The sequence below is a fragment of the Lycium barbarum genome, chromosome 8, assembly GCF_019175385.1.
Source record: "Lycium barbarum isolate Lr01 chromosome 8, ASM1917538v2, whole genome shotgun sequence".
NCBI lineage: Eukaryota > Viridiplantae > Streptophyta > Magnoliopsida > Solanales > Solanaceae > Lycium > Lycium barbarum.
In genome coordinates, this window is record NC_083344.1 from 22,977,809 (window position 1) to 23,049,897 (window position 72,089).

General features: G+C 39.8%; 1 protein-coding gene, 1 long non-coding RNA gene and 1 other non-coding gene across 3 annotated transcripts; 2 read left to right on the top strand and 1 right to left on the bottom strand.

Moving 5' to 3' along the window:
* The first annotated feature begins 8,019 nt into the window (after window positions 1-8,019).
* Window positions 8,020-10,372, top strand: LOC132605033 (uncharacterized). The gene is made up of 3 exons (XR_009568977.1): window positions 8,020-8,133; window positions 9,041-9,091; window positions 10,115-10,372. It is a non-coding gene; the product is annotated as an uncharacterized LOC132605033 (long non-coding RNA).
* Window positions 10,373-38,727: 28,355 nt separating this feature from the next.
* LOC132607758 (uncharacterized) lies at window positions 38,728-56,132 on the bottom strand. The gene is made up of 10 exons (XM_060321840.1): window positions 56,011-56,132; window positions 47,042-47,100; window positions 45,527-45,735; window positions 45,264-45,403; window positions 44,614-44,945; window positions 44,086-44,502; window positions 42,854-43,332; window positions 41,480-42,760; window positions 40,027-40,082; window positions 38,728-38,818 (listed from the first exon to the last, which is right to left on the bottom strand). Exons 1-10 carry the CDS (start codon window positions 56,130-56,132, stop codon window positions 38,728-38,730), a joined length of 3,186 nt encoding a protein of 1,061 aa, XP_060177823.1.
* On the top strand, window positions 45,135-45,240 carry LOC132608432 (small nucleolar RNA R71). The gene has a single exon (XR_009570355.1). It is a non-coding gene; the product is annotated as a small nucleolar RNA R71 (small nucleolar RNA).
* Window positions 56,133-72,089: the final 15,957 nt, after the last annotated feature.

The window sequence follows — 72,089 nt, forward strand, 5'->3', positions numbered from 1 at the left end:
CCTTTTATTTAATATCCCATGATTTTAATTAAACATGGGCTTGGGCTCTTGGCTCTACATGGCCGGCCACCCCTCAAAGAAATTGGGCCTCATCATCTGTTTTCCATTTTTTGAGCCCAATTCATTAAAATTCTTATTTTGTAATTCCCGAAACGAATTTCCGAAATTCTAATTTTTTGCCCTTGGCCTCCTTCCATATTTTCCACATCAATATTTTCTATAGACAACACACACATATATTAATTCAAATCAACATACAACCTTATTCCTTACAAATCCAAGTTATTTCGAATTTTCCCGAATGCGCGAAAATACGGGATATAACAAGGATGTTGCTTAGTTATGAGCTTGTGGTCCGAAGACATTCCGAAAACGAGTGGTAAATGATGTGGATACGCGATCGAGGTTCTTTTCGGGGCGGAGGATTTATGGCTCGGGTCCGAGTAGTGGATCCGGAACGAGAGTAAATGGACACCATGGGTCTCCTGCAAGTCATGACTACTGATCTATGACATCAGTAGCATATTTGTACAATGTGTATTTGGCCAGTGCATTGCACATCATCATCTTTTGCATTGCACATCATTACATTTTATTCTGCATTATTATATGGCTCGTTTAGTTGTGCTTTTGTTGTGTTTGCTGAAACGGCTGTTGTGGTATTGATATGATCATTGACTGAGTTAAATTATAGATTAGTGACTCTACCTAGGGATGGAACTTGGACTTGTTCTTACCAGGTTGACATTATTGAGACTAGACAGACTTGTGCTTTAGAAACTTCATCTTAGGTTGTGACTCTGTTGTGGGATATTCTGTGACTTGGATTTTAGTATTAAGTGCCTATCTATTTAGCTTGTTGATTTTATACATAAATGCGTGAACTAATCTTAGTCGGCCTATGATGCTTACCGGTACATAGTGTTTGTACTGATACTACCTTGGTACACCTTTTTTGAGTGCAGATTGTGTTCCCGGGATTTCATCTAGATTATATCTCTAGCTTGAAGCTAGTTAGCTTGATCAGATCCAAGGGTGAGCTTCTATCCATGCCATGCCACCTGAAGATCTCTCTTTCCATATGTCTATTTTTATTCCAAACATTATTTGTTATTATAGTTGATATATACTTCATTCTTTAGACATCGTTGGTTAGAGTCCTTGTATGATGACTTTCAGATTTTGGGGGTGTAATAGTTAAGACTTCTGCATATTATCTATTAAATTTTGACTTGTTTTATTTATTCATTCATTCACTTATCTATTGACTGCTAATAAATGATTAAAGAAGTTGAAATTGGCTAATGATTAATGGGTTAACAGGTTAGGGTTCGCCTACTAGTGATAATAAGGTAGGTTCCCGGACGATCGTTAATTAGGGTCATAATAGTTGGTATCAGATCCTAGGTTCGTGAAACTCGTTGTACAAGGACGTGTCTAGTAGAGTCTTGCTGATTGGTACAAAGAGCTCCGTACCTATCTGCGAGAGGCTATGGGACATTTAGGAAACTTTCACTTCTTTCATTCTTTCGTGCTATTTAATTCAAATTGGTATCTAGACGATTCCAATTGGTACCTGCAATTCCTTGTCTTATTCTTTCGCGAATGGTTGAAACCTCTTTCCTAAACTCTTATGCGAGCGGTTTGTGTTATGGCATGGCCTAATATGCTACTAAATGCGTCTTCCTAATTTAGAGGCATGATCCAAGTTCAGTTTCCAATTGTGATTTGAAGTTTAGTTGTATGGGTTGTAATTTAGACCCGTTTAGTGTGTCTACATAATCTTGTAAAGAAGCAGAACATTAGATCTATTAGGAAGGGAATAATTGGTATTTTATTGTCCCGGTCCTTGTAGAAACCCTAACCACCTTAGCCGGTGACACCTTTTCGAGAGTAGAATGAGCTAATAGAAACTCAAATGTAGAAGTCCAAGTACTAAAAAGTTAGCTTTTTTGTGATTATTGTTTAGTTGTTTTGAGTCCATTTTGGGGTGACGTAGGAAATTAGAACTCCGTTGGGAATTTCGAGGCCACGGGTGAGTTCGTATAGTGTCCTTAGGTCTATGTGCATGTTTGTTTATGTTTGAGAGGCCTCGGATGAAATGCTGGATGATAGAGTGAAAAACTAGGAAAACTTGCATACTCACTACCTCAGTAGTACCGTTGTGGCGGGGGGTTGCACCACTGCGGAGGTACCGCTGTAGCAGCGGGCCTCTCGCCGCGCGGTCATTCTGGAATCGGGGTGTCCGCTATGGCGGGCGCTGGACCGCTGTAGCGGAAACACTGCAACAGGTCCATGCTCCCCACAGCGGAGGGGCGGATCGTTATGGTCGGCTGTAGCGGGCTCTTGTCCACTATAGCGGGACCGCTGCAGCGGTGTAACAACTGCTGTAGCGGTCGATGGAAGCTGATTTCAGGTTTTTAAATACTTAGTCCTAATTATTTATTCTCTTAGCTCTAAGTCGAGTACTAGAGAGAATTTAGGGTAACTTGAAGAGTTTTTGAATTTGTTTCTTTTGGGGATGAGTTCCCTTGCCTTATCTTATAATTATCTATCATCTTGGGCTTGAATTACTGGTGCAAATGTATGAGGACTAGTTGGAGAAGATGAGTTTCTACCTTAGCATTGAGAATTGAATAATAGGCTTTAAATATTAGTTTAATTGGTAAGTCTTTCCATTAGTAAGATGGGATTTCATGAAGTAGTAAATTATAAGCTTGAATCTCTAATCTACACTAAGTTTTATTAAGGATAAAAATGAGGGATCGTTCGAAAAAAGAGCTAATAATTTGAGAGTTGTGTTGAGGTTGTACAATGTGACATCGACTCAAGGGTTAATTATGAATTTGTAAGTTCTAGTATGTCCCACGCTACAGGAGACATTGGTTGGATAACATAAATGAAGACTCTAGTGGTTATTGTGTCACTTATGGCTAGTGAGAGATGATATTATTTATTGTACTATATTTTTGTATTTACCTATGTGGTATTAAGTAATTGATAGAAACAAAGAGGTTCGGGTAAGTCCGTGATAAACTGTTACCTGGCTTGAATGGTTGATAGGTAAAAGGTTGACATAGTAGTATTAAACAAAGCGTGTCGAGATATGAAATCCTAGTTTACTGATCTAAGAAAGATTTGTTGTTTCCGTTGGTGATCATAAGGTTCTAGAGAAGTTGTAATCGTTAGAAGTATAAATTGGGATTAGTAGGACCATACTCCGATATCTTAGATGACGCCTATGTGTTGTAGCAATTCCTGTGGTAGGTTCAAGTACAGAAATATGGAAATTGGGTCATTGAGTAAAAGTTAGAAAGAGTTTTGGATGATAAGATGAATGGATAGTGGTTAGGGGGCACTTAGTGCCGAGGAGGCATCTGTTACACCCCGTATCTTCGAAGAGCACTTATCAAATTTGAAACATAAGTACGTTGAGTTAGGGTTAAGTAAAACCACTTTGGAATGTTAGGAGCAAGCATTATTAAGTATATTTAATGAGTGAAGGATGTATATAAGGTATACCGGAAGGTTTTATAATAAAATGAGTGGAAGAAATGGAGTAGTATGACTTTAGAGAAAGGATGGGTAAAGTTTCGTGTGAAGATTTTGGTCCAACTTGAGGGAAGAATATCTCTTAGCATATGAACTGTTTTAAGGTGTTTCAAAAGACTAAAATGACGTTCGTCGAGTCTAGTTTCCAACGCAACAAACTGCTCATCGATAGGACATCGGAGTAGAGAATTATGGACGTTACAAGTTCGGTTGACAAAGCAAAAACGCGTGCTACAATAACCGACTTGCTACAGTGACCCGACCCGAATTTGACCCCTATATAAAGGGTAATGACCCCCTTTTTCATCAGATTTTGCCCATAAAATTCCAGAAAATTTGAAGAGGGATTGAGGGAATCAAAAAGTGAGCAATTTTCAAGTAGCGGAGTAGTAGTTTAGGTTCGGATAACGCATGGGTGTGATTCTAGAATTGTTTTGCGGTGGATTTTAGCGTGGATTCAAGGTGGAATCTTGAAGATATTATCGTTTGGACAGGAAAAAGGTATGGATCTTTCTCTTTTGGTATTATTTAAGGCTTATTTACGAAGATAAAGTCGTTAAATAATTGCATAGTAAGTTGGTTAGTCATGGAAGTTGGAAAACAGCGTGTGGGATGTTTTATGGCACATATTGGTGTTGGAAATGATGTTATTGATGTTGATATTGCTGTTGTTGTTGTTGGTTGCTGAATTGAGATTTCGGGCTAGGCACATAAACAGGGGAGATGCTGCCCGATTTTTGGCAGGACATAAAATAGTTTGATTTGAAAACTTAGCACAAGTATACAACAATGAGTCTAACGATAGTTGAATCCTCTTAAATATAGATCAACGAGCTTGGAAAGACAAGCGTGCCGTAATTAGAGTAAGGCGACCGGAAAGGTATGTAAGGCTAAACCCTTTCTTTCTAAAGGCATGATTCCTATGTTAGGATTCCATATATGTTTCCGTAACCTTCTTGCTTCCAAAATTTAGAAGTTCATTATTCTGGAGAGCTTCTTATGATGCCAAAGATGAGATGTTTTCTATGATGAACATAAGGATGATGATTTTAATTCTAGAAATCCCAAAGCTTATGATTTAATGCAATTATGAGATTATTGAGCTTATTTCATGATTTCCTCGATTTTATTCATTGTTGTTAATCTCACCTTATGTTACTTGTTCCTTCAAGGTGAGACATAGCGATGATGGTTGTTCCATAATATAAATCAGAGGTTACCGACATTACGTCACTTCGCTAAAGTGGTAGCTTCTGTTTGAACCCTCATGCATGCCATGAGTATAATATGTGTGTAAAGGTATTTTGTGACGTTACCAAGTTCTATTATTTCATTTCGTTATTGCACTGCACTCATTCTTATAATGTGATGTTTATATATATAAGGTACAGTTGACAGCGGGTGACGTTGTAGCCTATGATGTGATGTTTACATATATAAGGCACAGTTGACAAGGGGGTGATGCTGTGGCCTATGATGTGATGTTTACATATATAAGGCACAGTTGACAGGGGGTGATGTTGTGGCCTATGATGTGATATTTACTTATATAAGGCACAGTTGAAAGGGGGTGACGCTGTGACCTTTATTGTGATTTATATATATAAGGCACAGTTGACATGGGGTGACGCTGTGGCCTATAATGTAATGCTTATTTATAAAAGGCACAGTTGACAGGGGGTGACATTGTGGCCTATGTGGTGATGTTTTAGAGGTGACGATGTGGATTATGTTGTGGCATTTCTATATATATGTGTGTTTTCTTGATATAGCCATACTGATTCATTTATCTTGCACATTTATTGACATGTCTCAAATGTCTTCCATGATTTTATGTACATATTGATCTCATGCCTTACATACTCAGTACATCGTTCGTACTGACGTCCCTTCTTGTGGACGTTGCGTTCATGCCTGCAGGTGTAGATAGACAAGACGAGGATCTTTTATCGTAGGCTGCCTTCAGGTACAAGCTTTGATTGGTGAGCTCCACTTCTTCTTGGAGAACTGCCGAGTATGGATGTATATATGTTTGTATGAGTTTTGTTCAGGGCATGTCGGGGGGCCCTGTCCCGACTTGTATACTTTAGTCATGTTCATAGAGGGTTTGCAGACACTTCCTGTGTATAGCTTAGTTATGTTCTGTCGGTCGTTATATTGGCGTCGTGGGTCCATTGGACGTATATTTATACATGACATTACGTTCATATCTAGCCTTAGCCTTATTTTGTCATTCAAGACATAGAGAACTCAAGTTAAAAGTCGGTTCGCTCGGTTTTCATAAGGTGTCGGGTGCCAATCACGCCTTACCAAGGGTGGGGTGTGACAACATCCGTGTGGGTATGTCCATGGGTTATCTTCAACCTTAATACTCCCATTCTTCGTTTCTAAGACGAACGATGGGTAAATTGGTATCTTATGTAACGACCCGTTCAGTCGTTATACGGCTTTGACCCATTTAACCTTGCTGACCCTTTCCTTGAGTCCCGTTAGTATGACCTATGACATAGTGAAGCCATTGGTTTGGGTCCCAAAGCGTTCGGGGATGTTTTGAGTCTCGAGTGAAGTCTTACTTTTATAGTGTTGGGGTTGACCTGGTCAAGACCGTGTTAAAATAATGTCTTTTGGGAATTTCAAGGTCACGATTACGTCCATAGAGTGGTTTACAATCAAAACGCATATATGGTTTGTGTTAGGGAGATTCCGGCTGAGTTTCGGGGGCTAAAATGAAGTATTGAACAAATCAGAAAAAGGGGCACCCGCTATACCGAAGAGGGCAGCGGGTGCACTGGGCAGAATCCGTTTTTAATTTGTGTTTTTTTTTTCAAGTTTTCGCCTCATAAACCCAAAAACACTTCCTTAGAATGTGAGAGGCTATTTTCCTAGGGCTAGGGTGAAGTTCCTCCTTGAAGGTAAGTGCAAACCCTTATGTGATTCATTATTTTTCCTTCCTCAAATCCCATGACAATCTTAAGCTCCATTAATGGTGGGTGCTAGATTAGAACCCAAGAATTGATGAAACCTTCAATAGTTGAAGGATCGGGGAGAGAGAAACGGGAAATCATTCACAAGTACTTTGGGATAAGATTCTAACCTAGTATTCATTATTTATTTGTCGATTATCATCATCTCATAGTCACCCTACACACTAATTGTGAAGAACTAATAGGTTAAGAACCCTAGGGCTAAAAATAGAAAAGATGGATTTGGATATCTTGTGATGAATAGAATTTCATGAAATTAAGTGTCATGACCCAGCTGGGGGCCGCAACGGGTACCCGGGGCTAACCACCGAAATCCGCTCGTGCTATCATTTTCGTAACCCATTTAACAATCCTTCATCGATTCCTTGTTAACTTTAGAAAGGATCTGATTTTCATTACAAAACATAATGCTCTAACACAAGAACATATTTCAATATACTCATACTCATACATACTATCCACGTCATGGACCCACATAACCCACATCGAGTATCTACGAGCCTCTATTGGATGACATATACCAATATACACAAAAGGATCAACCGAATAGCACCTCCGGAATAGTGGAGTGCTCTTGTAAATCTGTAGATGGCTCCTACAGATCTGCAACGTCTCCCTATTTACCTGTGGGCATGACCACAGCATCCAAAAAGAAAAGGATGTCAGTACAAACATTGTACTGAGTATGTAAGGCATACATCAAGAAATAAAGGAGAGAATAAGAAGATAAAGTGAATACAAGAAGGTAACCAGTAACTGCTTGCCTCTTAAGGCGGATTCATGAATGCATACTCATAAAACATCGTATCATATATTGCTGCGGAACGTGCATGTCACGACCCAACCCCGTAGGCCATGACTGGTGCCCGACTTGGACACCCGTATACATACTCTTTAGCTATATGTTCATTTCACAACAAACTCAATATGGATATTATAACGACCAAACCATGGTCTCAGAACTGTCACATAAATATACATATAAATGCAAGCTGACAAGGTTGCTACCATGATAGAATAAGCATACTGATAACACACACACAACTGATCACGTCTGAATACGACCCACACATATGTCCACAGACCTCTAAGAGTTTCAACAATAAAATATGACGGGACAGGGCCCCGTTGTTATATCCCGTGTTTTCACACCTTTGGAAAATTGGAAAGAATTTGGGATTTCAAAAATTAGTTTCGGGAATTACAAAACGTGGACTATAAGTCATTGGGCCAAGAATAATGGAAGGGAATTTAAGGCCCAATGCATATGAAGTGGCCGGCCATGGTGTGGCCCAAGCCTACAAATTTTTATTAAATTTCCATGTGTTTAATTAACATAGGGGGTTATATTATATATAGTTATCTCTATCCATTAGAAGACTTAAGATAAGAAGTCAAGAACAAGAGCAAAACAAAGGGGGGTTTCGGGTTTGGCTAGGAAAATTGGCCATCAAAAATATTGCTCCAAAAATTTTTCTCTTGTGATTTCCTTACTAAGTTGAATACCCTTTTCAACTTGGTGTAGTTGGGTTGGAGAGAGGAGCATTAAATTCATCAAAGTGACCATTCACTCAAGTGAAGAAGACTAGGGAAAAAGGTAAGAATTCATCTCTTTTTATTGTGTTATGAAGTCATGTTTATGTTGTAGTATGTAGAAATGAGTTGATTGTATGGAGAAATGGAAGTTTGCAAAGTGGGTGTGTGGTATGTATATGTAGCCGTGAGTATGTGTGGATTGTATACCTATAATGTGTTGAATTTATGTTATATTCTAGTTGTGGTTGTGGTGAAATGTATGTTGGGAATGAAAGTTGAATGAATTTGATAGAAGTTGGTAGTGGGGTGTTTGGCCGTGTGGTATGGAGTGTGTGGGATGGAAATGGATTAAGTTTGTTTAGTGTGTTAGTTGTGTTATTGTGATTCTTGCAATATAAATGAAAGTAAAATGATACGAGGTTGCTTTGAAATGGAATGTAGAAACTTATGTCGCTTTAGTATGATTTTACGATATTATGAAAATGAGTTATTAGGTTGCTAAATTATGATGATCATTGATAGATTTGGAAGTTGGAAACATGTTATGGATATGTATGCCAAAGATTACAAGTTTTGAATGAGTTATGACTTCGGCGGAAAGTTTGTATATTATGTATAACGTGTGTATAATTTAAGGAAACGATATGAAATGCTTCTAAACTATGTTGTGGTGATCTAGATTGATAATGAATGTGAAATCATTGAGATTAGTTTGAAAGTTAAGGTTAAAGTGAAGGTTATGACATTGTATTGAAAAGATGGCTAAATAAGTTATATTGCGTTTATAGTGGTTGTTGTTGTTGTTGATGTTTGTTGTTGGGTTGTTGTTGATGGTTTTGAGCCGAGTTGAATTCTCGGGGATGCTATATGTATAGGGGAGGTGCTGCCGAAATTTCGGTAGACATATATGAGTTAAGTTGAATTCGTAGAATCTATAACTCACAATTGGTAAACTTGACCATTTGCAGATTTTTGACGAAACGGGAAGTGAGTTTGGAAAGGCGTAAGGAGCTTGAAAGGTATGTAAAGCTACCCCGATCCTTCTTTTGGCATGCCTAAGTGTATTAGGATCGAATTCGGGCCTCGAAAGACTTTCTGCCCCTCGGAATCCGCAAGTGAAAATATCACTTTTCCTTTCAGTAAGATTGAACTCTTTTGGTATGTTTTCTTGGAAATTATGCAAACCTTCTCTAAACTCCTTGGAAAGCTACAGAATGTCCGTAGAACCTTTATAGGTGATCCCATAAGCTTAAAGGGCGTAATTTGGACCCATCGCCTTGCTTGTCCCGAGGTGGGCCCACTATTCCCGGATTTGCCCTTAATGTACTTAAGTCTTCTTTTCGAATAGTTCTTAAAAGAAACGTTTTGACTACCATTCTAGTTACCTAACAAACGTTGTTTTAAATATTCCATTAAGTCTGATAAATTGTTTTGATACTCGAAACTCATTTACTATGATTCCTTCCGACTTCATTGGATCGGTTTGTCTTTGATATGCCTCATCGAGTCTATGGAAACATTCATGATATTTTACTTGCATTAGTCTCTCACTACTCCATTCGTGGATGCCCCAATGTTTCCCACACTGAGCCCGGGCCAGGATATGTTGTCAAGCGTGATCCTCTGCATTGTTCGCCGTGCCTCGATGTGAGGGGGCAGGTATACGCGTACATGGGTTTGTGGAGTATGTTGTGCCATGTACGCTTGTTCTGATATGATTTACTATGGCCATCTGATATGATATATTATGTTACGAGGTTATGCCCCTATTCTGATTCTTCTGTGTTGTGGCACCAGCGTCGGGAAGGTGGCCACGTTCTGTCTGCCGAGTCCCTTGGCAGGGGCCGGATTTGATATGACATATGTTCTGTACACACTCTGCATGTTTTGGAAATATGTATCTGATACTTTGGATTTTCCGTTTACTTTCTGTATGTTCTGCACCAGTTATGATTTTGTTTCTGTAACTCAGGCTTTACATATTCAGTACATATTTCGTACTGACCCCCATTCCTCGGGGGCTGCGTTTTCATGCCGCGCAGGTACCGACGACAGGTTTGCTGATCCGTCTGCTTAGGATCTCATTCTGCTATTTTTGGAGCCCTCTTTTCTTCAGAGCCATCTTTTGGTATAGTCTGTCACTTCTATATATGTATATTCTCGTTCATGGGTACGGCGGGGCCCTGTCCCGTCATATGATTCTGTCGGTCTGTTAGAGGTCTGTGGACATGTTTGTGGGTTGGGATCTTTCTGTACAGCTGTGTGTATATGTTGTGTTTGGGCGATCCCATTCGCCGCGGCGGCCGGTCCGCATATACTTAAATGTTACTCTGTTGGCCCTGTGTGGCCTTTGTTGGTATTTTCTGTGTGCAGGGTATATGGGATAGTCCGTAAAACAAAGGAAACTCTGCCGAAATTTTTTTGGAGATTATCTAAATTGGAACTAAAGCCTTGTCGGCTTCTGCTATATACTAGAATGTGATTGAGTGCCCAGATCGGGCACTAGTCACGGCCTACGGGGTTGGGTCGTGACACCCGTCGTACCCTTAGTTAACATATGCATATATTTAGATCAAGAAGGATCTATACCAACTCTGGGCTCTGGAACAACGGAACTCTCCATGAACAGCATAAGGAAAATCTTAAGCTGTTGGATCACCAAAGCGAGTATCTGCACCTGCGGGCATGAAACGCAGCCTCCCGAAGAAAGGGAGTCAGTACGGAATATGTACCGTGTAAAGCGTGAAATACAGTAAAAGAATCATAACTGAAGTATGGAGTACAGTAAATATGTACAATATCCAGAATACCAAAACACTTGCCTTTGTAACAAAATCATACTTGTTAATATCATATATCATATGCATATATATATATATATATATATATATATATATATATATATATATATATATATATATATATATCATATCCGGCCCTTTAATGAGCGACTCGGTGAATGAGATCATCATATGCCCTCCTGGCCGCCATGACATGTCATCATATCATCATATCATCATATACATATATATACCGTACCCGGCCCTCTAGCGAGGGACTTGGTGAACAATGCAATGGAAATGTGCACGATAACATACCCGGCCCGGAACTCGGTGAAAGATTTATTGAGATATGCACGAGCAGAGTAGTGAGAAACTATATGCAATTTAAAACATTTTTAAGGACTCAATAAAATAGTCAACACGAACCATCGTTTGCAATTTCAAATAATAGTCATATCAAATACCTTTCGGTTGTCCCTGTGGATTATATCAAAATGGAATTTGAATCATATGTACATATCAATATATATATATATATATATATATATATATATATATATATATATATATATATATATATATATATATATATATATATATATCAAAACATAAGTTATGGGGATCAAGATCAATAGCCATCCTAGTGGCTCTAGGAGTAGGAATTCCTTTGGAATCGTATATATATATATCGTATATTCATTTCACAACGACCATGCCAAAAGGAAAGAAGGGTTAGCTTCACATACCTTTAGCTTTTATTCGTCACACAATAAGTATACGCTACCCAATAATACTTCAACCTATATTAAGACGCCAACAACTACGGTTAAGCTACGGGGAGATTCAAACCGTATTCTAATGTTAGTAACTCCTTTCTAGATGTTTAGGCGACGTTTTCTCTTGTATCCAAACCCACCACATACAACCAATCCAACATCAATAATTATATGTTCAATACCAATCCGGACAGCCCACACAACATTCCAAACAACCCACATTCATAACATGCAATAACGATTCACATACGGCTACTACATTCTCAAGTTACTTCTAATAGTTCGTAACCTTAACGTTTGCATGTAATAACTTATAACAGCCCATCCAACATACAACACAATGCATAATCTTAATTATCATTAATCTCCCAAGCTCAATAAGAATAACAACAACGTGTCAAAACTGTCCGCACATTACAACACCCAATAATAGTCTACATGCGATTATGACACGTCCAATTTATTCTTGTTAGTCTATAGTCATAACATTTCGTCGAAACGATTCTATAACATCCCAACCACTATGAAAACATGATGTATATTCTTAACTATAATTAGTTTTTCCAACTTAGCCAAAACAACACGTCCAAAACAGTCCCTAACCAACAACATGTCCAAAACAGTCCCTAACCGACAACATAACAATGTTCGGAATTCTTGCAAACGTTTACGAACATACTAAGCAAACCACATATGATTCTTACAAATTATTTCATGTCTTATTTTCATATAATTTCAGTAAGTTATGACCAGCTATCCACACGACAAGTACAACATCAATTCATACGCAACTAAGCTACATCGTCATCTCTATAATCCTCACAACAACTCACAAACGACTTTGGTTTCAACTCCAACCATTAAACACCTTCATTTCCATCATAAAATTCATGACAATAACAATCAAAATATCAAGTAAAATCAGTTCACTAACTTCTTACAAAAACAGTCCATACACGGTTTCAACATGCTTCAACATCACTCACATAAAATCATAGATTCAATTATTTTCATACTAACACAACTTCACCTTTAACCTTCCAATTCTTTTCATTCTTTTTACCATGAGATCTATGATAGTAACAACCATATTTATTAAAGAAAATTAGTTCATTAATTCCACCAAAACAGTCCCCTCGGCCACATAGTCATTCCAACACCAACATTCATGATTTTATGCATGCGATTCATGTTCATCAAGTTACAACCATACTTCAACATCAACACCTATAACATCATGGTTACTATGATTTTCCCACATCAACACACCTTATTTCATGCATACAACTTATATTTACACATCTACATCACCCTTAATACATGAAAAAGAAAGTTAGATCTTACCTTGACAACTTGACTTCTCAACTTGGCTAGAGTTTGTGAATAGAAATGAAAATGGTTCTTGTTGCTCCAATGACTATATTCACGTTTCTAGGGACCTTCTAAAGGGTTGAAACACCTTGGAAAATAATTTTTGGATCAACACACAAGAGCTCAAAATTCAGCCCCTTGGCCGAATGCTTTCTCTCTCCCTCTCTAGGGTTTTCTAGTTTTCTTTCTTTGTGTTGTGAAGTTGAAATGAATGTAATGGCTGATTTATTAGTTATTATTTGGTTAACTATGATGCCTAAAAGTTGGACATATGCTCCACTCATGGCATTGAGTCACTAAATCAACTTTACACTAAAATTCCATTTTTTTCTTCACACTTTCGGCTAGTGTGTTGGCCGAACACCTCCCTTTGTTTACTTTCTTCTTTCTTTTCAATTGTTCACAAGACAATTGCATGTGTGGTGGATGATTCAAGCACTACCCTTTGTCCATTGTAATCATACAAGATGAATGGTCAATATTTAAATATGCAATGATTCCTCCAACATGTTATGTCTTCATAAAATAATGCATGCCTTCAATATTCAATTGCATGCTTCAACTTTTTCTCCTGTAATTTTCGGCCATCTTGGCCGAGTATTACATGTATATTTCTTCCAATTTAATTGTCCACAATATAATGAAAGTGTAGTGGATGAATCAACATTAAATGCATATGTGTATGTCTTCCATAATAGCCTTGTTTTAGATGACTTTGAGTCATCTTTTGGACCTTGCACGTTGATGTTCCTTCTTGGTTCATTGTTATCACAAATTTTTACTTAACACCACAATTAAGTAATTCCTAATCTCCAATAACATATTTATACTAAGTAAAATTTATAACCGATTAGTTCTAGTTTAGAAATTAGAAATTCGAGGTTTCTATCTCACGTCGATTCCTTCGCGAATAACTCGACGTATAAAATACGGGGTCTAACAGTGCATCCCGATCCATATATCATCATATATCAATATAATGCCGTGGAACGTACGGCCCGATCCATCACCCATAAATCCCGCGTCGGGGATGAGATCATAATATGCCAGCTGACCAGGTGGCTATGCGGCTATAGCGCCTCACCTTTCCCCGTATCCCCTGAATACATATACATATCATATACTTATATAATATACATAGTATGCATGAGAGCCCAAGAAAAAGCTATGGCTCTATCGGAGTGACGTAAGGTCAGTAGCCTCCGACTATATTATGGATTAATCATGATCGTCATGTCTCACCTTGAAGGAGCAATTATTATAAGGTGGGACTATCAATGAAGAATACAGATATGAATAATAACATCAAGAGGAAACATAAAATAGGGTCATAATCTTATAAGAAGTCAATCCATATGTTTTTGGAGTCTTAGAGAAAAATGTAGTCATCATTCATGAATAAAATCGAGAAGTCAATAGATGGCTCAACGTTCTCATGTCGTCTTTGAAATCGTAAGCTTGGAACCTTTAAACATAAAATCGTTCTCAACATAATGATATTCTCATTTTTGACATAATCGGTGTCATGGAAAACATATCCATCGTTTTTATCATAAGAGCTCACATAATCACAAACTTTGGTTTGGACAATACGAATATCTTGGGAAAGAACTTATGGATTATCAGGAAGGAAATCATACCTTGGAATCTTAGGCTTTTTAACTTTTGATAACAAGGAAAATATGGAAACATTTATGAAATCATAACCTAGGGATCATGCCTTTGAAAGAAGGGACGAGCCTCACATACCTTGGACGTTTACCATTCCTATAGCTTGTTCGTTTCCCTTATGATGCACTCGTGTATACCTTCAAGAGAGTTGATGTCGTCGTTAGTTAAGCAATTATAAGAATGGACTTCTATTTCTAGGGAAAATTGGGCAGCATTTCCTTTGATCTACTACGTTTCCCATATTCTATTTCAGCCCCCAAACATTCAAAACAATAATCACAATATAGAAACCAACAATCATCGTTTATATACATTTAGCAAAATCCACCAATTTCCTCCAATTTCTCCACATTTGGTGGTTTTAGCCTATCATCACATCTCCTCATACGTCACACTTATCGCATGGTCTAAACGTTACTTATAATGTATTCATGATCACAACATATCAACATTCATGATTTCCATCCAACTACCATTTAATTGTGACACTACTCATCCTTTTAAAAACTCGTTTTCCATGTTTTTCTACAATCCAAGCATCTTAGCCTTCCAATACCTTAAGCAACATAGTAAAATCATGAAAGATACCTTAGATGATGGTGGAACAATCTTTGAATGGAATTCTTCCTCTTGTACCAAGGTTTCACTTCGCCTCCTTAGGGTTTTCTTGAAGAAGATGAATCCTACTTGAGTTTCATATGCTTTGCTCCATGGATTTTACGTTGTTGATCTTCAATTCCCCTTGAATATTTCTTATGGATGAATGTTAGAGTATTCTCTAGAGGGTTATTGAAGTGAAGAGTGGAAATGAAATGAAAATAAAATGGAAAGGGTCCCTTATATTTAAAATTGAAATCTGGCCGACCTACTTTATACGGACCAACATACGGTCCGTATAATTTTCACTGACCGTATGTTGAACCGTATGTTTGGTCCAGAGAGCTATGTTGTGCTGGGCCAGATCCACGGTTGGGCATACGGTCTGTGGATTTTATACGGCCAGTATGTCTGGCCGTGTGTTTGCCCAGTTTTTCGAGACTTGTTCTCGTCGACTCGTTTGATCTCCGATCCTTATGTAACCTTCTTAGCACTTGTTTAAGACTTCAATACCAATCTTAGGGACGCTATAACATGTCTCTAAACCATCATTATGCCATCACAGAATCGTTGCTCCTTATTCCCATCTGATACACAACATACGGTTCACTTTCCCTTAATAACTTTCGTTCCTCATCTCGGATGCCTTTGAGAATCTTAATTAGGGCCATTTATATCATTCCTGCTCGTCAAAACATCGCATATGTTATGTCCTTCGCTCACCCATTCACTGTACATGTACGGAGAATTTCCAAGGTGTAACATTCTTCCCCCCTTTTAAAACATTCGTCCTTGAATGTTAAAATACTCGGGAATTCTAGAAAAATTCGCCAGAGTGTCCCTTGTAACATGGAACTACCACCCTGTCACAACAGCCCACAATATCATTGCCTCACAGGGCTACAACACAATACCAACGTATCCATGGCCACACACGACGAAAAGAGCAAAAAGTAAGCATGCATCCTTAAGATCTCGGCGTATCATCGTGAACTTCTCCTGGAGATTTGAATAGGTGCGGGTATTTGGATATCTATATTCTCTTCTGCTCTCCAAGTTGTTTCTTCCCGGTCATTGTTTTACTACCAAACTTTGACTTAAGCTACCTCCTTATTTCGAAGTCCTCGCACTTACCTATCTAATGTGGCGATGGGTACCTTTTCATAAATCAACTTCCTTGTCTTTTGAGCATCATTTGATTGACATGGTCCTAGTGGAAATTCTAACATATTTGTAAGCTACCTCGCCTATTGCATACGATCTCACAGGATCTAATGCATCGGGACTAAACCTCCTCTTCATCCCGTGATCTTATCGCTTTCGTAAGTTGTCATATCCCAGGGCTATTGTAGTAAGCATATAGCATATACTTATGTCGTATTCCAAGTGAATGTCCTATGTGTCCTTAACAATAATCCCCACTAAACGTTCCAACTTAATTTATCATATGTTTCCCTGGCCGGAGTATTATGACTCCATTATCCCTATTTTACCTCTTACTCCTCATCTAAGTACTCACTTGACTTCATTGGCGACGCGTAAATATCTACAAGTTACAAAATCTTGGCGCGATTCGCATTCATACACACCTATCCATGTACATGTTCATATAGATATTAATACCATCCACGATGACTTTCCCGTCAATGTCTTTGTCTCGAGAACAGGGTCACACCACAATAAAATCCATGCTAGTCTCATGAATTATTCGGTGTCTCAGGCTAGCATGCCTTCTTCCTGTGAGTACCATCCCCCACTATATTTACAACATTCTCCGGTGTCATATCTTCATTTGGGCTAGAGAGGTATTCAATCTCGGGAGCAATTAAATCAACTATGAGGACAGAGAGAGATGAGAGTTTCTCTTATACTTGAAGAGTAACAAGTCACCACAACCAATTGAATAGTACTCCCTAAACTGAGTTCAATTCTTCTTCAGCCATGTCACGCAATCGAAGTTTTGAAATTTTACTCCCCGTTTGCGCCACCTGAGACCTTAAGGGACACAACGTCTCACAGATCGTCCTTATACTTCGCTAAAAATTCATCTGGGATTTGTAATTTAGAGGGACGAGGAGGTGATATAATCTTGAAGAACTGTGGGTCCACCCCCACTTGTCGACGATGCTTTACCATCTTGGCCGACTCACGGCCCTTCTTCTTCTTCTTGCTTTTGGATGTCACCTTATTCTACTGCCTGTAGTCAATACGATCTCGTAGGGCTTATCATTTCAACCTACACACTGGTAGCCTCTCTATTTGCTTCCCCTCTTTAAGGGTTTTACTCGTGCCTGTAAATCTTGAGTTCACGTACTCCTAACTAAACTACGTCTTACTCATACCGTTCCCCACAATCTATGGCTATAACAGTTCATGTGTGAAGCCTTAGCGTACTCACCTTACAATCTTGTAACCAAATAATGCACCCGTTATAGTAATCCGAACAAACATGTATTTTACTTGGCTCATCCAGTAATTATGAGTCAATATCCCAATCTGCTCCAATTAGCAACTTCGTGCCCCATAGGGATGCTTACATTAGTAGTAGGTCTAACTATCCATGCCACCCATCTAATGTCACTTGCCCTCTTCTTTGGCGCTCAAAATTTTCTTGTAACGCCATATTCGTTTATCTAGGGCTTAGGTCTCTTACGCCGCTAATGCGCCCCATGCCTCCTCATTCGTTTACTCCGATTTACTCTTGGCACTGATTTCATAACCATGTTGTATCACTATCGTTATTAATTATGACTCTGCTCCATTGATTCATCGTCATACAGTAAACTCATAACTCATGATCATCTTTCTTCTTCAACTCTTTACTTCATATACTTCACTCGTTCTAACTTGTTATAGGACCTTCGTAGGAAATACTTTCTCCTTTGACTACCAAACAACTATTCCCCAGGTACGCATACTTCGTATATTTCCCTTTTGCTATATTTTCGCCCTTATTCCTTCCTGCTCGACTTATCTAATTTCCTCCCATCTCATATTCGATCCTCGACTCTTCGTATGAGGAACCATATTCTTAACTTAGTACCGCTCTGTCCTTTAGGATATACCGCCTTTGTCAATCCATTCCTTGCTGCCAAAACTGACTCTGTTCGTTCTGATCATCCCCTCTCACTCCTATCACGTTGACCCTCCTCCTACTAATTGTCCTACCTTCATTATTTATCCTTACCATAGTCTTGAACTTTTTCACCCAACTAAAGATATCATCCATACTCTTAATTATGCCAAGAACGGCTACTGCTACTTCGCTTTATCACTTTCCTCTGATTTTTTTTTTTGCTTCTCCCTTTTTGCTGGCTATCATCTCGGTCGTTAAGGAATTCCTGCGCTGAACTTTCCCTAACAAGGTCCTTCAAGCTTTCTCATCTACTGCTCCCTGGTTCGCTTGCTGGTTTCTCTCTTGTATTCATATAAAGCTTAACATACCCTTAGGCGTCTCCTCGCTACACTTTACATTACAATTCTTGTTACGTGTTTATTATATCCACATCATAATCTACCTTATGGAGTAACACTTCTTGATCTCATTCGCAAGCCAGCTTGTAACATAGGATAGCCTCATGAAGCAAGTATACTCAACCCGTTATCCTTTTTAGTCAGTCACATTACATTTACCATTTGGATTATTTGCCCACGTATTCGCATTAATCATAAAAGGGTGCTAACAATATACCTGGAGCAATATCAGGGGAAGACTCAGGATCTGGTCGTTCGACTAATGCCTGGATATGATGCCGGGATCCACTTGGACTGGGTGTTATTCGGTCTCTACCACTGCTTACTAGCATCTGTGGCCTTAGCCTTGGAGAACGTGCCGGTGATGAAGAGCCAGTCACTACTCCCGCAGTTCGAACCTCAACTTTATCACGTAGCGATGGACAATTACGCTTTAAATGGCCTGGCCGAGCACAGGCATAACAAACATCCGTGCCCCAGTGACACGGTCCCTGATGTAACCTGCGACACTGAGTACATCGCAGTATCGAGGATCTCTTCTGGCCAGAACAACTCTGAATCCGAGGACTAGAAACTCTGAGGCTCTGGGTGACCTTGAATAAGTAGGTCAATCAAATTCGGGTCTAGGAAACTGCAGAGGAACACCTCTAAACTCATGATCAGTCCCTAAAGAATTAGCTCCCTTTCTCTAACCCCTGTTATAGTGGCCCGCATCCGGCCGCTGATCCTGAGTGGCTACCAACTGAGTCAATAAAAGAATAGCATGTCTCATCTCTTGGCCCGTGGTATCTTGCGAAGGAACGGGGGGTGCTGGAGCTAAGGTCGAGGCTCCCCTCCGATCCTCAAAAGTGGGCGAAGTATGGGAAAACCGAGGTGGGGCCTTATCTTGGGGTTCGCCCTCCTCCATATCTATAGACAGCTCTCGATCAAGCCCTTCTTCAACCACCATCTTGCCCTTCTGGGCCGCTGTAGCTTTTCCTCTCATCAGCTTTGCTGAAATTATAACGCACCGTTAGAGGAGGGATAGTCTTATAACAAAGCTATATCGCACGATCTATTAAGAAGAAAGATGGTCATCTTTCCTAAATGCCCGGTAGCCTCCTGTTTATAGATGTGGTGCACAGCACACCGATAAACAAGACTCTACTAGACACGGCTCGTAGACACTTCCTAGGACGAACTGCTCTGATACCACTTCTGTCACGACCCAGCTGGGGGCCGCAACGGGTACCCGGGGATAACCACCGAGCATCGCTCGTGCTATCATTTCCTTAACCCATTTAACAATCCTTCATCGATTCTTTGTTAACTTTAGAAAGGATCTGGTTTTCATTACAAAACATAATGCTCTAACACAAGAACATATTTCAATATACTCATACTCATACATACTATCCACGTCATGGACCCACATAACCCACATCGAGTATCTACGAGCCTCTATTGGATGACATATACCAATATACACAAAAGGATCAACCGAATAGCACCTCCGGAATAGTGGAGTGCTCTTGTAAATCTGTAGATGGCTCCTACGGATCTGCAACGTCTCGCTGTTTACCTGTGGGCATGACCACAGCATCCAAAAATAAAAAGATGTCAGTACGAACATTGTACTGAGTATGTAAGGCATACATCAAGAAATAAAGGAGAGAATAAGAAGATAAAGTGAATACAAGAAGGTAACCAGTAACTGCTTTCCTCTTAAGGCGGATTCATGCATGCATACTCATAAAACATCGTATCATATATTGCTGTGGAACGTGCAGCCCGATCCATATATCATCATATATCAATATAATGTCATGGAACGTACGGCCCGATCCATCACCCACAAATCCCGCGTCCGGGCATCCCGCGTCCGGGATGAGGTCATAATATGCTAGCTGACCAGGTGGCTATGCGTCTATAGCGCCTCACCTTTCCCCGTATCCCCTGAATACATATACATATCATATACTTATATAATATACATAGTATGCATGAGAGCCCAAGAAAAAGCTATGGCTCTATCGGAGTGACGTAAGGTCAGTAGCCTCCGACTATATTATGGCTTAATCATGATCGTCATGTCTCACCTTGAAGGAACAATTATTATAAGGTGGGACTATTAATGAAGAATACAGATATGAATAATAACATCAAGAGGAAACATAAAATAAGGTCATAATCTTATAAGAAGTAAATCCATATGTTTTTGGAGTCTTAGAGAAAAATGTAGTCATCATTCATGAATAAAATCGAGAAGTCTATAGATGGCTCAAAGTTCTCATGTCGTCTTTGAAATCTTAAGCTTGGAACCTTTAAACATAAAATCGTTCTCATCATAATGATATTCTCATTTTTGACATAATCGGTGTCATGGAAAACATATCCATCGTTTTTATCATAAGAGCTCACATAATCACAAACTTTGGTTTGGAGAATACGAATATCTTGGGAAAGAACTTATGGATTATCAGGAAGGAAATCATACCTTGGATTCTTAGGATTTTTAACTTTTGATAACAAGAAAAATAAGGAAACATTTATGAAATCATAACCTAGGGATCATGCCTTTGAAAGAAGGGATGAGCCTCACATACATTGGACGTTTACCATTCTTATCACTTGTTTGTTTCCCTTGTGATGCACTCGTGTATACCTTCAAGAGAGTTCATGCCGTCGTTAGTTAAGCAATTATAAGAATGGACTTCTATTTCTAGGGAAAATTGGGCAGCATTTCCTTTGTTTCTACTATGTTTCCCATATTCTATTTCAGCCCCCAAACATTCACAACAATAATCACAATATAGAAACCAACAATCATCTATTATATACATTTTGCAAAATCCACCAATTTCCTCCAATTTCTCCACATTTAGTGGTTTTAGCCTATCATCACATCTCCTCATTCGTCACACTTATCCCATGGTCTAAACGTTACTTATAATGTATTCATGATCACAACATATCAACATTCATGATTTCCATCCAACTACCATTTAATTGTGACACTACTCATCCTTTTAAAAACTCGTTTTCCATATTTTTCTACATTCCAAGCATCTTAGCCTTCCAACACCTTAAGCAACATAGTAAAATCATGAAACATACTTTAGATGATGGTGGAACAAGCTTTGAATTGAATTCTTCCTCTTGCACCAAGGTTTCACTTCGCCTCCTTAGGGCTTTCTTGAAGACGATGAATCCTACTTGAGTTTCATATGCTTTGCTCCATGGATTTTATATTGTTGATCTTCAATTCCCCTTGAATTTTTCTTATGGATGAATGTTAGAGTATTCTCTAGAGGGTTCTTGAAGTGAAGTGTGGAAATGAAATGAAAATAAAATGGAAAGGGTCCCTTATATTTAAAATTGAAATCTGGCCGACCTACTTTATACAGACCAACATACGGTCCGTATAATTTTCACTGACCGTATGTTGGACCGTATGTTTGGTCCAGAGAGCTATGTTGTGCTGGGCCAGATCCACGGTTGGACATACGGTCCGTGGATTTTATACGGCCAGTATATCTTGCCGTATGTTTGCCCAGTTTTTCGAGACTTGTTCTCGTCGACTCGTTTGATCTCCGATCCTTATGGAACCTTCTTAGAACTTGTTTAACACTTCAATACCAATCGTAGGGACTCTATAACATGTATCTAAACCATCATTATGCCATCACAAAATCGTTGCTCCTTATTCCATCCGATACACAACATACGGTTCACTTTCCCTTAATAACTTTCGTTCCTCATCTCGGATGCCTTTGAGAATATTAATTAGGGCCATTTATATCATTCCTTGCTCGTCAAAACATCGCATATGTTATGTCCTTCGCTCACCCATTCACTGTACATGTATGGAGAATTTCCAAGGTGTAACATTCTTCCCCCCTTTTTAAACATTCGTCCTCGAATGTTAAAATACTCGGGAATTCTAGAAATATTTCGGCAGAGTGTCCCCTATAACATGGCAGTACCAACCTGTCACAACAGCTCGCAATATCATTGGCTCATAGGGCTACAACACAATACCAACATATCTATGGCCACGCACGACCAAAAGAGCAAAAAGTAAGCATGCATACCTTAATATCTCGACGTACCATCATGAACTTCTCCTGGAGATTTGAATAGGTGCGGGTATTTGTCTATCTATATTCTCTTCTGCTCTCCAAGTTGTTTCTTCCCTGTCATTGTTTTACTACCAAACTTTTACTTAAGCTACCTCCTTATTTCTTAGTCCTCGCACTTACCTATCTAATGTGGCGATGGGTATCTTTTCATAAATCAACTTCCTTGTCTTTTGAGCATCATTTGATTGACATGATCCTAGTGTAAATTCTAACATATTTGTAAGCTACCTCGCCTATTGCATACGGTCTCATAGGATCTAATGCATCGGGGACTAAACCTACTCTTCATCCCGTGATCTTATCGCTTTCGTAAGTTTTAATATCCCAGGGCTATTGTAGTAAGCGTATAGCATATACTTATGTCGTATTCCAAGTGAATGTCCTATGTATCCTTAACAATAATCCCCACTCAACGTTCCAACTTAGTTTATCATATGTTTCCCTGGCCGGAGTATTATGACTCCATTATCCCTATTTTACCTATTACTCCTCATCTAAGTACTCACTTGACTTCATTGGCGACGCGTAAATATCTACAAGTTACAAAATCTTTGCGCGATTCGCATTCATACACACCTATCCATGTACATGTTCATATAGATATTAAAACTATGGCAATATGGATATCCTTAGATTCATATTCTAACATAGAATTCATATTTGATAGATGTTAATCATTTGAGGTTCGCCAAAGAGGAAGGCAAGGCTAAGGTTTGGCCATTTGAGATTATTGCTCGGCATGCCAAGTAGGTTATGGCTTACTTTAGTTTGACTTTGATTAGTGAAATGTATGTAATGTGTAGAATTGATGGGAGAAAGCATGATTAGGTCTTCGGATATGGTGTTTTGGTTGGATACTTGCTAGGGTGGCATGACTTCTTATTTTGTGGGCTCGTCTCCATTACGTTATGTATTGAAATATGAGGTTTAGTTGTATTCATACTGTGGTGATTCGGGATGGATTTATACTAGTTTTATTGTTGTTGATAGTGGCTTGTTGCCCTATTATTGTGATTAGACTTATTGGTTAAATTATCATGTTGCACTCAGTCCTCTCTTATTGTGACATATATTATCGGAGAAAGGAAGGATGCTAAGTTTAGACCTGAATTGTGGTTTATATATCTATGATAGTACGTTGATGAACACTTGATGTATGATTTACTGTTGATGATAATATATAGAAGAGTGCAGTTTCTTGGTGATACAAGACTTAGTTATGAGGCGTACCTGCTATATGAGGAAGCAAAAAAGGGACATAGACTCTTATGTTGGTTGAGACGGTTTGTATGATTTATTTCATGGTTAAGTTGATCCAAGTCTTGATATGACCTGTGGCTTTGTTACTTGAACCTTCACGGTTGCTTTATTGGTTTGCATTGAATTACCACGTTTACACTCATTTATGCATTCATACACTCATACATGGTTCGGAAACGATTCATGAAAGACTGGTGGCACGATGCCTTGTGTTTGACATTGATAATGCTAATTGTTCATAGTCCCTACATACTAATGACCTAGAATACGTTGAGACATACATTGTGATGTGAAATTAGGGAAGAAGTTAATATAATATTCTTGTTGCACTTATGATGCTATTTGATACATGGTACTTGATGAATTGATCATTGATAGTGATGTGACAATGTTACTATACATATGAAATGGAACATTTGACTGAGGGTGAGGATGTGGCCTAGTTGTGAGCTCGTGGCCTGAGGTTCATTCCGGAAACGAGTGGTACATGATGTGGATCCGCGATCGAGGTTCTTTCCAAGGTGGAGGATTTATGGCTCGGGTCCGAAGAGTGGATCTCGAACTAGGGTACATGGATACCATGGGTCCCCTGCAGGTCATGACTACTGAGTTATGACATCAGTAGAATGTGTGTACAGTATGCATTTGGCTAGTGCATTGCGATATATTGCATTGCACATCATCATATTTTGTATTGCACATCATTACATTTTATTCTGCATTATTATATGTCTCGTTTAGTTCTGCTTTTGGTGTGTTTGCTGAAACGGTTGTTGTGGTATTGATATGATCATTGACTGAGTTAAATTATGGATTAGTGACTCTACCTGGGGATGGAACTTAGACTTGTGCTTACCATGTGAGATTATTGAGACTAGGCAGACTTGTGGTTTAGAAGCTTCATCTGGGTTGTGACTCTGTTATGGCATATTCTGTGACTTGGATTTGAGTATTAAGTGCCTATCTATTTATCTTGTTGATTTTATACTTATATGTGTGAACTAATCTTAGTCGGCCTATGATACTTACCAGTACATAGTGTTTGTACTGATACTACCTTGTTGTACCCTTTTTGAGTGTAGATTGCGTTCCAGAGATTTCATCTAGATTACATCTCTAGCTTGAAGCTAGTTAGCTCGTTCACATCAAAGGGTGAGCTTCTATCCATGCCATGCCAACTGAAGATCTCTCTTTCCAGATGTCTTGTTTTTTTCCAGACATTATTTGTTATTATAGATGAGATATACTTCATTCTTGAGACATCGTTGGTTAGAGTCCTTGTACGATGACTTTCTGATTTTGGGGGTGTAATAGTTAAGAATTCCGCATATTATCTATTAATTTTTGACTTGTTTTATTTATTAATTCATTCACTTATCTATTGACTGCTTATAAATTGGGTAATGATTAATGGGTTAACGGGTAAGGGTTTGCCTACTAGTGATAATAAGGTAGGTGCTCGCACGATCGGTAATTAGGGTCGTGAAATATCCCCATCATGCTTTCCATGAATTTTTTTCCCATAACGTGTCCAGCAATGGTTATATGCCTAACAATAGTTATATGTTGATATTGTACCAAGATGCCACATGGACCCAAACTTATCCACTTTGTCTCCCAATATTGGTCATTAATTTTGTTACACCCCGAAAAATTTCGCGCTACCAAGATTGCAGACGGCTTAGTATGAGCTCAACGAAGAGTAAAGTCATACAAGGATTAAGGATGAAGATTATATTATATGAGTGGTACATCGGAAGTTGAGAAAGTCTTAAGAAGGACCCTTAAGCCAAATATGGGCATAAGCCCTCCAAAAGAATGATTTAAGGATACGTTTTCGGATGATCTGACTTCAAGAGGACAAAAAGCCATTATAGGTTTAGAATTTGGAAACGCACAAAAAATAAAAGTTGTAGATAATTGAATTAGCTTTACAACCATAGGTCAGGGGCCCTCATACAATATCAGGATCAAGAGTTATGACCTTTTTACTGAACGAACGCGCAGGAAAAAAAATAAGACTGCGCGAACGTACCAGGAAGCAGCGCAATCGCGCTGAACACTTTTTGAGTCAGTGCAGGCAGATCCTAAAATGTTATATAAGGGGGATTATACCGTTATTTTCAGACCAAACACCCCCAAATGTTCCCAAAAACTCTAGAGAGTTCTCCCAACCTCCAACCATCAAATTTTAAGCTCAACTCAAGTATAATCCCCGAATTCTGGTCCAGACAGCGTATAGTTGTGATTATAAAATCCTATAGAGATGCATTTTGACTTACGTTCAAGGTAGAGGAGTGACGATATAGCAATATTATCGGGAGAATGGTACGAACCTCTTATTAGTAATGCTAATCTTGGTTTATTCACGGAGATAGGACTGTTAAATAGTTATAAAATGATTTTTGTTGGTGGAAATATGGGATAAACACTTTATGGAATGTATATGGAGTATTTTGATATGGAGAATATTATGGGTGATGTTGGTGTTGTTGTTGTTACTGTTGGTTGTTGAATTATAATTTTGGTCTAGGCATATAAACAGAGGAGATGCTGCCGAAATTTTGGTAGATTCTAGAAAGATTTATTTGAAGGCTTAGGATAAGTATATAACAATGGGCCTAATCATAGTATGAATGGTATTATATGTAGACTTGCGGGCTCGGACGGATAAGCGTAGGTAGTTGGAGGCTGAACAGGTATGTTAAGGCTCATCCCTTTCTTTCAAAGGCATGTTTCCTATGTTATGACTCCATAAATGTTTCCATAACCTCCTTGTTTTCAAAAGCTAGATGTTCATGATTCTTAAAGCTTCTCATGATGTTAAAGATGAGACTGTTTCTATGATGATTACAATGATAATGATGATTTTATGTTTAAAGGCTCCAAGTTTATGATTTCAATGTTATCATGAAAAAGTTGAGTTATTTCATGATTTTCTCAATTTTATTCATAGTTGTTGATCTCACCTTATAATAATTGTTACTTCAAGGGGAGATAGAGCGATGATGATTATTCCATAATATAATCGGAGGTTACCGACCTTACGTCGCTCCGATAAATTTGTAGCCTTCGTATGAGCTTTCATGCATGTTATTTACGTTATGTATATGTACATGTGATATATGTATATATATATATATGGATCGGGCCGTGCGTTCCTCGGCACTAACATACATGGATCGGGCCGTACGTTTCTTGGCACCAACATATGGTATATATATGGATCGGGCCGAACGTTCCTCGGCACTAACATTTATGGATCAGGTCGTACGTTCCTCGGCACTAACATATGATATGTATGGATCGGGTCGTACGTTCCTCGGCACTAACATATGATATTTATGGATTGGGCCGTTCATTCCGCGGCAAAATGATATACTTTTGGATCGGGCTGTACGTTCCACAACACTAACATTTATGGATCGGGTTGCACGTTCCGCAACACTAATACCTATATTATATGTGTGTGTATATATAGGTGCTTGTGTGCATACGATTTTAAGATGTACAGGTTATCCCTCCTATTCCATGTTACCTTTCACATCTATATATGTTGTTATTTATGCCTTACATACTCGGTACATTATTCGTACTGACCCCCTTTCTTCGGGGGCTGCGTTACATGCCCGCAAGTACAGATACTCAGTTTGGTGATCCACCAGTCTAGGACTTCTGCTTAGCTGCTTGGAGAGCTTCATTGTTCCGGAGCTTGAGTCATTTTGGTACAGATCCTTTTAACATAGACTTATGCACGTTCAGGGGTACGGCGGGGCCCTGACCCGTCATATTTCACTGTTATACTTTTAGAGGTCTGTAGACATGTGTGGGTTGTATATATGGTTTGGTCAGTTATATAGATGTTGTTCGTTTTGGATATTCCCGCGTATAGTGGCAGCCTTGTCAGCTTACATATTTTATTGTGTTTGGTTAACGGTGACTCCTCAGGAGACAGGTTCATTCTGATATATGGCATTATGAGTCTATAACATGCTTTTACATTGTCCTTAGTATTAGTCGGATTATATCTAGCAGGTTTGTACGAGTGTCCAACTCAGGCACTAGTCATGGCCCATCGGTTTAGGCTGTGACAAAAGTGGTATCAGAGCAGTTCGTCCTCAGAGTGTCTATAAACCGTGTCTAGTAGAGTTTTGTTTATCGGTGTGTGGTGCACCACATCTATAAACAGGAAGCTACAAGACAATTAGGATGTTATCTTTCCTTCTTACTCCAGATCGTGTGATAGAGCTATGTTATCAGGATAATCACCCCCCCCCCCCCCACCTCTAACGAATTATGGTGTTTTCAACTATGCCTCAAAGAAAGCGACAACTATCTAGAAGGGAAAAATAGTAGCAGGAGATACTAGTCAAACTCGAAGAGTTACTAGGGCCCGTGGCCAGTTGATGCCTGAGACGGTAGTCCAGTCAGCAAGCTCTACTACATCGCCACCTTTAAAGGAGCTTGGAGCAGCAATAGCTCCAGTTCAGGGGGCAGCACCACCGCCAGCTCTCGAGGCCCCAGTACCTAAGCCTCCAACTCCTCAGCCAGGGACGGAGGATAGGGCCATAAGAGATGCGGTCCACTTGAGTTGACTGTACGGATAGGTCTGATAGTTTGAGGGTTCGTGACTTCTTGAATTGTAATCCTCCAGAGTTTTTCGGGTCAATTGGTATGAATCTTGGGAGTTATCTAGGGGCAAGGATGGTCCTCCAGCGGTATGGGATGAGTTTGTTGGGGCCTTTCTTAGCCACTTCCTGCCTCCAGAAATGAGGCAAGCTAGAGTTGATAAATTTTTGCATTTGAGGCAGAATGGCAGGAGCGTTCGAGAGTATAGTCTTGAGTTTGATTCGTTGGCCAGATATGCGCCGACTATCGTAGCTTATATGGCAGATAGAGTGCATCGTTATGTGATGGGACTAGATCGTTATATGATTGATGGTTGTATGGCAGTGGCTCTTCAGCGAGGTATGGATATTGCTCGGGTACAAGCATACGCACTGGGGGTAGAGGATCGACACAGGGGACGTCAGCCAGATGGAGATCATGACAGAGGCCAGCATAAGAGGGCTAGATCAGCGGGTTATTTTGGTGAGTTTCGAGGCGGGCAGCCTCAGCGGTATGTTATATATCCTTCCCAGCCAGCACAGAGTGCACCCCCACGGTTCACGGGTATGAGATTCGACCGCACAGGGTATTCAGGAGCTGGTCAGAGCTCTAGGGCTTCAATTTTGCAGATGAACAGGGGTTTGAGTCAGTCGAGGCCGTCTTTGCCTCGATGTTCTTAGTATGGTAGGTCCCATTTTGGGGAATGTCATCTGGTTGCAGGTGTTTTTTTTTTCTTGCGGCTGCCAAGGCCATATGATGAGAGAGTGTCGTTATAGAGGTGGTCCAGGTGGTATGGCATAGCCTACTGGGTCGGTTGCTGGTTCATCGTCTTTTGTAGCTATGCGCCCTACGGGGTAGGGTATTCAGGCCCCAACAGGCCGTGGTGGAGGTCGTGGCGGAGCTTCCAGTTCTAGCGGTCCTTCGAACTGCATATATGCTTTGGCTAGTAGGCAGGATCAGGAGGCGTCACCGAATGTAATTACAGGTAACTTATCGATTTTCCCCCGGGACGAATATGCATTGATAGATCCAAGTTCCACCTTCTCAAATATATCCCCTTTCGCTGTTAGTAGAATCGGAATAGAACCTGAGTTGATAGAAACATTCGAGGTAGCTACACTGAAAAGAAGTTGAGTAAAGGAATAAGGCATCGATGTTAGAAGGTGCAGTAGATACGAGTGGGTGAGATTTGGAAGTAATTTGCAAGAAAGGCGGTAGTAACCATATATATGTATGTGTATGACATCCCATATGTGGCTACGCCAACCGGTATGTGTGTCCCAGCAACCGACGTTGCTATACATTGAGGGCATTAATCAAACAGGGTAGTGAAGTTCAAGTGACAAATGTTATAAGGTAAGTTGGTGATTATTCTCACTGCAGGTTAGAGTGGAAAGTCCTAATGCTATAACATCAAGGAAAGGAAGAAAAATTGAGCAATCACCAAGGACATGTGAGAGGATAATGAACTAACAAAGCTAGCTGGGAGGTAGTACATCAATGACATGGGGTGAGGTTAAGGAATACCAAGATTCAACTATAAAGGAAATGGAAGGATATTGTTATATCCTGCATTTTGTACGTTCGGATAATTCGAGATAATTGCGAGAAGTTAAGGGCAAGACCATTTTCCAAAGTTATTCTAAAATATAAGTTATTATGAGTATTATTGGGATGGAAATATTGAGAAAGGTTAAGGGTAAAAATGGAAATTCAAAAAAGAGTTTATGATAATATTGTGGAAAGGCTAGGGGTAAAATGGGAATTTCACAGAGTGTTCAAGAAAATTCTTGAAATGTCACTTTGGCCATTAATACGCTCAAATTACACCTATTAATGGTATAACGCGGAAGTTGTCAAATATAGTAACCCAACAAGGTTGGGGTCGAATCCCATAGAGAATATGGTGTGAAAAGGTTACCAAAGTCGTAGATGCTAAGTTCTAGGTCTAATGTCTTAATCCGATAATTTGTATAAAAGTTGGTTGTTTCTATGACTAATTGCTAAACTATTGCTTTGGTGGAAATTTATGGTAAAAGAAACTAAGGTTGTGTCCCCATTAGATAGAGTGTATGATCATGGGTATTGATCTTGATATACTTGTAATGGATCATTATATGAATGCACTTAATCTCTATGTGAATCTCTACTATTTCCCAATAAATAAAGATTATATCTTTCTATGATTTTTCCAAATATAAGAAAGTGATTATGAAAAACGATTAATCATGCCAAGTAAATTCCTCTTATTCCTAAGTGAATTTATTAAACAAAGGTTAAAGCTTTCAGTTCTTGTTAATTATTCTTACCAACCTTAATTATTTTTCCAAATAAATTTAGGGTTTATGGCTTTAATTAATGTTTGCAACCATTAATTATGAATGAAGAATGAAGAATAACTAAACCCTAATAATCCATTATGTGTATATCATTCACAAGACCCAATTACAAAACACCTATCATTTGGGTTCACAACCCTAGTAAGGGAATTTAGCTACTCATAACAAAGAACAAGAAATAAGAAATTTGAGAATTCATAATTGCTTACTTTGAAATGGAAAAGAATTGACAATACTTGATGTTTGAATCTTCAAAAACTAGAGAGAAGTTTTTGTTCTAAGTTCAGAGACAAAAATATGATGAATGCCCTAATAAAAACCCTACAAAGACTATTTATAAGATTTGGAAAATACACAAGTTACAGATTTTTCACTTCAGTCCCGTCATGATGAAATACGGTCCGTAAATCACTTTACGGACCGTAAAACGATTCACGCCCAAGTTAACTTTTCAGTTGTTGTCTGAAATACGGACCGTAAAGTGGTTTACGGTCCGTAAACAGCATGATCGTCTTTCACCTTCGCCAACTCAGCCTTTCTTCTGCCAGTGCTTGAATGGTTAAACACGTGCTGGAAGACGGGCCGTAAACTGAAACACGGTCCGTAAACACAGCTCGTATTTTGCCATCTTCCTCAGCTTGACTTTCTGCTTCTGGAATCCTTTAATATGACCCTGGAATACGGCCCGTATTGTGGAATACGGACCGTAAACCAAGTTTACGCCCTGATTTTGCATCTTTAACTGCTGTCATGCCAAATCTGATCCTTTTCCTGAAAAACACCAAAAAAAACACGTAAAATCACAACGACTTGCTTAACAACAAGTAAAACTTATAGATGAAAAGTATCGATTGTGGTGTGAAAATCACGCCACATCAACACACCCAACTTAAAGTATTTGCTTGTCCTCAAGCAATCCATACCACGCAACAACTCAATCTAACACCTAGATTTCACAGAATAAAAATGTCTACATCGGTTTTGACTCGGAACTACCAGCATGCATGTTTTCGTTTAAACGACCACCCCAACTTTCTACTTTTAAAGCAATATGCACAACTCAATAATATGACGACTAACAACAAAGCTTCAATGAATGACATTACATTATCGGGCATATTATTGTGCGCACAAACATTACTTTAGGCGATCACTTTATTTTGCTCAATTTTCATCCTCATGCCCTCACATAGACCAAGGAATGTCCCACCACACATATATACAACAAGAATGGGATGAAGACGAAGAAGAAGAGAAAAACACTCACACTCACAAAGAATTCATATTTACACATGCAAATACCATAGGCTTGCCCTTATTTTCTATGTTTTCATCCTAGGCTCGTTCGGTTGTGATTACATTAGGACTTGTTTTGGCTTGTAATGTAGGCTTAGGGACGAGTAGGGTACTTTTTGGATATTAGTGACTCACCCTCCTTGACACTACGACATCTCTTCACCATGATTCGCCTCTTTTCTTTCCAACCCCCCATATTTTTTTTATTTTTTTTTTCAAGTTTTCAACCTCGATGTGGTTTCATTCCTAGACTTACAACTCTTTTTGTGTTCCAATTTCCTGAATATATATGTATACATGCAACTACCACATTGAGTCTCCACTAGCAAACTCCACCACCCCCAACTTATTTTATTTTATTTTTTTAACATCTACTCCACATTTTAATTCACCCCCAACTTAGGCATTTTGCCTCTTCTAACTAGTAGCATCAAGGAGGGAACGGGTGCGAAGATGAATTAATTGCAAAAAGGGTAAGGTTTCATAATTGGCTAGCCAAGAAAAATGTCAAAAGGCTCAAAAAGGGAAACTAGGGGTATTTAAGCTTTTGGCAAGGCTTGTTTAGGCAAAGTGACTATTTCACAAAGAAGGCCTAAGATCATCTCACACCCAAACTAACTTTCGGATTTCATACAAGACCAACCGGGCAAGTTCTAGATTATACATGCATAAACAGAGTCATACTAACGGCTCACACACACATTGGAATAAGGACAATTATGTTTACACATGTCACCTCCCAAGTAGTCATTTATCACACACAATACCCCAACAACGATCATGTCATAAAAAGAATCAATCATGTTACTCAATCCTATTCTAAGTATGCATTTTTCAAATTTTCGAGGGGGAGGTCCAAAATTTCCCACAAACCACCATACATGCCATTAGTTACCAAGTAGTACAAAATAAAACAAAATTACTCTAATCAATCTAAGTAACATCCTAAACATGCCAGTTTCAACACAAATAAAACCCCTCAGGAAAAGAATTCTGGCAAAGAAAAACTGAGGGGGTTCCTAAACACATATTTACACTACCCTACTATCAATAAGTCCCACCCCCAACGAAAAAATCAAGCACTGCCTCAGTGCTTCAACTATAAGAACAAGGGAGCAAGAAAGTACCTGAATGCCGTGAATATCTCATGGCCGGCCCGCTACATCCGACGGCTGAGTTGATGACTCTCCAGGTTGGCGCTGCGGCTCAACCAATGACTAAAAGATTGCCTGCTGCAGATCCTTCTTTTCATTCTTTTTTAATCTCCTGGCCAACTCCTCCGGGTCCTCAGATGACTCATTGACCCTCTTTCCAGTACTACGAACAAAAGGTTCCGCCGCCTCCGTCTCCTCCTCAGAATCAAGCAAATCCAGCACCTTAAACGTACTAGGAAAAATAGCCTGTGGTACTGGTGGGGCTACCATCCCGTGCATCTTGAGTGTTTCAAGCTCCTTTTTCAGCTTCTCCAACTCACTCCTCAAAGAACTAGACTCCCCACCGGGTGCGGTCTGCTCTCGAGTGATCAATCTCGCCTCAAAGCTGTCTAGTCGAGCCTGATACACGTCGTGCTTTTTCTCAAACTCTGCACGGATCTCTGTGGTTGCCTCAGTGACCAGTTGCTGCACTATTTTCACCACTTTCGGCCGGAACTGTTTCAATATTTTGTCTACTTGCCTTTCAGTCTGCACTGCTTTGACTGCAATCTGGCTATAGTTAGCAGGGCTGAAGTGAAGCAGTGCCAGTTCTGGATCAACCGGCTCGGCTGTCGCCGCAGCAGTGGCAGACCCCGAAGGAGGACCTTGTGTGGCCGGATGCGGTGGAGGAGGTCGTGCCTCAGAAATACCCAATGTGGCTGCATCAGCCTGTGAAAAGACTGTCTCTGGAATCGCTGTCATGGGAGCCTCAGGCCTAGTAGTAGCAGCATCAAACTCGACCCCTACTGGATCAGTCCCATAAGCACGGTTCGGACTCAACTCCAGCTGAGTGTCGTCGTCCTCACCGGACAGATCTGCCTCCCGATCTCTCTTGTTTATCACCTTATTTTTCCTCCAATCCCCTACATGCACAGCTGGGAGGGTATCGTCCCTGTTACATCCGACATTTTCGCTTATTCGAAAAATTCAAGATAAATGGACTTGTGATGAATAAGGCCACTATTGGACATTTCTTGGTATGAATGTGTAGGTTATGAATACGTTGGTGTGGAATTACGGAAGGAGGCCAAGGGCAAAATTGGAATTTTGGAAACTTGCCCCATGAATTACAATATGTAACCAACCATTTTAGGCTAAAAAAAAAATGATAAGTAAGGCCCAAATGGGAGAGGCCCAACCGGCCAAGGGAGGGGCCCAACCCCATGAAAATTAATTTGTGATATATTAATCATTTATAGTGGATAAATATCAAGAATGTTCAAGAAAGAGCAAGAACAAAACAAAGCAAGAAACTTGAGGGGGTTTCGGCTCCAAGAGAGAAAGAAAGAAAAGAAAAGAAAAAAAATTTCCAAGCTTCAATCTTGATTCAAAAAAATTCATCTCTTTTAAAATTTCTACTAAGCTCAAGGTGCTCTTCAAGTTGGTATAATTATTGTGGCAAGAAACAACCAATTGTGGCAAGTGGAAGAGTTGGGAAAAGGTAAGAATCCATCCCTTTTTATTATGTTATGGAGCTTTGTTTATGTTGTGGAATGTAGAAATGAATAGAATTTGTGAAAATATGGAAGTTTGCAAAGTGGGTGTGTTTGTTGGAAAGTGGCCGTGTGTGTGTTGATGTATTGATGTAATGAGTTGAATTTCTATGATGTATTCTAGTTGTTGTTATGATAGAAATTATATTAGAAATGAAAGTGGAATGAATTAGTGAAAATTGAAGAATGTAGGAGGTGGCCGTGTGGTATGGTCATGTGTTGATGGAGTATGAATTTGATCTTGTTTGTATATTAAGTATGTTATGGTGAAGTGAATGGAAAAGATAACAATCTTTATTGTTTTGGAAAAATGGTTATCAAGTTGTTGTAGGAAAGTATGCAACTTTGTTATGATTTATGTAAAAATGGAAACGAAGGGATCAAGAGGCAAATTATGATTATTGTTGATGAATTTGGAAGATGGAAATGTGTTATGAACTTGTATGTTGAAAGTTAGGAAAAGATTGGAAAAAGTAGTGATTTAATGGAAAGTTGGAATGTTTGTGTATCTTATGAATATTATGTGAAAATGGTATGGATGCCTCTGGTGTATGTCGTAATGATTTTGATGGATAATGGATATGAAAATAATAAGTTTGGTTTGGAAATGCAAGTTTGAAACGAAAAATGTTTCGTTATGTCGAAAGATGGCTAATGATGCCTTAGTGTATGTTTTAATGTCCATTGATGTTTTGATGTCATTTATGGGTTGTTGTGTTGATGAATTGAGCCGAGCTAAGTCTCGGGGATGTCGTATATACAGAGGAAATGCTGCCGAAATTTCGGTAGGCAAGTATGTGTAAAGTTGGAATATTGAAAGTTTGAAACTAACCAAATGGTAAACTTGACCATTTCCAGATTTTGGACGAAATTTGGATTGACGTCAAGCGAGCGTAACGCGTCATCGAGGTATGTGAAGCATTTCCCTATGTTCCTAGGCATGTTCTGGATGTGATAGGCTCGGCCGCGAGCCTTAAGTACGACTCCGTTCCCCGGAATTCGGGACGGAAAACTGCTCCAATTCCTTCAATTCAATTGAAGCTACTTTCTTACAAATTGCCTTTAAAGTGAATTTTTGTACAAAACTTCCCCAAACGGAGTCGGAACACTTCCAAACGACTATGGATGACCTCATAAGGTCTATTAGCAATAATTTACCTATGTAGCCTCGAGTTGGTCCGAGGCGGGCCCACAAGGCCCGATATCTTCTGTAAAATTTTAAATATTTCCGTTTTGTCCGATTTTCTCTAAACATCTTTGGACTACTATTTTGTGTATGATATAACCATTTTTGTGCGATTTATAAGAAATGATTTTTTGAACATCTGAGATTCTGATTCTGATAATAATCTGTCGTGCCTTCCCGACTAGGATGTAGACTCGTACTATGCATACTATCTGGATACTATGATTTGACTCGCCATTTGGCACCCTTCAGGTTGATCGAGTCTGTATGTTGAGTCTGTATGTAAGTAGTTTCTCATTTATCGGTTCGTGTCTGTCTCAATGCATTCTTTCACTGCGACCCGGGCCAGGTTCTGTTATCGTGCATATTTCTCTGCATTGTTCACCGCGTCCCTCGGCGTACGGGCCGGGATCTGTATGTCTGTATGACATTATGATTTGTGTATGGGGATGGCGACCAGGATGGCATATGATCTGATCTGATTCTGTCTGTCCACCGCGTCCCGTACTAAGAGGGCCGGGTTCTGTTACCGCGCCCCCAGACAGGGCCGGGATCTGTATGAATGTATGCGTCTGCCATCTGTATTTATATAAGCACATGCCTCTGTATGATTCTGTATGACTCTGTGCTACTCTGCATGCATAATTCTGTCCGACATACTTCTGTCTGTCCGTCTGAATTACGACTATGTCTGTATGTCCGTATGGATTCTGATTCTGCTCATCTGTCCGTATTATGATTCCGTCTGTCTGTCCGAACCATGATTATGTTTATCTGTAAAGAACACGATTCTGTATGTCTGTCTGGATCATGACTCTGTCCGTCAGTCTGATTTATGGTTCTGTTCGTTATATTTCTGTGACTCCGGTTCGGACTATGTTTATATCTGTTATGTTCTGCTTTACATACTCGGTACATTTTTCGTACTGACCCCCGTTCTTCGGGGGCTGCGCTACATGCCCGCAGGTACCGACGCACCAGGTGATACGCCGCCAGCGTAGGTTTCTGATTCAGCTGTTTTGAAGAGCTCATTTAATCCGGAGCGTATATTTTTGGTATATATCTCCCGTCTTCTGTATACTCTGTATGTATGGATATTCTAGGTACGGCGGGGCCCTATCCCGTCATATGACTCTGTATGTCTGTAGAGGCCTGTAGATAGATGTGTGGGTTACGGGTTTCGTCTGTATGTTAGCCTTGTCGGCTTATCCGTATGTTTCTGTATGTTCAGATATATATATGTTTGCGCGCGTGCCGTAGTTGTATCGGCCTACTTTTGTAATTTTTGTTTCAAAAAAAAATCTGTACGATACGAAATTCGGTCAGGTAGGTATGTACGGGTACCCAGCTAGGGTGCCAGTCGCGGCCCACGGGGTTGGGTCGTGACAGTCCCACTCTGGAAGCAGAATTATCTTGGCCTGGCGACACAATGCTGTGATAAGACAAGGAAATACCATGTTCTGATTGGGCTTGTGTTCCCGCATATGCAGCTCCTCAGCTATCATCTCCCCAATATTCATCAGGTACCTGGACATGAAAGACGCAATAGTGACTGCCTGACTAGTGGACAGAGTATTATCTGCCTGAGTGGGGGTGATCCTGTACCGCATCAAGGTCCACCAAAATTTAGCCTCGGTGGACAAACAGCTTTTAGTGATCTTGACCTTGCCATCATTAGTCCATTTTTGCTCATGTGGCTCAGATGTAATAAGCACCGCAGTCCATTCCCTGACGGATTTCTTGTCCTTCCTGTCTCGTTTGTCTAAGAACAGGCTCAGGTCAGTAGGAGCCACAAAATCATCACCAAACAGGACCTTGTTGATGGCGGTAGAGGAAATATCGACGAGGGAGTTCCGGATCGTCACATTTTCCAGCATGGGAATCTGATGCCAAGCAAGATTCCGCTTCTTCATTGACATTAGGACAGCCCCATATGAAGCATAGAACTCCCGAACAATATGCGGAGCATACTCTCCCGGCTCATGAGTGAATGCATCTAACTTGTACCCTTTGATGGTTTCATCCAGCTGTGGATGAGCTGAAATACCATCGAAAATCAGCCGCCGTTCTTCAAATATTTTCCGCAGCGGCTGTCCACTAGGCCCTGTCCCGGCCATCCATTGATCATATAACTCCTTCGACCCCTTTATTGAGAACCGCAACATCTCTTCATCTAATCGTTTTGTCCTGATGACCAGCTTGCGACCCTCAGGCGGCGTATCAGCAACTGAATCACTGTCCTCATTAAACCCTGCTGAGTCACTCTCTGGTGTAGTTTGGGTAGCAGCTCCCCTGCTTGATGCTTCCGCGTCCGAATTCCCCCCCTCAGACTGAGAGGCTTCCGATGTAGATTTAGACGGGGTCATAGTTGGGGGCAGCGTAGATGTGATTGCCACTGTAGCTTGGGCGGGGGCCCCCCTGACTTTGGGTGGAGGTATAACCTCGGCGTACTCGGACCCCGAATGTTCCCCTTCCGAATCGGAAGATTCATTTATTAATCTGGAACCCGAGCACGCCTTCTTCCTGTTGCCCGTGCTGTGTGCCCCCTCTTTCGTTGATTTCCTTTTGTGACCCATTCCTGCAAAAGACACAGCGTATTAGTAACCATCGACCATCAGATCAAAAGTAAGACCATTAGACTGCTCCAAATATTTGTTCTGTCAGTGGGCGTAAGCACAACAGACGGACCGTAAACCAGTTTACGGTCCGTAAAGTGTAATCGTAAACTGGGCAGTTTTGTCGATAACATGTTGTTCCTTGTTAACCTTAAATACGGACCGTAATTTGTAATACGGTCCGTAAAGTGAGGTCGTGTTACGCACCACAGATAGACACTTTTTGATTTCAAACTTTCATTGCTCATCGTGGTTTCACATTGTGTTCGGGGCTTAGGTTACTCAGACTTCACCTATTTTCTACCAATTTTCATAATTCTCGCAGAGTCAAGCCATTGGTGGGCAGACCAAAACTACAAATTTTGAATTCGAAGTATGGAATGCCCTCCAACCCATTTGGGTGTAATTAACACTGACCCACAAGAATTGGAAAGGATTAAACATATTTATCCCCCACAAGATCATTAACCAAGGTATTAAATGTAGAATTTCACAAACCCAGTCTAAACAATCACTTACCACTAAGTTCAAACTCACAGATGTAGAAGAATAAGGAAAACCAATCATACCTTTTTTTTTATGAAGAACTACGTGACAACTGTATGCACAGATTTTGAGAGAAAACACTTGAATTACCAACGAATTTAACCCTAGGGCAGGGGCAGAAAGGGATACGATTGTGTGGTAAGATAGGTCAGTTGGTGAGTGGGGTTGGTGAATTTATGGTGGTGAGGAGAATGGAAGGTGATGGGTTCAATGGTGGGAAATTGTGGGGATGGAAGAAAATGAAAAATGTGAAGATGGAGGGGAATCGTGGTGTAAGGAGAAATAATGGAGGGCATTTGAATAGGTGTGTCCGTTTTATTTAACTGCTGCGTTTTTTTTTTGTTCTAAATACGGTCCGTAAATGGATTTACGTCCCGTCTTTAGAGGTATTATGGTGGACAGTACACTGTAGTGTCTGATGTTGGTTTACGACCATGTAGGACGGACCGTATTTCATAATACGGTCCGTAAATCTGATCGTAAACCAACATGTTCATTACCTTGCTCACTGTTTTGCAGCATTGTTAAAGACGACCTGGTTTACGAGCCGTATTATGAAATACGGTCCGTAAACTTCAGGCGTCTTTTGCACTGTTGCGGAACAGTGTTTGACAATTGGACTTACCTGCAATTCAGCACAATTTTTCTGTCATATCTTCCTGCACCAAAACAACCATTACCCTATATGTACGAATAACAATAACGAAAAAAATAAACATTACACTTGGGTTGTCTCCCAAGAAGCGCTTGATTTAACGTCGCGGCACGACGGTGGTAACCAATCACTCCTTGTCTTGGTACACCAGCTCATTGTTTGTTCCCAGGTGTTTCAACCTGTAGCGATCAACAATCCTACCTTCCGAGACCATTCCGTGGTAGTGCTTCAATCTCTGCCCATTTACCTTAAATGTCTGAGTACCATCTCCGGACTTCAATTCAACCGCGCCATGAGGTGAGGTATCTACCACCTCAAACGGACCAGACCACCTGGATTTGAGTTTACCCGGTAGCAACTTCAGTCGAGAGTTAAACAGTAATACAGAGTCACCCTTGTAGAACTCTCGCTTCAGAATTTTCTTGTCATGGTACTGCTTCATCCTTTCTTTATAAAGGGCTGCACTCTCATAAGCCTGGTCGCAAAATTCATCCATCTCATTCAATTGAAACAACCGCAGCTTGGTTGCTTCCTCCCAATTCATGTTCAGCTTCTTTAGCGCCCACATAGCCTTGTGTTCGAGTTCAACCGGCAAATGACAAGCTTTCCTGAATACAAGCTTGAAGGGTGAAGTCCCAATTGGAGTCTTGAAAGCAGTCCGGTATGCCCATAGAGCGTCATCGAGCTTTCGGGCCCAATCAGTTCTATTGGCATTCACTGTCTTTGCTAGAATACTTTTAATTTCCCTATTGGACACTTCCACCTGTCCACTTGTTTAAGGGTGATAAGGCGTTGCCACCCTATGCTTCACACCATATTTCTCCATCAGTCCCGCAAACGCTTTATTGCAAAAGTGGGATCCACCATCGCTGATTATCGCCCTCGGAGTACCAAAACGAGTAAATATGTTTTTCTTAAGGAACCCCATAACACCTTTGACCTCATTATTGGGTAAAGCCACCGCCTCAACCCATTTGGACACATAATCCACAGCTACCAAGATGTATTTCATTCCACCAGAACTCACAAACGGTCCCATAAAGTCGATTCCCTAGCAATCGAACACTTCCACCTCCAAAACAAAATTCATAGGCATCTCTTGCCTTCTGCCTATATTCCCTTGCCTTTGACACTGATCACAGGACCGCACCAATAGATTAGCATCATGAAAAATAGTCGGCCAGTAATAGCCGCACTCAAGTACCTTGGCTGCAGTCCGGTTTCCGCTATGATGACCCCCTACAGGAGAGTCATGGCATGCCTTTAGAATATCCATCACTTCACTTTCTGAGACACAACGCCGAATGTTGTTATCAGCGCATGTGCGGAACAAATAAGGCTCATCCCAATAATACTGCCGAGCATCCCGCAAGAATTTCTTCTTTTGGTAAGTTTTGATATCATCGGGAACTATACCTGTTACCAAATAGTTTGCAAAATCAGCATACCATGGTGCTACCTCATTTGACACTGCCAACACCCTCTCATCTGGAAACGCATCATCTATATCAAGCTCATCAGACGGTCTCTCAGCTTCTTCAAGCCGAGAGAGATGGTCAGCCACCTGGTTTTCAGTGCCCTTTCGGTCTTTTACCTCAAAATTGAACTCTTGTAGCAGTAGCACCCATCTGATCAGTCGCGGCTTTGCTTCCTTCTTTTCCATGAGGTATCTCAAGGCTGCATGATCAGTATAAACCACAACTTTGGACCCCAATAAGTAGGCCCGAAATTTTTCGAAAGCAAACACAATGGCAAACAACTCTTGCTCTGTCACTGTGTAATTCATCTGTGCAGCATTCAGCGTTCTGCTAGCATAATAGATAGGGTGCATAATTTTATTGTGCCTCTGCCCAAGCACAGCACCTATTGCTAAACAACTAGCATCACACATCAGTTCGAATGGTAGGGACCAGTCAGGAGAAATAATAATAGGAGCAGTAGTGAGACGCACTTTTAACTCTTCAAACGCCTTCTGGCACTTCTCATCAAACACAAATTTAGCCTCTTTTTCAAGAAGCTTGCACAAAGGATTTGCAACCTTAGAGAAATCTTTGATGAAGCGCCTGTAGAACCCAGCATGCCCCAAGAAACTGCGGACACCTTTTACTGAGATAGGTGGAGGAAGTTTGGAAATCACATCAATTTTTGCTTGATCGACCTCGATTCCCCTTTCAGAGATTTTGTGACCGAGGACGATTCCTTCCTTCACCATAAAATGACATTTCTCCCAGTTCAGCACCAGATTTGTCTCTTCGCACCTTTTTAGCACTTGACCCAGATGGCCAAGACAATCATCGAGTGAGTCACCCACCACGGAAAAATCATCCATGAACACCTCCAAGAAATCCTCCACCATGTCGGAGAAGATTGACATCATGCACCTCTGAAAAGTCGCTGGTGCATTACACAAACCAAAAGGCATCCGGCTGAATGCAAATGTCCCATAAGGACAAGTGAACGTGGTTTTCTCCTGGTCTTCCAGAGCAATGTTGATCTGATTGTAACCTGAATAACCATCGAGGAAACAATAATAAGAACGCCCTGCTAGTCTATCCAACATCTGATCAATGAAGGGCATAGGGAAATGGTCTTTGCTCGTGGTTGTGTTGAGCTTGCGATAATCCATGCAAACTCTCCAACCTGTGACAGTTCTGGTCGGGATCAACTCATTCTTAGCATTCGGTACAACAGTGATGCCGCCTTTCTTAGGAACACATTGGACCGGGCTCACCCATTTACTATCAGCAATAGGGAAAACCACGCATGCATCTAGCCATTTGATTATCTCTTTCTTGACAACCTCTTGCATGTTCTCGTTTAGTCGCCTCTGATGCTCTACACTTGGTTTGCTGCCATCCTCCAACTGGATTTTGTGCTCACAGATCCCAGATGGGATACCTCGAATATCTGCTATGGTCCAACCAATAGCACGCCTATACTCTCTTAATACCTCCAAAAGTTGCACAATCTGCTCCTCAGTCAATGAAACTGACACAATCACTGGTAATGTGTTGTCGGGACCAAGGAATTCATATCTCAAGTGTGATGGGAGCTGTTTAAGCTCCAATCTAGGCGGCTCAATGATTGAAGGCTTTGCTGGAGGAGTTGTTCTATTTTCCAGATCAAGACTCAGCTTCTTTGGTTGGTATATGTATGAGCCCAACCCAACAAGTGAATTAACTGTTTCCTCATAGTCTTTCATATCTTCAGCATCGAAATTCATCAGAATCCCAGCCAATGCCTCACCCAAGTTTTCTTCTTCCATTTTGAACTCTACTGCATTAGTGACAACATCAATTGAATCAATTACCGAAATGCTCTCATAGGCACTTGGTAACTTCATCCCTTTGCTAGCTTGAAAAATCACTTCTTCATTGTTGATTCGGAACTTGATTTCATTTTTCTCTGAATCCATAAGAGCCCTCTCTGTTGCAAGGAAAGGTCTCCCCAGAATGATAGGAATGTCCCGATCAACAGCACAATCAAGGATCACAAAATCAGCGGGCAACATAAAATCACCAACCCGCACAATTACATCATCTACCACCCCAATTGGTCTTTTGATAGACCTATCAGTCATCTGCAATCTCATTGTAGTCGGCCTTGGCATCCCCAAACATGATTGTTTATATATAGCAAGGGGCATCAAATTTATACTCACCCCATTATCACACAAGGCGCGAGCAAAATCATGGTGCCCAATAGAACAAGGAATGGTGAACACTCCAGGATCTCCCTTTTTCTGAACAAGTGTGGTTGAGATGATGGAACTCACAGTGTGAGTCAAACTCACGGTATCATGTTGAACCGTCTTCTTCTTGGTTAGCAAATCCTTCAAATATTTTGCAAAACCGGGCATCTCCTTGACGGCTTCCAAGAAGGGAAAATTTAGAGATAATTGCTTCAGCTGATCGTAATATTTTTCAAATTTAGCATCTTCCTTATTTTTTACCATCCTCTGAGGAAACGGGGGTTTAGATTTGAAAAGTTGTGTCAAAGGGCGGAGGGCCCCTTTTACAGCCTGCTTACTTGTGTTATCAGCTTCCGTCACTATCTCTGGAATTTCAGGAACCTTCTTGTCAGCAGGAATCTCATCAGCAGTAATGGGTGCTTTAGACTGCACCTCATTTTCTTCATTTATCGGCTCAAGATCAATCATTCTCTCCGCAGCCCCTTGTATTGTTTTACCACTCCTAGTAGTGATGGCAAACGCACGGTCTATACCGCCTCCCCCATTTCTGGGATTTGGAACAGTGTCACTCGGAAGTCCTCCCTTTTTAGGAGGGTGTTGCTCTCTAGAAATGTCCCTCATCTGCGACTCAAGCTTCTGAATGGCTGCTGTATGGGACCCTACTGTTTCTGTCAGCCCAGATAAAGTTCTGTCAGACTTAGATTGGTTTGCCAGAATCTGCTCAAGCATTGCTTCAACCTTCGAACTACCTTGCTCTGATGACTCACTTTTAGGTGGTATATAAGGATTTGTACTCTTGTTCCCAAAATTGTTGCTGTTGTTATAACTCCTGTGATTTCCACTACCAAAATTGTTGTTGTAGTTACCAGAATTATTGTAAGCACCTTGGCCTTGGCCTTGCTGCGGTCTCCATTGATTTTGACTCTGATAGCCACCTTGGTAATTCTGTCTCTTATGACCCCCTTGAGGGTTGTTGACATAGTTGGCATCTTCAACCTGCCTAGATGGCCCCTCAAGGAACGGACCATCTTGAGCATGGTACATCCCTTGCGGCAAGACTGTATTATCTTCACAAACATTTACCTTTTTGATTTGAGTTTCATCAAATTTCTTTATCAGCAAGGCAATATTTGTAGCAAGTGCTACCAATGTTTGCTGGGTGTCTTGATTCTCCCTCACCATATTTTGGATCATAGCACTACCATATGGTACCACATCAGCATTGTTTGAGTGCCAAGCCTGATTATGAGTTGTCAGCCTGTTAAGTATGGTGGTCACTTGTTGAAAGGTCTTGTTCATAAAACAACCATCAGCTGCATTATTAGCCACTGACTGTGACACTGGTTCTAATCCTCGATAGAACTTCTCCATCAATATATGATCCAGAAAACCATGATTCGGGCTGTCCTGCAAACACTCCTTGAATCTCTCCCATGCTTCATATAGTTGTTCCCCCGGTCGCTGCTTAAATTCATATATCTTATCACGAATTTCAGCTCTTTTGCTAGGGGGATACCACTTTGTGAGAAAAACAGTTGTCATTTCTGCCCATGAAGTAATGGAATTCCGGGGAAGCTTCTCAAACCATGTTCTTGCTTCTCCAGCTAGGGAATGTTTGAATAACCTCAACCGAAGAGCATCTTGTGAAACATTGTTCTGGATGTGATTAGCACACACATCCACAAAATTCTTCAAATGACGGTGGGGGTCATTCTCGGTAGAGTTCCGAAAATATCCCTCAAGCTTCAACAACTGGTATAGAGTGGAATCAATTTTCACAGTAGTGGCTCCAAATCGAGGCTGAATAATAGGAGATGCATAGTCTTCCTCCGGAACAAATTCAGCGAAAATATTTTCATCAACTGGTTCATTCGCCTGATTGTTCACCACATTTCCTTGGTTGTCAGCTCGTTGATTTTGCTGATGTCGATTCATGATCACCTTATTTACGCAAGTAGCAGACAAGATGTGATGAATTAAGCAAAAGACTTCAATCAATGCAAACACTATTTAGTAATTTCAAAACCGCATTCCCCGGCAACGGCGCCAAAATTTGATACGCTCAAATTACACCTATTAATGGTATAACGCGGACGTTGTCATATATAGTAACCCAACAAGGTTGGGGTCGAATCCCATAGAGAATATGGTGTGAAAAGGTTACCAAAGTCGTAGATGCTAAGTTCTAGGTCTAATGTCTTAATCCGATAATTTGTATAAAAGTTGGTTGTTTCTATGACTAATTGCTAAACTATTGCTTTGGTGGAAATTTATGGTAAAAGAAACTAAGGTTGTGTCCCCATTAGATAGAGTATATGATCATGGGTATTGATCTTGATATACTTGTAATGGATCATTATATGAATGCACTTAATCTCTATGTGAATCTCTACTATTTCCCAATAAATAAAGATTATATCTTTCTATGATTTTTCCAAATATAAGAAAGTGATTAGGAAGAACGATTAATCATGCCAAGTAAATTCCTCTTATTCCTAAGTGAATTTATTAAACAAAGGTTAAAGCTTTCAGTTCTTGTTAATTATTCTTACCAACCTTAATTATTTTTCCAAATAAATTTAGGGTTTATGGCTTTAATTAATGTTTGCAACCATTAATTATGAATGAAGAATGAAGAATAACTAAACCCTAATAATCCATTATGTGTATATCATTCACAAGACCCAATTACAAAACACCTATCATTTGGGTTCACAACCCTAGTAAGGGAATTTAGCTACTCATAACAAAGAACAAGAAATAAGAAATTTGAGAATTCATAATTGCTTACTTTGAAATGGAAAAGAATTGACAATACTTGATGTTTGAATCTTCAAAAACTAGAGAGAAGTTTTTGTTCTAAGTTCAGAGACAAAAATATGATGAATGCCCTAATAAAAACCCTACAAAGACTATTTATAAGGTTTGAAAAATACACAAGTTACAGATTTTTCACTTCAGTCCCGTCATGATGAAATACGGTCCGTAAATCACTTTACAGACCGTAAAACGATTCACGCCCAAGTTAACTTTTCAGTTGTTGTCTGAAATACGGACCGTAAAGTGGTTTACGGTCCGTAAACAGCATGATCGTCTTTCACCTTCGCCAACTCAGCCTTTCTTCTGCCAGTGCTTGAATGGTTAAACACGTGCTGGAAGACAGGCCGTAAACTGAAACACGGTCCGTAAACACAGCTCGTATTTTGCCATCTTCCTCAGCTTGACTTTCTGCTTCTGGAATCCTTTAATACGACCCTGGAATACGGCCCGTATTGTGGAATACGGACCGTAAACCAAGTTTACGCCCTGATTTTGCATCTTTAACTGCTGTCATGCCAAATCTGATCCTTTTCCTGAAAAACACCAAAACAACACGTAAAATCACAACGACTTGCTTAACAACAAGTAAAACTTATAGATGAAAAGTATCGATTGTGGTGTGAAAATCACGCCACATCAGCCATGTGACATAAAAAGTGGGCTCCGCCCATAGCCATGTGTCCATGTTCTTACTTAAGGGACCAAAGTTTATACAACAAGACAAGTGGATGTATTGGTTATTTTAAGAAAATTCTAGAAAAGGGGAGAAGACCCATGTGTCCATAACTTTTATTTGAGGGACTTAAAAATAAATAAGGATAAATGATGGAAAAAGAAGGATAAATAAGACATATTTCTCATCTTCTTTCCTTAAGAGAAATCAAGAAACTTGGAGAAGCCCCAAGTTGAAGGCCATTCGGCCATGTGCGCCCCAACAAGAACCTTGAGAAAAATTCGTCCAAAAATTATTTTCCTACTAATTGGAAGGTCCTTAGCAAAGTGGAGTACCTATTGGAGCAAGAAAAACATCTATTCTTGCAAGTTCATAACCATGGTCAAGTGAAGAAGTTGAAGGAAAAAGGTAAAAATTAATTTCCTTTTATATGTTATGGATGATTTATGTATGTTGAAGTGTGTAGAAAAGGATTAAATTCATGAAATATGTGTGTATATGTGTTGGCCGAATGGAAGTGGTGTGGTGTAGAAACAATGGATTAATTTACTTAGTATTTAGATTGTTGTTGTAATGTATAGAAATAGATGAAAATTCATGAAAATATGTATGTTGTTGTTGTGGCCGAATAAGGGGTTGTTTTGGTAAGTTATGGTAAATTGATTTCATTTGATATTCTAGTTGTTGTTGATGTGGATTCGACGATGCGAATAAAAGTTTGATGGCTTGAAATGAAGTTGTAATCGTTGTAGGATTGTTGAAGAGGTTAATGCGACACTAGCATGAATTCTTATAATTGTATGAACGGTATTGTAACATGTGAATTTTGATATAGTTTATGAATCTATAATAAGGAAAATGTGTTGTTGTTGTCCTTGTTGAAGTTGGAAGATTTCGGACTATGTTGTAAGTTGGCTAGGCCGTTTAAAATATTGTGTGAGTTGCTTGAAGTATTCGTGAGTATCGTTCGAATGGTTTTGGATTAATACTTGAATATATGAGCAACCATATTGGCTTGATCGTATGCGGTTCGATTGAATATAATTGTTGGTATTATTGTTGATAATGTGGCCGAGTTCGATTCTCGGATTTGTTGTTGTGAAATTGACCGAGTTAGATTCTCGGGGATGGTGTATTACAGGGGAATTGCTGCCGAAATTTTAGCAGAATATAAATGAATTCATTTGAAAGAATAAGACTAGTATATGCCGATGAATCTAATGATTATATAAACTTTCTTGAATGTAGATTAACATGTTTGGATAAATAAGCATAGCTAATAAGGCGTGGCACAGGTATGTAAGGCTTAGTCTTTCTTTCTTTTGGCATGTCCTAGAGCTAAGTAAGGCATGACATGACACGCACCTCGGGGTAATTCTACTCTTTGATTCCGAGTTTGGTTATGATGTCTATTCTCTTTTGTCATAAGTATGTTTCGTATGGTTGAGTCTATTGTATGATCACTAAATGAATAAGTTACTTCATATGGTATGATATGTATCCGTGATTCCGAGACTCTGTTCGATATGTTCCCGAGGTTGCCTATGATTCTGATTCACTCCTAATATAAGTATGTCTGAGATGATCAAGCTTATTATATGATCGAATAATGAGATGAGAATAAAGAGTTTGTTCTGAAAGAGTTCTGTAAGTTCTTAATGTCCCCAACGTTTGTAAAGGATATTGGATTTGCTTGAAACGTTCGTAAAAGCTCTATGGTAAAAATGTCCGTAACTTTCACATACTAACTCCGATTAACTTGAAATATGTTTATGATCCTTCAAAGGTACACTTCCGGTATCTTTTCTATAATATATGGATGTTAAATTGAATTGGATTTTACCTTATCTTGCACCGTCCCTTGTATTATGGAACATATAAAGAATTCGGGAAAAATTCAGGACAAGAGTAACCATACACACGAATACGAAGTGAATATTAGTGACCACGAAGGCTAAATAGTCATTAAAAGAGAAAGATGCGTTACGAGGGCGTTTTGAACATTGCCGAGACCCCAACTTGCCCATATTATGTGATATAGGTAGTACGTGGAAGCGGAGGTAAAAATACTAACACCGAGACACTGAAATACATTAAAGTTTCAAGATTAAGCGTGCTCAGGTGGGAGTAATTTCATGATGGGTGACCCCCTGGGAAATATGCTGAAATTTTCACAAATGTGGGAACAACAGACGAATGTGAAGCTAGGTAGTCCAATGTAAATTAGAGTGTGTGGAGTGGTTACAAACCCTATAAAAGTCATGTAGGCTGAGACGGACAAGACTAACGGAAGAGGAGAAAGCGTGACAGAAAGGGGACTTATTAACGTGGGGCCAACGTTCGGAGCTTACTCAATGGACTTACGACATAAAAGAGACCTAAGCGACATGTGAGATGTCTACGAAGGAGACCTCCCCCGAAGTATTATGATACACTATGAGGCCAGTTTAACATTCGAGGACGAATGTTCTAAAGGGGGGGAGAATGTTATATCCCGTATTTTTAAACGTCAGATTAATTGCTGAGGTGGGACCCACACATCTAGATTTTTTTGGGACATCTGAAAATTCATATGAATCACATGTGAGAAGTTAAACACAACTCAAGAAGGACCCTTGGGCCAAATCAAAGTGGAAGTCCTCCAAACGAATATTTTTAAGAAAACGTTTTCGGGTGATCTGACTTCAAGGGGCAAAAAACGGTATTATAAGTTTGGAATTCGGAAAATTACCAAGAAATAGAAGTTGTAGATAATTGAATTAGCTTTCCAACCATAGGTCGTGGGTCCCCAGGTGACGTCGGTACAAAAAGATATGGACGTTTTAAGATCGAAAGGTCAGTGGGCTAGGCCCAACTCGGGACCAAACCGAGTTGGCCCAAAAAAACCAAAAAAAATAAGTGGGCTAAGGTTTGGGCCTTGTTTGGCCGTCCATTTGGTGTGGGATTAAGCCCACATCAAGGTTAATGAGTAAATAAAGAGATGACCAAGTCATCTTTTTCATCAAACTCTCTAGAATTTTCAAGAAAGTAAGAACAAGAAAAGGAGGAGAAAAACTTGAAGGCCATTTCGGCCAAGATCAAAAACCAACAAGAAAATTGATAAAAATTCTTCAAAATCATCTTCTACCAAGTAAAGGGTGATTAACAAGGTGGAGTTGTTGTTGGAGCAAGAAAGATTCAAAATCATACAAGTTGTCAAGTTGTAGTCAAGTGAGAAGTTGAAGAAGAAAGGTGAGTTTTGATCTTGTTTTATGTGTTATATATGGTTTATATGTGTTGTAGTATGCTAAAATGGATGAAATTCATGAAGGAGAGAAATATAGTACATGGCCGTGTGTATGTATATATGTGTAGGAGTCATGCTTCAATTATTTTAATTAGTGTTTGGTTGTTATTGCTGTGAATGATATGTGGAAAATGGAAGTTGAATGAATTTTGAGAAGTTGTAGTGTGTATGTTGGTGTGGCCGTGTGGTTATGGTGAAAAAATGGAAGAGAATGAGTCAATTTTATTTAGTATGATGTTGTTGGAATATAGATTATGAGGTTGTTATTGTTTTCATTAAAGTTAGAAAGTTTTTGGAAGAAGTAGTAAGTTGATTGAATATGGAAGTTGTTAGTATTGCTGTTGTTGGAATTGTGGTTGATATTTTGGCCGGATTTGAATTCCCGGGATTGTTGTTGATTGAAATTAGCCAAGTTGAACTTGGTGGGATGGAGTATTTATAGGGGAAGTGCTGCCGAAATTTCGGTAGCCAAATGTTTCTTTAAGATTCTAACTCTAAGTACCCTAATAAGAGTTTTGGTAAACATGACCAATTTGCAGATTTTGACGAGATTGCGACGTGAATTTGGAATAGCAAAAGGAGCGGAAAGAGGTATGTAAGGCTTCACCCTCCCTTCTATGGCATGTCTTAGCTGTAATAAGTCGGGTACGAGCCTCGGGGACAGCCCTAGTCCCCGGAATCCGCACCTAAAGTTTTCCACTTTTTGTTCAATAGAATTGAACTAGAAAGTGTGCATATAATGGAAAGACCTCTTAAACCCTTAGAACTTGCACGAGTGGGACCCGATTACCCTAGAACCCTCACAAGTAATGACATGACACGTAATATATGTAAATAACATACGCCACCCCATCCGGCCCGAGGTGGGCCCGCTACTCTCGGATTTTTCCTTACAGTGTTGCTTGACTTATTAGAAGTGAATCCAAAGGGAACTTTTGATCCCAATTTCGTTACCAAATGATAAGTACTATGACTCCTCCAATGAGGACCCTTCCATGACGGTAATGATAACAATGACGTTAGATAAGAGGATATGCCTATGATACGTGCTACCGGAACGACTCTATGACCAAGATAACTAAGCTAAGTATCTTATGTAAATATGAAAATGATAAATTAATTTTTGAATCTTATTTATATTTCCTAGCTATGACTTTATTTTCTAAAGATTTCAAAGTCTATGAACTGTCATCTATGATGCCCACAATTTCATTCTACGTTTACTTTAATACTATTCTCCATTGACCATCTCACCTCAAAATATTCGTCCCTTCGAGGTGAGACAAGAGCGATCACGAGTATTCCATAATGTAATCGGAGGTCACCGGCCTTACGCCGCTCCGATGGCTATATGATTTTTCCTTGGGCTCCCTTGTGTGCTTATAGGATATATACATATAGAAAACATGTCTATGTATATAAGACATGTATATATATATATATATATATATAACATGTATATGTATATAAGATATGTATAAGTATATAAAAGATATATATGTATATAAGATAAGTAAATGTATATAAGACATGTATATGTATGCAAGCTATGTATATGAACCTGGGTTGGGGGGAAGGGATACATGGGGGAATGGGAAGGGAAACATGTTTCATTGCTACCTGATCAGCTGGCTTATCATCCCGGATGCGGGGTGCCCGGACGCGGGATATATGGGTGAGCCGGTGTATATCGGCGCTATGTGGGTGAGCCGGCATTGATCGGCGCTATGATATGACCTACCATGTCATGACCAGACATGCTATGATAAGATATGCTATGGTAAGCTATACTATGACATGATATGCTATGATCTGCTATGACAGGACATGATATGACAAGCTATGTTATGCTATGATACGCTATGATATGCTATGCTATGGTAAGACATGCTATGACACGCTATGCTATGACACGACATGCTATAACATGCCATGCTACGATATGAGGTACTATGTAATGATATACTATAGCCTGACACTCTATGACACGATATACTATGACGTGATATACTACGACAAGACAAGATAAGATATAATACGATATGATACTAGATGATAATATATGACATGAGATACGTTCTATCTTCTATATTCTGTGACTCCATGACATTATTAATTATACATTATGTTACTGCTAGTGTTATCTTTCATGCCTTACATACTCGGTACACTATTCGTACTGACGTCCCTTCTTGTGGACGCTGCGTTTCATGCCGCGCAGGTCAGCAGATAGGCGGATTTGATCCTTAGGAGCCTTACCAGCAGTGTTGACAGCGCTCCAGTTGTTCCAGAGCCTCATTTCTGCGGTACTATTTTGTGTATGTATATTCGGGCACGGCAGCACCCGGCCCTTTCTATGTATAAGTGTACTACGTCTAGAGGCTCGTAGACAGTTATGTACAATCAGTTAAGTACAGTTAGATATATGGTGTTTTGGCATGCTAATGTTGATGTATAATTGATAACAAAGTTTATTAGTCTATGTTCAGAATGACGCCGCTAATGTTAATGTTCAAAAAACAAATGGCTCTGTTTACATGGCTTGCTAAGAGGTAAAGGTAAAACGATAGACAAGGGGTGCTCGGTACAAGTATCGGGTACTCGTCACGGCCCCTAGACGGGTCGTGACAATACCCATTCTGGGGAATCAAAGATGATGTCATGGGTTTACAAACTACGACATTCGAGGATGAATATTTCTAAGGGGAGAAGGATGTTACACCCCAGAAAATTTCGCGCTACCAAGACTATAGACGGCTTAGTATGAGCTCAAAGAAGAGTAAAGTCATACAAGGATTAAGGATGAAGATTATATTATATGAGTATTAAATGGGAAGTTGAGCAAGTCTTAAGAAGGACCCTTAAGCCAAATATGGGCATAAGCCCTCCAAAAGGATGATTTAAGGATACGTTTTCGGATGATCTGAATTGAAGAGGCCAAAACGCCATTATAAGTTTGGAATTGGGAAACGCACCAACAATGAAAGTTATAGATAATCGAATGAATTCTCCAACCATAGGTCTTTATCCCTCATAAAATATCGGGATCAAGAGTTATGACCTTTTTACTAAACGAACGCGCAGGCAGAAAAATAAGCTTGCGCGAACGCGCTAAACAGTTTTTGAGTCGGTGCAGGCAAATTCTAAAATGTTATATAAGGGGGCTTATCCCCTTATTTTCAGACCAAACACCCCTAAATGTTCCCAAAAACTCTAGAGAGTTCTCCCAACCTCCAACCATCAAATTTTAAGCTCAATTCAAGTATAATCCCCGAATTCTGGTCCAGACAGCATATAGTTGCGATTGTAAAATCGTATAGCGACGCATTTCGGCTTATGTTCAAGGTGGAGGAGTGAAGATATAGAAATATTATCGGGAGAAAGGTATGAACCTCTTACTAGTAATGCTAATCTTGGTTTATTTACGGAGATAGGACTGTTAAATAGTTATAAAATGATTTTTGTTGGTGGAAATTTGGGATAAACACTATATGGAATGTTTATGGAGTATTTTGATATGGAGAATATTATGGGTGATGTTGGTGTTGTTGTTGTTACTGTTGGTTGTTGAATTATAATTTTGGGCTAGGCATATAAACAGAGGAGATGCTGCCGAAATTTCGGCAGATTCTAGAAAGATTTCTTCGAAGGCTTAGGATAAGTATATAAAAATGGGACTAATCATAGTATGAATGGTCTTATATTTAAACTTCTGGGCTCGGACGGATAAGCGTAGGTAGTTTGAGGCTGAACAGGTATGTTAAGGCTCATCCCTTTCTTTCAAAGGCATGTTTCCTATGTTATGACTCCATAAATGTTTCCATAACCTCCTTGTTTTCAAAAGCTAGAATTTCATGATTCTTAAAGCTTCTCATGATGTTAAAGATGAGACTGTTTCTATGATGATTTCAATGATAATGATGATTTTATGTTTAAAGGCTCCAAGTTTATGATTTCAATGTTATCATGAGAAAGTTTAGTTATTTCATGATTTTCTCGATTTTATTCATAGTTGTTGATCTCACTTTATAATAATTGTTACTTCAAGGTGAGATAGAGCGATGGTTTTTATTCCATAATATAATCGGAGGTTACCGACCTTACGTCGCTCCGATAAATTTGTAGCCTTCGTATAAGCTTTCATACATGTTATTTACGTTATGTATATGTACATATGATATATATATATATATATATATATATATATATATATATATATATATATATATATATATATATATATGGATTGGGCCGTACGTTCCTCGGCACTAACATATGTGGATCGGGCCGTACGTTCCTTGGCACCAACATATGGTATATATATGGATCGGGCCGAACGTTTCTCAGCACTAACATCTATGGATCGGGCTGTGCGTTCCTCAACACTAACATATATGGATCGGGCGGTACGTTTCTCGGCTCTAACATATGATATGTATGAATCGGGTCGTACGTTCCTCGACACTAACATATGATATTTATGGATCGGGCCGTTCGTTCCGTGGCAAAATGATATACTTTTGGATCGGGTTGTACGCTCCACAACACTAACATTTATGGATCGGGTTGCACATTCCGTAACACTAATACTTATGTTTTATGTGTGTATATATAGGTGCTTGTGTGCATACAATTTTAAGATGTACAGGTTATCCCTCCAATTCCATGTTACCTTTCACATCTTTAAATGATGTTATTTATGCCTTACATACTCAGTACATTATTCGTACTGACCCCTTTTCTCCGGGGGCTGTCTTTCATGCTCGCAGGTACAGATACTCAGTTTGGTGATCCGCCAGGCTAGGACTTCTGCTCAGCTGCTTGGAGAGGTCCATTGTTCCGGAGCTTGAAACATTTTGGTACAGATCCTTTTGACATAGACTTATGCACGTTCAGGGATACGGCGGAGCCATGACTCGTCATATTTCATTGGTATACTCTTAGAGGTCTGTAGACATGTGTGGGTTGTATATACGGTTTGGTCAGTTATACAGATGTAGTTCGTTTTGGATATTCCCGCATATAGTGGCAGCCTTGTCGGCTTACATATTTTGTTGTGTTTGGTTAATTGTGACTCCTCAGGAGACAGGTTCATTCTAATATATGGAATTATGAGTCTACAACAAGCTTTTACATTGTCCTTAGTATCAGTCGGATTATATCTAGCAGGTTCGTACGAGTGTCCAACTCGGGCACTAGTCATGGCCCATCGGTTTAGGTCCTGAAAAATTTCTTGTCCGTAATTTACTTAAATAGTAATCATTTTTAACACACCTCATATACCCATTACCATAGTCATGAGATATAGCATTAGCCCATAGTCTCTTTTGACACACAAAAAATATTATTCCCAGTCACCATCATCACACTTTTAAGTCTGAAATCATTCTGGGGCTTCACCTCCTTATACCACGAGCTCTTTTATTTGGATACTTGAATATGACCAAAATTCTTAGGGTTTATGTTAGTCTACTCATGACATACACGGCGTAAAAGCATGAGGTGGAGAACTCCTGCATCTTCGTCTGCATCTCGATACACTTCTTCACCTCATCTTGGGCGAAAGAACTAGCACCAGTAGCAGCACTAGATGAACCAGACTCCATGGAGGGTCATGCTAACCCTAGCAACACACCCTTCATCGACATCGTTTCGATCTCCAAGCGTTCAAAAGGGCCCTGAGGCTGTGAAGCGCCAGCCTCGTCCCTTCCCTCTACATGACCAGCACTACCCTTACCAATAGTGTCGATCTTCCTCTTCCACTTCGGCCCAACGAACCCTTCACCCTCAACAGGTCAAAATCAATGTCAGAGTTAACCATAGAATTAGTGGGCTCTCTCAGCACCTTGGCCTGCTTGCACAATGAGGTAATAAGAGAGGGAAACATCAAGCTCGGACCCTCTTACTAAAAAAAACTCCCCTACTCTAAGATCACTTGCCTACCCATATTCACCAGAACGTTATCCAATACGCAAGCAACCACAAGGGCCTCAGGGTTAGTAATATCAATAGTGTTACTCGAAAGGCGAATTGATTCGGAGAAAATATTTAACCACCTCCTCGCATCGGCGAAAAAATGAGTACCCTTAATGTAACGACCCGTTTGGTCATTATTGAATTTCTGGACCTTTTAACCTTTTCTCGAGCTTGGTTAGCTCCTTTTGATCTGAGGGGATCGTTGATGGGCTTCCCGAGGTGTTTATATTTGATTCGGGTGACATTTTGTGAAAATTGGGCTTAAAGTGAAAATTAGTTGACTCAAAGTTGACTTTTGGGTTAACGGACCTTTTTCAGAAATCCATCGATTCCGAGAGGGCTGGATGGTCATATAAAACTTGTGTACATATTTGGTTCGGTTTCTCAATGCACTCGGGTGCATTTTGGGACTTGGGTTGGAATGTTAGTTTTGAGACATTGGGATTGACTTGGTCAACGAGACCTCTATAAGAGCATAACGAACCGAAGGTGTTTTAAGGGGTCAAGGTCGTGAATTTCTCAAAAATTACGGTAACGACGAAATGGGTCGTTACATCTTACCAGGAAAAGTCCTGTCACCAGCTTTGCCCTTATCATGATCATGCATGATTATAGAATTATCAATACTGCCTGTGGGTGAAATGTTGGGCAAAGGTCTTGGAAATCCTGGTGGAGGTGGTATTTCATTTTTCTCTGACGACATTCTTACATACTTCTGCTTAAAGAAATGGCTCTTTCAAGATGGATAATACAGGATTCATGACACAAAAAATGAAAAAGAATGAACGATTTCTCTAGAGCAAAGGAAAGAAGGAAAGAGAGAAAATTATGATCTAAAATTAGAGATTCTCAAAATATAATCAAATTGTATCTCAAATCTCGTAATCTTTACCATGTCATTTACAAGGTAAGTATATAAAGTTAAGAAATATTGTAATGAAAATACTACTAAATATCGAACATGACATTCTTTACAAATAACTTAAAAAGAAAATAAGACACCTAAATTAAAGGAACTAATCACGATGATGTTGATGATAACAATGTCTATGCCTCAATCCCTAATAAATTAAAATTGATTACATGAATCCTCACTTATCACATTTCTTCATTAGCCCAAGGGACGACATGAGCTAATATTCAACTTGTTTCTCGATACGTTCATTGCACGTGTCTGTAGATCGAGTAGCACATGGTTAGTTTATCTTGAGATTGTTATTCTTATAATCCAACCAAAAAACCTCTTAAATATTCATAAGAATTAAATTAAGAAACCTTGAGGACGTTTCCCTAGAACCTATGAATCTGCATCAAGAAATACTTTACTATTAAGCCTCACAAATCAAGAAACCTTGAACAATAAAGGAATGTCACTCATGCAGTATTAGATATAATATCATTGAGCAAAAGTACTTAAGAAGCAAAAGTAATTAAGAGTTGAGCAAGCTCACCCTCTGATATTTGTTTTCTACGGCGGTTGCGGATTCATTGTAAACCTTGGTCGTGGTCGTGGCGACAAACGCGAATGGGTCGAAACAAAGAGATCTGGGGGAGCCTTTTTTCTTAAACTGCACCTCTTACCAGTAAAAGTCCTTTCAATAGCTTTCTCTTTATCATGATCATGCATGAATATAGGATCATCACTACTGTCTGTAAGTGAAATGTTGGCCAAAGGTCTTGGAAATCCAGGTGAAGTTGGTGTTTCATTTTTCTCTGATTACATTCTTACTTCCATCTGATTAAATAAATGGATTCTCTCTAGACGGATAATGTGGGGATTCAAGACAAAAAAAATGACAGAGAACGGGTGATAGCTCTAGAGGAAAGGAAAGACAGAAGAGGGAAAATTATGAACTAAAATTAGAGATTTTCATAATATAATCAAGTTGCCTCTCGAATCTCATAGTCTTTACCATGTAATTTACAAGGTATGTCTACAAAATGAAAAAATATTGTAATGAAAATTTTACTAAATATCGAACATGACATTCTTTACAAACAACTTAAAAAGAAAATTACACACCTAAATTAAGATGAACTAATCATGATGATGTTGATGATAACAATGTCTATGCTTGAATCCCAAACAATTTGAAATTGATTACATGAGTCCTCACTTATCACATTTCTTCATTAACCCAAGGGACGACATGAGTAAAAAATTTCAACTAATTTCCCGGCACGTGCAATGCACGTGTATGTCGATCGAGTAACAAAGGGTTTGTTTATCCTGGGATTGTTATCCTTATTAATCCAACCAAAAATCACTTAAATATGTATAAGAATTAATTAAGAAACCTTGATGTCGTTGTCTTAGAACCTATGAATTCGCCTCTAGAACTACTTTAAGTAAGCCCCAAAAATCAAGAAACCTTAAAATCAAAAGGAATTTCACTCATGTACTAGATATAAAATCACCGTGCAAAAGTAATTAAGAGGCTAGCTAGCACCATCTGATCTCTATTTTCGAGGGCGGCCGCAGTTTCATCGTAAACCTTTGGCATATGGTCGCAAAGAACAGCGCGAATGGGTGGAAGCAAAGATATTTGAGGAGCCTTTTTTCTGACAAAGCACCTCTTACGACGAAAAGTCATGTCACCAAATTTTCCCTGATCATGCATGATTATAGGATCATCAATACTGCCTGTAGGTGAAATGTTGGCCACAGGTCATGGAAATCCAAGTAGAGGTGGTATTTCATTTTTCTCTGACGACAATCTTACCTCCTTCAGCTTAGAGAAATTACTTGTTTCTAGATGGATAATATAGGGATTCGAGACACAAAAAATGACATAAAATGAGTGCTAGCCCTAGAGCAAAGGTGTTATAGCCCGTATATTGTACGTTTGGAAATTCCAAAGTCGTCGTGGAATGTTAAGGGCGAGACCATTTTCAAAAATGGTTTTAATGTGCAAGTTGTTATAAAAAATATTTTTATGACTATTATCAGTATGGAAATATTGAGAAAGGTTAAGGGTAAGAAGTGAAATTCGCAAAATGGGCCATGGAAATAATGTGGAAGGCTAGGGGCAAAATGGTAATATTGAGGAAAGTAGAGGGGTAAAATGGGAATTTTACAAAAGTTCAAGAAAATTCATGAAAGGGCCATATTGGCCATGTGAAGAATAAGGGGAAAAGATGACAAAATAAGTAATCTTTTATTTTGAAAAAAAAAAAAAAAACTTAAGAAAAAGAAAAGAAAAATTTAGAAAAGTGTAGAGGAGGGCATGTGCCCCTCACATGCTAGTAGCTCTCTCTCTCTATATATATAAGGGAGTTCATCTTTTAATTCAAGGAAAAATGCAGAGAAAGACTTGGAGAAAAAAAAAAAAAAGGGAGAGGAGAAAGAGAGGTCACGGCCAAAGGGGCAAAAATTTAGCCCCTTGAAGTAGTGATCAAAAAAATTATTTCTTCCACTTTTCCTACCTATTAGGAGGTCCTCTACAACATGGAGTGAGTGTTGAAGCAAGTAGAAGGCTTGTTGGTGTCATATGCCAACCCTAAACCAAATGGGAAGTTGAAGGAAAAGGTAAGGTTTCATCTCCTTTTGTGTGTTGTGGATGGTTTATATATGTTGTTGCATAGAAAAATGGATGGAAAACGTAAAATCATGCAAGTAGTAATGTGGCCGTGTGATGTGTTGCATGTTGGCCGAATATATGTGTGGTGTTGGATTGAAATGATGAATTAATTTTATTTAGCAATTTGATTGTTGTTGTTGTGTGGGCTCTATGATGAAAATGAAGGTTTAAGGATTTAAATTGAAGTGGGAATTGTTTGTAGGTTGTTGGAGAAGATAATGTAATTTCCATATAGTTCTTGTGATATTGTGGTTAATGTTATCAATGTGTGGGATGTTGATGTAGTTTATAAATTTGGAAGAAAGAAATGTGTTGCCATTGTTTTTGTTGAGTTTGGAAGATTGCAAGTTGGGTTGTTGTGATTAAATTCGAAAGAAGGAATTAAGTTGTTATTGTTTTTGTTGGAATTTGGAAGGTGTTGGATGGAGTAGTATGTTGATTGAATCGTTTTGAAAGTTATTGAATTGAATTGAATTGATTATTGAAGTGTTGCTAGAATAATTGCTAGTATTGTTGTTGGTTTGGCCGAGTTGAATTCTCGGGTATGTTGTTGTTGATTTGGGGTCGAGCCGTATTCTCGGGGTTGGTATATTTACAGGGGAGATGCTGCCGAAATTCCGGCAGAAAATAAGTGAATTTATTTGAAAAGTTGAGATAAGTGAATAACAATGGATTTAATGATTATATGAATTCTTTTGTATGTAGATTAACGAGTTTGGACAAATAAGCATAACTAGTTGATCCTAGCACAGGTATGTGAGGCTTACCCTTTCTTTCTTTTGGCATGTCCTAGAGCCAAGTAAGGTATGATATTGATATGTACCTTGGGGTTATTCCATTCTGTGATTCCGAGTCTGCTTATGATTCGTATGTCCTCCCTAATTTAAGTATCTAATAATTCTGATAGGAGAATTCTGATTTAAGTATTCTGATATAAGCATTCTGCTCTAGGTATGTTGATATAAATATTCTGATATAAATATTCTGATGTAAGTATTGGACACAAGCGTTCTGATATGAGAAATTCTGATACAAGTATTTTGGACTATGTATTCTGATTTGAGTATTCCGATACAAGTACTCCGATACGAGTAATCTGATATGAGTATTCCTAACTTTGATATAAGTATTCTGACAAAAGTGTTCCGATATAAGTACTCTGATAGAAATATTCTGATAAAAGTATTCTGACATAAGTATTCTGTTATGAGTTATATGTTACGGATATTCTGATAGTACGTTCGATTAATCCATTGAGTCTTGGTTATGTGCATTTAGTTTCTCACTACTCTGCTCGTGCATATGTCATGACTTCCTTCGCCGAGTCCCGGGCCGGTTTGTATCGTGCGCACGGTTCCCAAGTTCCTCGCCTGAGGGCCGGGCGCCGTAAATGAATTCTGAAGTATGATGTGTTATGAAGTATGATGTGTTTGGTTCGCTGAACCGCCTATATGTATATGTAAATTCGGATATTATGATGTGTGTCGGAGACAGGAGCAAATCTTCTGGAGTATGATGTGTGTGGCGCCTAAGGCTGGGAGGCGACCACGTTTTCCCCGGGTCCTGTAAAGGACCGGATACCGTTCTTGGCATGCATGGTCTGTGTTCCAGTAAGCTATTTCTACTATTTTGTATATCGTACATACGATCTGTATATCTGAGTCTGATTATGATCCCGTCTGTTATACTTCTGTACTTTTGAGTCTGATTCTGATTCCGTCTGTTATACTTCTGTACTTTTGATTCTGATTATGATTCTGTTTACTGTATTTCTTGCCTTACATACTCAGTACATATTCCGTACTGACCCCCTTTCTTCGGGGGCTGTGTTTCATGCCACGCAGGTACACCCAGATGATCAGAAGACTTGGCTAGGAGGTTTCAGCGGAACTGGCGAGCTCCACCTTTCTCCGGAGTGTCGCCGAGTCTGAGTATACATATGTTGCGCTTTCTGATTTTTGTTAGAGACTTTGCAGACAGAGTCGTGGGTACAGAGAGTCAGTTCGTAAGCAGCTTTATATGTCTACAGATTCTGTTCTGTCTGGTCTGAGATCTGTGTCCTAAGCGGCCCTGTTTGCTATGATGGCCTAAACGGCCTATATTTTCGTATATGTGTATATGTTCAGGCGATGTACATTCCGCCTGCCTACTGGATTTGATACGATATGTCTGATATGTTTGATGCATGTGGCCGCTTAAGACAATGTCTGTTCTCTGTTTCTATTGGAAGTCTTACTATATGCTTCCTGTGATTTGATCTGTAAATTGAAAAGAGTATGTATGAAATCAGAGTCTGCGGGTTCGCTCGGCTCCGTATGTGGGGTCGGGTGCCCATCACACCCTAATAAGGTTAGGGTGTGACAAAGTGGTATCAGAGCGAGGTCTGTCCGTGGGGTTGTCTGCAAAGTCGTGTCCAGTAGAGTCCTGTTTATGGTGTGAAGCCGGCCACATTTATAAACGGGAGGCTACAAGGCATTTAGGGATTGTTGACCTTCCTTCTGTCCTAGATCGTGCGACAGAGCCAAGCCATAGGCAATGAAATTTCTTATATAAGCCTTACATACGACGGAAAAGGTAAGTGGCGACATGGAAAGTCACAGGGGTAAGTATTGACGTATTTGACCTGCTACCTGGAATTGGCAGTTCCGGATGGCCAAGATGTGATATAGCCGTATGTTCTGTGAGTCGTTATTGATATTTGCTTTGTACAGGGGGATGGTATAAGAGAAACGAGGTCTGATGGGGGATTCAGAAAATTGACAAGTAATTTTGTTACAAATCGTTATGCAAAAGTGGTGAGTAGGAAATTCGAACGGACTGATATCTGGACATTTATGAAGTAAAGGCAGCGAAGGTGTATCTGTTACCATCAGGAATCTGGGAACCTAGGATGAAAAGTAGTTACACACGAAAGTGAAAAGAAAACACTGAGGGTCGAAAACGGTAAAATGGTAATTGTGGAAGGAAAGACGTGTCACAAGGGTGCTTCGGGATCGGTAAGGCCTTGACTAGTCTCAAATTATGTAATAAAGGTCGTGTGTGGAAGTGGACGCGAAAATATCAGCATTAAGGCACCGGATTTCAGCAAAGTTTCAAGGTTAAGCGTGCTCAGATGGGAGCAATCCTAGGATGGGTGACCCCCTGGGAAGTTTACAAGGAAATTCTGCATATTCTGACATAAAAGACAAATGAAAAACCAGAATAGTCTAAGTAAAACTATAGTATATGGGACGACTGGAAACCTCAAGAAGACACGTAGAACGAGGCAGATTAACACAATGATGAGACAAAGAGTGTGTCACAGCTCAGGAATTAGGAAGGGCTTGAATAGCGTTCGGAGATATTTTGTGGGTTAGTTGAAAGTAGGAAATATATATAGGTATATGTGAATGTGTGGGATATTCCATATATGATGGCATCGATGGCGTGTGTGCCCTAGCAACCGGAAATATGGTAAAGAAAGGCATTGATCGCGTAAGCGTACCGAAGTTCGAGGGATGGCAAGAGTAAATGGTACAAGTATGGCAAAGTAAGATGTTATTATTTTACTATAGGTTGAGATTGGAAGTTCTAGTATAATGGTGTTTGAAGAAGAAAGAGAGTGAGTAGATAGGAAACAGAGAGATCGGAATATTGGAAGAAGGTTCGAGAACCAATGTCGATAAGTGAGGATAAAGGAATAGTGACTGGGATAGGGGGATACGAAGTAAGAAAAAGAAAGGACGAGTTGTGGATGGAAATGTATAGGAAATATGGACAAAACGACGACATAAACAGAAAGCAAAGGAAGAATGCAGGATAAAAAGTTTCGATATACTGTGTATAGAGTTGGAAAGAAAGACAAGGAATGAAGTATAATAAAAAAACGAGAGTACTCGGAGATTGTGACGTATGAGGAACCCCTTAAAAAGGGGGGGGGGGGGGGGAGAGCATATTATGTTAAACTTAAAAAGGGAATCGCGACAATTGGTGGTCTGGGAATTTTCGAAAGAAAGAAAGAAATAAGAGAGGCCACCGGATAATAGTTCATAGACCATTAATTGTATGGAATATGAGAATATATGCTATGAAGTTATATGAATCAGCAACGTGAAGCGGTGCTCGGTTATATTTGTAAAAGAACTCACACCGGATAGTCGACAGAGGATGACTACAAACGAAACCTCTTGAAGTATCATGACACCCCATAAGGATAGTTGAACATTCGAGGACGAATGTTCTAAAGGGGGGGAGGATGTTATAACCCGTATATTGTACGTTTGGAAATTCCAAAGTCGTCGTGGAAAGTTAAGGGCGAGACCATTTTCAAAAATGGTTTTAATGTGCAAGTTGTTATAAAAAAAAATTTATGACTATTATCAGTATGGAAATATTGAGAAAGGTTAAGGGTAAGAAGTGGAATTCGCAAAATGGGCCATGGAAATAATGTGGAAGGCTAGGGGCAAAATGGTAATATTGAGGAAAGTCGAGGGGTAAAATGGGAAGTTTACAAAAGTTCAAGAAAATTCATGAAAGGGCCATATTGGCCATGTGAAGAAGAATAAGGGGAAAAGATGACAAAATAAGTCATCTTTTATTTTGAAAAAAAAAAAAAAAACTTAAGAAAAAGAAAAGAAAAATCTAGAAAAGTGTAGAGGAGGGCATGTGCCCCTCACATGCTAGTAGCTCTCTCTCTCTATATATATAAGGGAGTTCATCTTTTAATTCAAGGAAAAATGGAGAGAAAGACTTGGAGAAAAAAAAAAAAAAAGGGAGAGGATAAAGAGAGGTCACGGCCAAAGGGGCAAAAATTTAGCCCCTTGAAGTAGTGATCAAAAAAATTATTTCTTCCACTTTTCCTACCTAATGGGAGGTCCTCTACAACATGGAGTGAGTGTTGAAGCAAGTAGAAGGCTTGTTGGTGTCATATGCCAACCCTAAACCAAGTGGGAAGTTGAAGGAAAAGGTAAGGTTTCATCTCCTTTTGTGTGTTGTGGATGGTTTATATATGTTGTTGTATAGAAAAATGGATGGAAAACGTAAAATCATGCAAGTAGTAATGTGGCCGTGTGATGTGTTGCATGTTGGCCGAATATATGTGTGGTGTTGGATTGAAATGATGAATTAATTTTATTTAGCAATTTTATTGTTGTTGTTGTGTGGGCTCTATGATGAAAATGAAGGTTTAAGGATTTAAATTGAAGTGGGAATTGTTTGTAGGTTGTTGGAGAAGATAATGTAATTTCCATATAGTTCTTGTGATATTGTGGTTAATGTTATCAATGTGTGGGATGTTGATGTAGTTTATAAATTTGGAAGAAAGAAATGTGTTGCCATTGTTTTTGTTGAGTTTGGAAGATTGCAAGTTGGGTTGTTGTGATTAAATTTGAAAGAAGGAATTAAGTTGCTATTGTTTTTGTTGGAATTTGGAAGGTGTTGGATGGAGTAGTATGTTGATTGAATCGTTTTGAAAGTTATTGAATTGAATTGAATTGAATTGAATTGAATTTATTATTTAAGTGTTGCTAGAATAATTGCTAGTATTGTTGTTGGTTTGGCCGAGTTGAATTCTCGGGTTTGTTGTTGTTGATTTGGGGCCGAGCCGTATTCTCGGGGTTGGTATATTTACAGGGGAGATGCTGCCGAAATTCCGGCAGAAAATAAGTGAATTTATTTGAAAAGTTGAGACAAGTGAATAGCAATGGATTTAATGATTATATGAATTCTTTTGTATGTAGATTAACGAGTTTGGACAAATAAGCATAACTAGTTGATCCTGGCACAGGTATGTGAGGCTTACCCTTTCTTTCTTTTGGCATGTCCTAGAGCCAAGTAAGGTATGATATTGATATGTACCTTGGGGCTATTCCATTCTGTGATTCCGAGTCTGCTTATGATTCGTATGTCCTCCCTAATTTAAGTATCTAATAATTCTGATAGGTGAATTCTGATTTAAGTATTCTGATATAAGCATTCTGGTCTAGGTATGTTGATATAAATATTCTGATATAAATATTCTGATGTAAGTATTGGACACAAGCGTTCTGATATGAGAAATTCTGATACAAGTATTTTGGACTATGTATTCTGATTTGAGTATTCCGATACAAGTACTCCGATACGAGTAATCTGATATGAGTATTCCTAACTTTGATATAAGTATTCTGACAAAAGTGTTCCGATATAAGTACTCTGATAGAAATATTCTGATAAAAGTATTCTGACATAAGTATTCTGTTATGAGTTATATGTTACGGATATTCTGATAGTACATTCGATTAATCCATTGAGTCTTGGTTATGTGCATTTAGTTTCTCACTACTCTACTCGTGCATATGTCATGACTTCCTTCGCCGAGTCCCGGGCCGGTTTGTATCGTGCGCACGGTTCCCAAGTTCCTCGCCTGAGGGCCGGGCGCCGTAAATGAATTCTGAAGTATGATGTGTTACGAAGTATGATGTGTTTGGTTCGCTGAACCGCCTATATGTATATGTAAATTCGGATATTATGATGTGTGTCGGAGACAGGAGCAAATCTTCTGGAGTATGATGTGTGTGGCGCCTAAGGCTGGGAGGCGACCACGTTTTCCCCGGGTCCTGTAAAGGATCGGATACCGTTCTTGGCATGCATGGTCTGTGTTCCAGTAAGCTATTTCTACTATTTTGTATATCGTACATACGATCTGTATATCTGAGTCTGATTATGATCCCGTCTGTTATACTTCTGTACTTTTGAGTCTGATTCTGATTCCGTCTGTTATACTTCTGTACTTTTGATTCTGATTATGATTCTGTTTACTGTATTTCTTGCCTTACATACTCAGTACATATTCCGTACTGACACCCTTTCTTCGGGGGCTGTGTTTCATGCCACGCAGGTACACCCAGATGATCAGAAGACTTGGCTAGGAGATTTCAGCGGAACTGGTGAGCTCCACCTTTCTCCGGAGTGTCGCCGAGTCTGAGTATACATATGTTGCGCTTTCTGATTTTTGTTAGAGACTTTGCAGACAGAGTCGTGGGTACAGAGAGTCAGTTCGTAAGCAGCTTTATATGTCTACAGATTCTGTTCTGTCTGGTCTGATATCTGTGTCCTAAGCGGCCCTGTTTGCTATGATGGCCTAAACGGCCTATATGTTCGTATATGTGTTTATGTTCAGGCGATGTACATTCCGCCTGCCTACTGGATTTGATACGATATGTTTGTGTTATATCCCGTGTTTTCGCGTGTTCGGAAAATTTGGAATAATTGTGACTTGGAAAGAATAAGGCCACATTTTGATTTCATTTGACATATATGTTGTTGCTTATGAAAAGTGTTGACGCGGAGACATCGGGGAAGGCCAAGGGGCAAACATGGAATTTCGAAAATTAGTTTCGGGAATTTCAAAACAAGATTTCTAACAATTTGGGCTCACAAAAAAAAATTTGAGAAAAATTGAGGCCCAAGACCACAAGGTGGTCGGCCATATGGCCAAATGGCCCAAGGCCCATGGAAATTTTAATTCAAGAAATAAATATAGATATGGCCCATGTATTAGTTCATTTTATCACTTAGAATGTTCAAGAAAGTAGGAAAGAAAATAGAGAGCAAGAAACACAAGGTGTTTCGGCCATGACCATGGAGAATTGAGACCTCCAATTTTGATCCCAAAAATTATTTTCTTGTTGAATTCCTACTAATTCAAGGTCCCTCTACAACTTGGTGTAGTTGTTTTGGAGGGTGGAGCATTTAATTCCTCAATTTGATCACATATTCAAGTGAAGAAGACTAGGGAAAAAGGTAAGAATTCATCCCTTTTATTTGTGGTATGAAGTCTTGTTTGTGTTGTAGTATGTGGGAATGAGTTGATTGTATGGAAAAATTGAAGTTTGCAAAGTGGGTATGGAATATAGAGTTTGGCCGTGTGTGTGTGTCAATGTGTAAGTAAAGTGAGTTGAAATTTATGTTGTATTCTAGTTGTGTGTAGGATGGAATTTATATTGGAAAGGAAAGTTGAATGAATGGGATGGAAATTGGAAAAATGGAATATGGCCGTGTGGTATAGGCATTGAAATGGGAATGGATTAATTTTGTTTAACATGTTAGTTGTGTTGTGGTGATGCTTGCAATGTAAATGAAGATAATATGATATAAGTTTGCATTGAAATGGAATGTAGAAGCTTATGTCCTTTAGGTGTGATTTTACGACATTATGAAAATAAAGTTGTTAGGGTGCAAATTATGATGATTATTAATGAACTTGGAAGGTGGGAACATGTTATGAATATGTATGTCAAAGGTTAGAAGTTTTGAATGAGTTATGACTTTGGTGTAAAGTTTTATATTTTGTATATCGTATGAATATTTTGTGGAAACGATATGAAATGCTTCCAAACTATATGGTGATGATCTTGATTAATTATGAATATGAAAATATTGAGATTAGTATGGAAGTGTGAAGTCGGAATGAACGTTATTGCATTATGTCGGAAAGTAGAACTAGTTGCCTTATATTGTGCTATATTGTGATTGTTGTTGTTGTTGGTGTTGTTATTGGGTTGTTGTTGCTGCTATTTGAGCCGAGATGATTCTCGGGGGTGCTATATTTATAGGGGAGGTGCTGCCGCAATTTCGGTCGACAACTATGACTTTAAGTTGAATCCTTAAAATCCATAACTTACAATTGGTAAATGTGACCATTTGTAGATTCTGGGTGAAACGGGAATCGAGTTTAAGCGAGCATAAGACGCGCGTAAGGTATGTAAAGCTAACCCATTCCTTCTTTTGGCATGTACTAAGTATACTAGGTCGATACTTGTGCCTCGGGGACAATTCCGTTCATGGAAATTCGGATTTGAATTTGAGTACTATTCATTCAATCTAATTGAATTATAAAATCTCACATTTTATTGGAAAATGATCAAACGTCCGAAACTTTTGGTAAATGTAGTAGAATCGCTCCGACACTTCCAATGATGATTCCATAGATCCGAATACTCGCGATTCAGGTCCGCCACCTCGACTTGACTCGAGGTGGGCCGACTAAGCCCGAGATTCTTTTGTTTGCTCTATTAGGCTCATTTTTTATAGTGTCGGAAAAAAGACTATTGTTTATGACTTTGGCTATCATAGAGTAATGTTTTGACTGTCCTTGACATTCTAAATTACATTTTGAACTATAGATATAATTCTGGAAGTAGTTTTGTGAAATAAACCCTATATTGACCAAATGTTCAACTAGTTTGACTAACGGGCCGACATATTATTATACCAGGCTTTATAGCTATTTCGATTTATAAATTGCAATAGCCGCTCATGAATCCGCTCGTACCCACTATTATGATATCGTTCACTGGTCCCCGGGCCGGTTATTGATCGTGCGCACTATGACAACTCGGTCGTATGCCCTTTTGTTGACATGAGTATCCTGGCATAGGTGTTCCGATATAAGTACTCTGCTAGAAGCATTCTGATATAAGTATTCGGATATGAATATTCTGTTCGAGTAATCCGTTACGAATATTCGGATAGTACGTTCAATTATTCCAACATTTTTTATAAATTGCTTTGACACGTAAAAATGATTCCAGATGTTTTGGGTTGATATAATCCATCGTGCCATCCAAAAGGCTATGTATGTACACTATGACTACTGTCTGTTTCCTTGAACTGACCCGTCGATTGGAATCTGTTTTGAAATGTTCGTAACGATTCTGTGGTAAATTCTGATCGTAACGATTCTTTGGAATCTGTCACATATCAATTCTGATCGTTCCGGAATATGTTTATAATCCTCAAATGTTAATAAGTATTCGTATCTATCGAGTCTGAAAATATGTGTGCATCTGGTTTCTCACTACTCTGCTCGTGCAAGCCTTAGCATGCCTATTCACTGAGCCGGGCCAGGATATGTTATCGTGCGCTGTTCCCCTACGTTGTCTACTGCGTTCTGAAACAAAACCGTGAGGGGTGGTCTGGGCTGAGCTCGATCCCCAAAGCGGACAGTATTTGCGCCGCATAGTCTGATACCAGGCAGACGCGTTGGGAGTGGACTGGGCAGAGCTCGAGCTCCCGAGACTGATCCATGACCCGTGTACTGGGCAGAGCTCGAGCGGGAAAAACGGGCAGTTTCTGCATGGGATGACCACTGTACTGGGCCGAGCTCGAGGTGGCATACCCCTTGTAGGCGCGTGTTCTGATATGATATACTCCGGCTATACGCCGCCTGATATGATACGTTTATGTATGGTGTGACCACTGTACTGGGCTGAGCTCGAGGTGGCACACTCCTTGTAGACATCATATGATTCGCAGGTTACAGCGTCTGATCCGGTACGCCACGGTGTCCTGATATGGCATATGACTATAACGTGCATTAAGTGTGATCTGCGTCTGAAAAGTAAGTTCCGATACTCTGTACGTCCTATATTCCAACCGGTATACTATATCGTCTGAGTATTTTGTATGTTGTACACTCCGTCTGACACGTGAGCTAGGTAGGCATAAGTTGCGTCTGGAAACCCTGTATGTTTGGTAACCCTTCTGCTAGGTTATATCGGTTCGCATGATTCGTGATGATCTGTATGATCTGGGTCTGGGAAGTGAGTGATTTTGATATTCTGGACCATGTACTTATTCTTTTACCGCTTGTTTCGACTATAGTTCTGATTTCTATATTCCATGCTTTACATACTCAGTACATATTCCGTACTGACCCCCTTTCTTCGGGGGCTACGTTTCATGCCCGCAGGTACAGACGCTCACTGTGGTGATCCGCCAGCCTAGGGTACACAGTCTGTTGTTGGGAGTGCTCCTTTGATCCGGAGCCCATACTTTTGGTACAGAACTCTTTGTTGTATATGGTTTCGTGTTTATAGTTATTTTTGGGTACGGCGGGGCCCTGTCCCGTCATATGGTTCTGTTGTCTGTATTAGAGGCCTGTAGACATGTATGTGGGTCGTGTTCGGTCAGTGATGTTTGCTTGGTTTGTGCCCGGTTTGCCCTACGCTACGTTAATATGATCAACCTATGTTTTATAATATAAATAATGGTTTAAATGACATGTTTATAATTTGGGATGCACGAGATTCATAGTATGTTGGCACAAGCGAGATTTGGTTGGTAAGTATATACGAGTGTCCACGTCGGACACTAGTCGCGGCCTACGGGGTTGGGTCGTGACAAAAGTGGTATCAGAGCAGTTTGTCCTCGGAATGTCTACTGGCCGTGTCTAGTAGAGTCTTGTTTATCGGTGTGTTGTGCACCACATCTATAAACAGGAGGCTACAGGACATTTAGGATGTTACCCTTCTTTGGATCTTAGATCGTGCGATAGAGCTGTGCTATTAGGATGACTCTTTTCTGACTAGCTGCTATGTTTTTCAGTGATGCCTCCGAAGAAGGCAACGGCTGCCCAGAAGGGCAAAGGCAAGGCGGTGGTGGGAGAGACCAGTCAGATGCCTAGAGTTACGCGGGCTCGTACTCAGACTATGCCCGGCATTGTACTTCAGTCAGAGGGTTCAACTACACCACCACCGGCGGAGCCCGGAGCAGGTCCATCATTAGCTCCGGAGGCTCCAGCGTATGCGCCTCCAGCTCCCCAGTCTGGGGCAGTGGATAGGACGTTGAGGGAGGCCGTACAGTTACTGACGACACTGGTGGCAGGACAGGTTCGCGGACGCGGGCTGAGGGGGGATGATGACAGGCGTGATAGCCTGAGGGTCCGTGATTTTCTCACATGTAATCCCCCAGAGTTTTTCGAGTCTAAGCCCGATGAGGACCCCCATGATTTCATCCGAGGGATGCAGCGCTCGTTGAGACTGGTTCGAGCTTCTGAGACCGAGTCGGTTGAGTTGGCCTCACACGGATTACGAGACGTCGCTATTAATTGGTATGAGTCTTGGGAGTTATCCAGGGGTGAGGGTGCTCCCCCAGCTACGTGGGATGAGTTTGTGGCTGCTTTTCTCCGTCACTTTTTGCCCCCGGAGCTACGGCGGGCGCGGGTTGATAGGTTTTTGCAGTTGCGGCAGGGGGGTCGGAGTGTTC

What these genes read in the sequence shown, in the direction of transcription:
- LOC132607758 (XM_060321840.1), bottom strand. Translation starts at nt 56,132, where the DNA reads ATGGAGTCTGGTTCATCTAGTGCTGCTACTGGTGCTAGTTCTTTCGCC. An exon ending in GACGGAAGCTGATAACACAA is followed by an intron (nt 43,333 to 44,085) that starts GTAAGCAGGCTG and finishes TCACTAATGCAG; the next exon opens with TAGAGTTCAAAATGGAAGAA. An exon ending in CTGATTTTGCAAACTATTTG is followed by an intron (nt 40,083 to 41,479) that starts GTAACAGGTATA and finishes TCGTACATATAG; the next exon opens with GGTAATGGTTGTTTTGGTGC.